Source organism: Tripterygium wilfordii, chromosome 12 (assembly GCF_013401445.1).
Source record: "Tripterygium wilfordii isolate XIE 37 chromosome 12, ASM1340144v1, whole genome shotgun sequence".
Taxonomy (NCBI): Eukaryota; Viridiplantae; Streptophyta; class Magnoliopsida; order Celastrales; family Celastraceae; genus Tripterygium; species Tripterygium wilfordii.
Window position 1 is genome coordinate 6,465,981 of NC_052243.1, and position 72,089 is coordinate 6,538,069.

The 72,089-nt window shown below is 37.9% G+C and overlaps 2 protein-coding genes and 1 long non-coding RNA gene across 7 annotated transcripts; 2 read left to right on the forward strand and 1 right to left on the reverse strand.

Moving 5' to 3' along the window:
* Positions 1-5,000: 5,000 nt before the first annotated feature.
* On the reverse strand, positions 5,001-7,235 carry LOC120010417. Of its 5 annotated transcripts, none has more exons than XR_005470874.1 (4): positions 7,102-7,235; positions 6,676-6,993; positions 5,811-5,869; positions 5,001-5,338 (listed from the first exon to the last, which is right to left on the reverse strand). It is a non-coding gene; the product is annotated as an uncharacterized LOC120010417 (long non-coding RNA). The 5 variants fall into 5 exon arrangements; XR_005470875.1 differs by having other exon boundaries at positions 5,811-6,071; XR_005470873.1 differs by having other exon boundaries at positions 5,963-6,993.
* Positions 7,236-18,201: 10,966 nt separating this feature from the next.
* LOC120010242 (pentatricopeptide repeat-containing protein At1g53600, mitochondrial) lies at positions 18,202-21,703 on the forward strand. Its single transcript, XM_038860974.1, has 2 exons — positions 18,202-20,662; positions 21,212-21,703. The coding sequence occupies exon 1, from the start codon at positions 18,372-18,374 to the stop codon at positions 20,538-20,540; it is 2,169 nt and encodes a 722-aa protein (XP_038716902.1). The 5' UTR covers positions 18,202-18,371; the 3' UTR covers positions 20,541-20,662; positions 21,212-21,703.
* Positions 21,704-40,322: 18,619 nt separating this feature from the next.
* LOC120010324 (tRNA N(3)-methylcytidine methyltransferase METTL6) lies at positions 40,323-47,580 on the forward strand. The gene is made up of 7 exons (XM_038861097.1): positions 40,323-40,644; positions 40,730-40,839; positions 44,786-45,000; positions 45,099-45,190; positions 46,497-46,599; positions 46,749-46,891; positions 47,230-47,580. Exons 1-7 carry the CDS (start codon positions 40,417-40,419, stop codon positions 47,326-47,328), a joined length of 990 nt encoding a protein of 329 aa, XP_038717025.1. The 5' UTR covers positions 40,323-40,416; the 3' UTR covers positions 47,329-47,580.
* The last annotated feature ends 24,509 nt before the right edge of the window (positions 47,581-72,089 follow it).

The window sequence follows — 72,089 nt, forward strand, 5'->3', positions numbered from 1 at the left end:
CCCCCTCAAGTTGGTGCGTAAAGATCTACCATGCCCAACTTGTCAAGTGAGTTAGAAAACACAACACTAGAAACCGCCTTTGTCAAGACATCAGCTAACTAATCTTCAGACTTCACAAATGGTACATCAATAATCTGTGCTTCTAGTTTTTCTTTGATAAAGTTCCTATCTACCTCCACATGTTTGGTGCGGTCATGTTGTACCGGGTTATGTGCAATAGCAATCGCAGCCTTATTGTCATAGTACAAGGACATAGCAGAACTCGGCTTATACCCGAGATCTCTCAACAAATATTTAATCCACAATAATTCACATATTCCATAGGACATTGCTCTATACTCAGCCTCTGCACTTGATCGAGAGACAACCTTTTGTTTCTTACTTCTCCACGTAACAAGGTTACCTCCAACAAAAGTGAAGTAACCTGAAGTAGAACGTCTATTTGTATTATCACCTGCCCAATCAGCATCAGTATAACCCTCAACATCTAAGTGACCATTCTTTGTGAACATGACACCTTTTCCAGGTGCACTCTTCAAGTATCGAAGAATTCGAATGACTGCATCCATATGTCTCTCACTAGGTGTATGCATGAATTGACTTACCACACTAACAGCATAAGCAATATCAGGTCTAGTATGAGATAGATAAATTAATCTGCCTACTAGACGTTGATACCTCTCCTTGTTGGTAGGAACCTCTCCTGGGTCTTCATGTAGCTTATGATTTTGTTCAATTGGTGTGTCAACTGGTTTGCAAGCAAGCATCCCTGTATCAGTCAATAAGTCTAGGATATATTTTCTCTGGGAAAGAAATATTCCTTGATTTGACCGTATCACCTCTATGCCAAGAAAGTACTTCAATTCTCCAAGTTCTTTCATCTCAAATTCATTTGACAGAAGTTTTTTTAAATTTTCTATCTCAACACTATCATTCCCTGTCAATATCATATCATCCACATAAATAATTAAAGCAGTTACCTTGTCTTTCTTGTGCTTCAGAAATAAGGTATGGTCTGAGTTACTTTGTCTGTATCCAAACTTTTTCATTGACAAAGCAAATTTACCAAACCAAGCTCGGGGAGACTGTTTTAAGCCATATAACGCTCTCTTTAACTTGCACACCATTTTAGGTTGTTCTGAAACTCCAGGTGGTAGATCCATGTATACATCTTCCTTTTTAACTGACCATGTAAAAAGGCATTCTTTACGTCATATTGTAACAAAGGCCAATCATTATTTGCGGCTACAGATAACAATACTCTTACAGTGTTGATCTTTGCTACCGGTGCAAAAGTCTCATTATAATCCACCCCAAATCTCTGATTGTAACCTTTGGCCACCAGTCTTGCTTTGTATCTTTCTATCGATCCATCAGCATTATATTTGATAGTAAAAATCCATCTACACCCAATAGTTTTCTTCCCCGGAGGTAACTGAACTATGTCCCAAGTATCATTCTTTTGTAATGCTCTCATTTCTTCAGCCATAGCTTCAGTCCACTTAGTGTCTGCTAATGCTTCTTTTACCTGTCTTGGAATAGATACAGTAGATATTTGATATAAAAACGACTCATATGACTTGGGTACTCTATGGGTTGACACATGATTGCCTATAGGATATTTGGCTTTAGCATTCAAGTCGGCAGAATATTGAAGTTTTGACTTGTCTCGGTTTGTCCGAGCAGGTAACTGATATGCTGGGATAGTAGACTCAAATTCAGGCATATTGGAAGAATTAGATAAAACATCATTTATTTCAGAAATTACCTCATTTGGACTCTGGACGTGGTCTTCTTGTGGTTTCTCGGTAGTTTCAGGACTGATTTCAGATGTTGGCATCCAATCACTAGTTCCTTGACAGTCGGGCACAGTAGCTGAAGTGGTATTTCTGGGTAAAGTATGGGTAGTCGGTTCAGGTACAGCATCAAGAGTAGTCGATGGCGGAGGTGGAATATCTGGTGGAGGAGTGGAAGTTTCTGGTGGAGTGACTGTAAGTGGATCCCAATGACTATTATCATCCATATCCATATTCATACTCTCCCCCTGAGGAGAAGAGGCATTTGGGAAAAAATAGGACAAATCTTCATTGAAGGTAACATCCATAGTTACATAGAACTTTTGAGTGGGAGGATGATAACACCGATAGCCCTTTTTGTAAGGAGCGTACCCCACAAAGACACACTTAATGGCACAGGGATCAAGTTTACTCCTTTGATGAGGGTGAACATGAACATAAGCCACACAACCAAAAACTTTGGGAGGAAGATTAGGAATGGGAGGCGCAATTGTCATATGAGTAGTAAGAACTTGTAGTGGAGTTTTGTATTGAAGGATGCGAGAAGGTACCATGTTGATGACATACATGGCAGATAATAAGGCATCCCCCCATAGGTATTTTGGAACATGTTTATCTATTAGTAGAGCTCGGGTAACCTCCAAAAGTTGACGATTGCGTCTCTCAGCCACACCGTTTTGTTGTGAAGTATAGGGACAAGAAGTCTGGTGAAGTATTCCACGTGACTGAAAAAAGGTGGTAAGAGTTTCATTGACATATTCCCTTCCATTGTCTGAGCGAAGAACCCTAACAGGTGTATCAAACTGAGTTTGAACCATAGTACAAAATTGTTTAACAATACGAGGGACGTCACTCTTGTTTTTAAACAAATAAATCCATGTAGTACGAGAGCAATCATCAATAAATGAAATGAACCATCGCATACCACCAGAGGTAGGATTTTGGGATGGACCCCAGACATCAGAATGAATCAAAGCAAAAGGTTTTATCGATGCAGAATCACTTAAGGGAAAAATATTGCGGTGACTTTTAGCAAAAACACAGGTCTCACAACAATTGAAGTTACGAAACACGTCAGATTTAAATAATGAAGGAAACAAATGTTTTAGATAGCCTAAAGATGGATGTCCTAAACGTTGATGCCATAAACGAATCAACTTTTCATTCCTCAACAGGTGGGTACTAGTGTGATTTGCCACAACATCAGAACCAATGCCACTGAAGTACCATAAGTCCCCTCTCTTAGAACCACGCCCAATCTCCTCCTGAGTGTAAAGATCCTGAAAAATACAATGTTTTGGAAAAAAATGACAAGAATAGGCAGTCATAAGTTTAGACACAGATAACAAATCACGGTCTAAAGATGGAACAAGAAGCACATTAGATAAGACAATGGTAGGGGTAAGTTGGATGGTTCCTGTACCAGTGACAGGAGCAGTTTGGCCATTGGCTGTGGTGACAAAAAACTTGGAGTGATTTTTAGTGAAGGTAGTAAATTTTCTAGAGTCATTAGTCATATGATCAGTCGCTCCAGTATCAACTATCCATGCATTATTACAAGCAGACACAGAAGTACATAGAGCAAAACTAAAGTTACCTGACATGTCCCTTTTCTCAAGTTCAGTGTCATCATCAGTTGTTGTGGTGGTCACAAGAGAAGCTCGACTTCCTTGTTTCTTACCAATCAAGTCATCTGCCCAATCAGGTCTGCCATGAAGCTTCCAGCACTTGTCAACAGTGTGATCTTTACCACAAAAAGAACATTCACGGTCTCCTTCCTTTGGAAGAGAACGGGAAACAGATGACCCACTTTCTTTGGCAGGGAAGGACCCGGTACTACCTGCAGATTTCAAAGGAGTGTGTCCCTTTGTAGAAGGGAATCGATATGATCCTGAAGTCCCTTTACGGGCAACCATAGCTCCACCACTAGTCTTCTTTTCAGTCCCCATAGTAGTCAGTCGATTATCTTCCTCACAAAGGATTGCATAAGTCTCAAGAACATCAGGTAATGGATCAGATCGTAGCACATGGGCACGGGCTGAGTCAAGATGAGAGTCCAAACCAGCCAAAAAAATATAAACCCGAAAGTTGGTAACAGTTGCAAGGTGAGCACATAAATCACTTTCATTCGTGATTTTAGGAGGATTAATGGCATCAAGCTCCTGCCATATGGTTTGTAATTCTTCATAGTATTTTTCAAGAGTTCGACCATCTTGCTTAATATTGACAGATTTGCGGGTTAATTCATAGATCTTGGAAGAATTATTACCTACAGAATAAGTCTTCTCTACAGCACTCCAAATAGCGCCAGCAGTAGGGAGACGATCAAAGAGGGCTCGGACATGATTTTCCATGGCATTAAGAAGCCATGTTTGAACCGTACAGTTTTCTTCTTCCCAAGTTTCAAAAGCTATAGCATCAGTTGTACCAGGAGCCTTCTTTGTTCCAATTATATAGCCAAGTTTTTTCTTGCTAGCAATGGACATACGAGCAGCACGGGACCAAGAATCATAATTGGATCTCCCAGTTAATTTCTCATGAGAGATCTTGAAGTTGTCAGTTGTATTACCAGACATGATGAAGTATCTAGAGGTGGTAGGTAGTAGGTAGCAGCGGAAGTTGAGAACAATAAGCAGTGGAAGACAAGACAGTGCAAGTTTATGTGAAGGAAAAGAATTAGTTAAGAAGCAGTTTTACGTGAAGTAGTAGACAACCAAAGTTGTAGAGAAGAAGTTTTAAGAGACAGCAGGAAATTTTATGGTTTTCGATCGTACTGGCTCCGATACCATGTCAGATAGTGTCAGATAGTGGACAAAAGTATTTTTTTCATTCATTGACTCACGTATATATAGTGTTATACATACCTAATCAACCACTTACCAGCTGGACATAGACTAAATTTACTCCTTAAATTGTGCCATAACACTTGACTAATTACAGCCGTAATACTTGACTAATTTGTGCCGTAACACTTGACTAATTACAGCCGTAATACTTGACTAATTTGTGCCGTAACACTTGACTAATTACAGACTAATTACAGCCGTAACACTTGACTAATTACAGCTGGATACAATATACACAACTCACGTCTACAGAGCCAATAATATGTTCCAAATCAGGATAAATGAAAGCTTAAACACAAAAATGGCCTCTAAGCTGCTAAGCAGATATCACACTAATAGAATTGACAATAACACAGCGTAGTTTCAAAGTGGACTTTCAAGTTAAAGATTAATCGAAAATATACAAATTACAATTCATAGTATTAAGTTCATTTGCAAGACAAAAGGTTCCAAATGTCATGGCAGATATTCCAAAACAATTTCAGATAAACAAAAGACGTTTGATGCAGCAGCAGACTTCCAAATTTACCCCAACAATAACATCACGACACAGTTTCAACTTAAACCATAGACATTTACTTTGAAGTACTTGCCAATATCTTTTGAGGGTTTTAAATGACATGCTAGACACCCCATGGATTTCACTTGTATCAAAGTACAGAAAGTTATGAAGAATAGCCATGACCGTCCTTCAATCTGGAATAGAATCAAAGAATAGGTATTTGTGTTAGATTGACCATCCATATTTCTCAATCGAGAGGTAAATTATGTACCAAGTTTGAAAATGAACACCATATGCCAAAATTAAGCATATTAAATAAGAGCTACTGAGTTAGAAAAGAATAAACTGCCATGCATGAACATTTTCAGAAAAAATAAAGACAATTGTAATAACAATAGTTCAAATAAGGAATTCTGTTACTTTTGAGATGGTATTTAATTGTCTAAAGCTGAAGCATGAACTTTTCAAAATTTCAGCAAGCAGAATCGTATCATTTACTCGTTCACATGAACATCCCAGGGTGTTTTTTTTAAATAATATAATTGTATTAAAGGGCATCAAGGAGGTTCAAGAGACAGAAATGAAGTGTGCCAAGTGCAATACAGGAAATGAGTAGTTCATAATAATATAATTCAGTGAGGAAGGTAAGAGGAGTAAAGAACTTACTTAAAAAGTTACCTTCAGCGGCTCAGAGCTGCCCTTTGCCATAGGAACACCCGGATGCCCTGTGATCATATTATTGATCATGAAAAGGTTCAAACAACATGGTGAACTGGAAAATTCACAGCATATGAATGTCAACTGACACGAATACACACCAAAAGCAAGGCATTAAGAGTGGCATCTTCTGTTGTCACATTACCAAATATTGTTGTCAAGCCTAAGACTTCTAGCAATGGCATTTGAAATGCCATTAGGACCACCATGCTATGTTGGTGAAAAAGAACAAAAATTTGTTAAACCTGAAATAAAGGTTTCTTAATGGAGACCACATTGCACTTGCAATACTAATTTAATGATAAAATTATGAAGGAATGCTTGATAAGAACCTACTCCTTAACAGGAAGAAAATAATTTCTAGAGACTACTGCCTAATCATAAGTGAATATCAAATAAATCTATGACCATATGAACTTTAAACATTATGTAAACCAAAAAACCTAAGCACTGATCAAATTGACACTTGCAGTGTAACTACAATTTTGAATCCCAGGTACTGGTCCAACCCTGTAAATAGAGCAACACCAGAAACCGTAACTGTAAGAAATCTCAGATCATGGATTTAGCCCATAGATCATCTGAAACTTAATTGAACATATTGTAAAACTAAATTGTGGAACAAAATCTGTAGGAAACACCACCCCTCCACGAGCAACTCTCAACGACAACTTTCCCCGACATTAAAGTTATAATAATATATGATTGGCATGAATGACATAATCTCGTTAGTGTATACAAACTTTTTCATCAATATTAATGCAAGATATCCAGTGAATTGTCGAGGATAATATCATTAAAATCAATGACTCACCTGGTTATGTATGGGTTGGTCCTTGGAGAAATATGCTTTGCAGTAGCATTCTTCCCATCTTTCCTGATATAATAAAATGAACTCGAAAAGAAAATCCAAGATTTAAAGTTCCAAAACATCCCAAATTTGAAAGTAGAAGTTCACAACATAATAAAGTCAACTCATACTCTTTCTTTTTTTAAAAAAAAAAAGAAGAAGAGAAAAGAGCCAAAAAATAATACTAAACCCAATATTCCAGTATCAAGGTCTTGGAGTCACGAACAGAATCAAAACTCCTTGGGTGAATTGTGTTTGGGTTTCTTCTGTGCTTGTTTTGGACTTTAGTTCTCAAAAGCAATTGAAGAAATAATGTTAAAATGCTTGGTTTAGATTTAAGTGCTTGAAATCAATTGAAGAAAGAACGGTTTAAAAAATGGGAAGTCATACCTGGTATCGTATCGACCATGGAGCCGAACAGATCGTCTCTTAGACTTTATGCTTCAAATCCAATGAAGACATAAAATTTGAAAGCCGTACCCAATGATGGACCAAACCGATATGCTTTTAGTAAGAAGAACATAGACGGAGAATAGATCGCGTAGACAGCAAACAAACCCAAAATAAGCAGAAGAACAGAATAAATCTTACCTGATGATGTCTAAAACAGGTCTACCCTATTAGACAAATCAGTTAAGTCAAACTGAGCTGGAATAACTAATTTCTCCTTTGTTGGTACGTGATCTCTTCCTTCCTTCCTGCACAAGAAGCGAACGTAAGCTTCGGTAGGGCCCCGAGGGTGTGCTCAGGGGGACCTCTTCGACGCTCAAGTCAGTAAGGTACTAAACTTGGGAGGATGGCTCGTTGCTTCGAGCGTTGCCTCTTGCTCAGTAAGTATTTTAGAGTGTAGGAGTTAGATTGCTTACCTGAGGGCAGAGGTTCCCCTTTTATATGAGTTTGAAGCGTTTGAGTTGTAGTAGGAGTCGGACTCTCTCTCATTGATTTTCCAGAGGGTTTCTCGGATGGTAAATCCTATCTGTATCCTTCTCCAAAGGGGAGTAGGACTCTATCTAGAATTGACGTCCTATGAGGACTCTTCATCAGTTGAACTTCGTGCGTACATGCTTCTGTAGTACGGTTATCGAAGTGCGGTCTTCGGTCTGATAGTGCAGAGGTATACACTTCGGTCGAGAACCGAAGTCTACCCTTCGGTACGTCACCAATATTGTCCTCACTGGAACTTATTCTGCCACGTGGCTTTCTCCCATTAGTGGAGGTATTTTGGGAATATCAGTTGCCCCCCACACTCGTACCGAGGTATCTTAACGATGAACTGGGTATGAGTGTAATAATGTTTGTTCGACGGTTCATTTTTGCGGACAAGATCGAAGGATGCAGAGCGTCACAACCTACGCACCGTTAGATCAGATCTTTCTTCCTATAAATAGGTGGCTTGCAGTTCTCTTCGATTTTTACTCGCCCCATTTTTACTATTTAGAGCGTTTAATCTGACTGACCGACTGAAGCCTTCCTTTGTAAAACCGAACATACTTCAGTCTCTAGTTCTCTCAGTTTCCATACCATAAGGTCAGTCTTTACTTCCTTCTATTGTTTTTGTTTTTATTATGTCTCTAAGTTCCTCCACTTCATCTTCCTCTTCGGGGGACGCGTCTTCTTCCTCTACTTCGAGTGAACGGACTGCGTCTGACTCTGAAGTTAACATCATCGATTCTCCTACCCCTGGCCTTACTGAGGCTTCGGTACTTCGGTCAGATTATCCCGAAGTTGCTGATCGAAGTGAACTTCCTCCAAATCAACAAGTGGGGGGAGACGAGGTTGATTCTGAACCGACATGTTTATCCGGTTCAGGATTGGATGATCATGGGGTGTCAAATATCAAGAGGGACTTCGGTATCCCCTGGGCCTGCCGTCGTATACCTTCAGACGAACACCCCCTTCATCCAAAGGAAGGGGAATTCGCCGTCTCGCTCCATTCCCTAAAATACGGTGCAAGGATTCCATATCCTCCTGCATTGACCAGTTTTTTCCGTATCTTCAATATTTGTCCCGTTCTTCTAGCCCCGAACTCCTGGCTCTTCCTTAATACCGTTCTTAACCTTTGTGTCAAATATACTATACCCTTCAATTCTTTTATTATTCAACACATTCTTAGATTAAGTTGTCATGGTAGGGAGGCCGGTCTATACTATTTCCAGTTTCGGCCACCCATTGAATCTCCTCGTTATCAGGCTTTAATCAGGGATTGGAAGAAGGGTTACTTCTTTGTGAAGGCGCCCCTTCAACCTGGAGAGCACCTCCCTTTTCGAACTGAGTTCGGTATTCCCCATGTCTTTCATTTCAATAATCCTCGCGAACTAAGGCATGAGACAGATAGGGATTTATTGGACTGACTAAGGCATACCTTCCTCCCAACCCTTCGGTCAACATATCTTTTAGTAAGATTGACTCTGCGTACACCTATTCTTCAGTCCTTCTTCAGAGAGGTGTGCTTCGGTTGGTCTTTTTAGACTTCGAGAAATTCATTTGTCTATATTACCTATTTATTAACATGTTCGGTCATCCATTGTGCAGATATGGTGAGCATGGAGGACTATGTCAACATGTTCAGCGCTGGGGCTTCGAAGGGCAAGAAGCACGGCATTGGTAAGGGAAACAGGAGGAAGCCGAACCCGAAGCGTTCAAGGAAGAATACAACGGGAGAGACTTCTGCTGCAGCCAACGTGCTCAATGCTCCCACAACTGTTCACAGTTCGGTCAGGGTGACTCAACCGAGCTCGAACCCCTCTCGGACTTCAAATTATGTCAACATCCCTCTTCCAGTGACCCAACCTCCCCGAAGGATGGATATTGAAGACCTCACTGCTCATACCCCGAACTGGGATGTTCTGGTGAGTGATTCTGCCAATAACCCGACCATTGCGGGTAGGATGGTTGTGAAGGCTCCAACTCCGGCTGACTTCAGTCGATACGAAGCGCTTGCTTTGTCAGACAAGGTGTCAGAGCTGAACGTTGCAGCTATGAAGGTATAATAATTTTATTTAACTTCGGTTCTCCTTTTTTGACTTGGTATTTTTACAGATGAAATTGGTCCCGAAGTACCGAAGTTCATTATGCCTATGTAGGTTGTCTCTGTTCTTGCTACACTTCTTGGAGGCATAGCGAACATGGCTCACAATGAAACGGCAGCAATTGAAAGGGCCAAAGCAGATGCCATGGCGAAGGCGAAAGCTGAAGCCGAGCTAGAGACATTTCGGGCCGAACTGACAGAGAGGACCGAAGCTCTAAATGCTGCTAACGCCAAGGAGCTCAAATACCGTAAGGAAAAATCCCGGCTGGAGGCTGAGGTCACAAGGCTTTCCCAAGCTGCTGAAGCTGAACGAGTGAAGGCTATTGCCGAAGGCAAGTCCCTGGGGGTTCAAGAGTTCAAAGCCTCTGAGGAGTTCAAGTTAACTCTTCGTTAAGAACGCTACTTCGGTGGTCGTGGTGCCTTCAAAATGGCCAGGAAGGCTCTAATTGAGGCTGGGCAAGATCCAAGTGTTCTTGATAAGCTTTGCCCGGTTTTGGTTGGAAAGGACGGACTTGAGGAGTCCAAGGAGGAGATATATGCTGAACTTGCTAGGGCTGAGGAAGAAGTTCGTCGACAGGCTGAAGATGACGAGAATTCTGAAGAAGATTTCGAGGATGGGGGTGACCATCCTTCCACTGTTGATCTTACCGTAGTTACTTCGGATGAAGATCCCCCTAATGCATCCCTACCGAAGGTGATTCTCCCATTCACTCGACCGAGCTTGGCGAAGTTCGTCCCTTTACGCCAGAGGATATTCCTCCACCAAATCCTCCTGAACCGATCTTGCCAGAAGCTACCCTGCATGAACCTTCAGAGACGGAGCTGCCCCCTTCAACCGAAGACATTTAACTTCAATATTTTTTTATTTATTATTTTTTTTTGTATGAATGGTTAAATATCATTTGGTAATGATATCTCTCTCTTTTCATGTTCAGTTCGCTCTACTTTGATTTGCAAAATTTGTTGTGAATGCTTGAAGTGTACTTTATTGTCTGACCTTACTTCGGTTGAGGATGCTTGAAGTGTACTTCGGCGTGAAGTACTTGTCGTGGCCGAAGGGTTGGCTTCGTATGAAGTATACACTTCAAGATCGAAGTACCTGATTCGACCGAAGGGTCTAAGGGCCGAAGTGGCCTAATTTTGAGACTTATAAGATTTTTCTAAGCTTTGGGCCGAAGGGCCTGTTCGGACCGAAGGGTCTTATGTGGACCGAAGGGTCTTATGTGGACCGAAGGTCTTGTTTGGACCGAAGGGTCTAAGGGCCGAAGTGGCTTAATTTTGAGACTTAGAAAAATTTTCTAAGCTTTGGGCCGAAGGGCCTATTTGGACCGAAGGGTCTAAGGGCCGAAGTGGCCTAATGTGGATCGAAGGTCTTGTTTGGACCGAAGGGTCTAAGGGCAGAAGTGGCTTAATTTTGAGACTTAGAAAATTTTTCTAAGCTTTGGGCCGAAGGGCCTATTTGGACCGAAGGGTCTAAGGGCCAAAGTGGCCTAATGTGGACCGAAGGTCTTGTTTGGACTGAAGGGTCTAAGGGCCGAAGTGGCCTAATTTTGAGACTTAGAAAAATTTTCTAAGCTTTGGGCCGAAGGGCCTGTTTGGACCGAGGGGTCTAATAGAAGGAATGATTGAGACAACTTCTGATCTGTTGTTTATTAAACTAATGAAAAAATAACAACTCTTTTTATTGTTCAACTAAATAAAATATCTACGTAGATTGTCAGCATTCCATGGACGCATCTTCTTCCCAGGGTTTTCTGGGTCTTCAATTCGGTATGTTCCTTCCTTGAATGCTTCAATTATTTTGAAATGTCCATCCCACGTCTCCCCTAGCTTTCCGGGGTGTTTTCCTGCGGCCTCCTTCTTTCTTAAGACAAGGTCCTCTGGGTTGAACTTTCTTTCTTTGACCCTTCAGTCGTAATACCGGGCTATCCTCTGCTTGTACGCAGCAGTTCTGATTCGAGTCTCTTCTTTAACTTCCTCCACCAAGTCTAAATTATTCAGAAGTGCTTCATTATTCTCTTGGATATTGAAGTTAATGATCCTTGTAGACGGAATTTCAATTTCTACAGGTATCACGGCTTCGGAGTCAAATGCCAGGGAGAAGGGTGTTTCTCCAGTAGAAGTCCGTGCTGTGGTTCGGTAGGACCATAACACACTCGGTAGTTCTTCCATCCATCTTCCTTTGGCACTATTTAGTCTTGTCTTCAAACCTTGGAGGATCACTCGGTTTGTCACTTCAGCTTACCCATTAGCTTGTGGGTGACTGACCGAAGTGACTCTGAGATCAACCCCCAACTCTTCACATAGCTTCTTCATCTTTCCTCTGACAAATTGTCTGCCGTTATCAACAATAAGGGCTCTTGGTATCCCATATCTACAGACAACGGTTCTCCAGATGAAGTCTATTACTTTATTCTCAGAAATAGTTGCAAGTGGCTCCACTTCTTGCCACTTAGTGAAGTAGTCCACGGCTACTATCAGATATGTCCTTTGACCCGATGTTGGTGGGAATGGTCCAAAAATGTCCATAACCCACTGAGCAAATGGACAAGGACTCTGAATAGGCACCATCTGGCTAGAAGGAAGGTGGGGTACATTGGAATGCCTTTGGCACTTATCACATTTTTGAACAAGTTTTTGGCGTCTGACACCATTGTAGGCCAGTAGTATCCACAACGTAGCACCTGATAACTTAATGTTCTTCCCCCTATGTGACTTCCACAAATTCCTTCATGCACTTCCCTTAGAGCGTAATCGGCCTCTCTGGGCAAACATCACAGGTATGGAAGTGTGAAGGATCTTCGGTATAATTCTCCATCAATTAGAGTATATCTTGCTGCCCTTTTCCGGAGACTCCTTGCTTCATTCCTATCTTCAGGAAGTTTCCCTTCAAGCAGGAATTCTCTGATTGGGTCCTTCCAACTTGGTTCAGCTTCAATCGGGGCCACTTCTAGTTCAGCCGAAATACTTGGTTGAGGAAGTACCTCAATTCTGACCGAAGTAGGTCCTTTGGCTGAACAGGCTGAAGCTAATTGAGCAAGGACATCTGCTTTTGCATTTTCCTCCCTAGGTATTCGATTGATCTCTACCTTGGGAATCTTGGCCAGTAATTTCTTGACCGCAGCTAAGTACTTGACCATATTTGAGCCTCTCGCCTCATAGTCTCCCTTCATTTGTTCAGTTACTAGCTGAGAGTCACTATTGATCAACAAATACTTAACTTCAAGTTCGACAGCAAGTCTCAATCCAGCTAGTACCGCTTCGTATTCTGCTTCATTATTGGACGCTTTGAAATGAAAATGAAGTGCCTGTTCAATACATATGCCCCCCGGACCGAAGAGGAGTACTCCGGCTCCGCTACCCTCTTGGTTAGAAGAACCATCAACGTAAAGGTTCCATTTTGGGTAGTCCTCTTCGGTCAGTGTCACTAAGGTTGGGCGACGACATTCAACAACAAAATCTGCTAAGGCTTGAGCCTTAATCGCATGTCTTGGTTTGTATTGAATGTCGAACTCACTCAACTCAATGGACCACTTTATCAATCTTCCTGATGTGTCCGGCTTCTGAAGTATTTTCTTCAATGGTTGGTCAGTAAAAACTACTACAGTATGGGCTTGGAAGTAGGGTCTTAACTTTCGAGCTGCAGTAACCAATGCTAAAGCAAATTTCTCTTCTTCGGTATAATGAGTCTCAGCATCTATCATGACCTTACTAACATAATACACTGGCTTCTGAATTTTTTCTTCTTCCCGGATAAAGACTGCACTTACTACATGATCTGTCGTAGCAAGGTACAAGTACAATACCTCTCCTTCTCTTGGACATGTTAGTAGGGGAGGATGTCCGAGGTATTCCTTTAAACCCTCAAATGCCTTCTGACACTTTTCAGTCCATTGAAGGGTCTACACTTATCACCCGACCTAGCAAGGAATCTCCCAAGTGCCGCTGCTCTTCCCGTTAATCTCTGAACCTCTTTCGGAGACTTCGGAGGTTCCATCTGAAGAATGGCTTCAACCTTCTCTGGGTTTGCTTCGATTCCTCTACTAGTGACAAGGAAGCCTAGGAATTTTCCTGAGCTTACTCCAAAAGCGCATTTGTCTGGGTTTAATTTCATTTGAAACTTATCTAAAGTGTTAAACACTTTTTGAAGATCTGAAGGATGATCTTCCGCCCTTCTACTCTTTACGACCATATCATCTACATATGCTTCTACTGATTTTCCTATCTGATCAGCAAAGACATGGTTTATCAACCTTTGATAAGTGGCACCAGCATTCTTAAGTCCGAAGGGCATAGCCTTATAGCAATATGTCCCTTCTGGAGTTATGAATGAGGTACTCTCCTCATCTCTTGGGTTCATCTTGATCTGGTGGTACCCCGAATAAGTATCCAAGAAGCTAAGGAGTTCGTGGCCTGAAGTTGCATCCACTAATTGATCAATCTTAGGAAGAGGATATCAGTCCTTAGGACAAGCTTTGTTTAGATCCGTGAAGTCAACGCACATACGCCACTTTCCATTCGCCTTCTTTACCATGACCACATTGGCCAACCAATTTGGATACCACACCTCTCGGATGAAACCGGCTTCAAGTAACTTCCCCACTTCTTCCTTGATAGTAGCTTGTCTCTCTAGGGCGAAGTTATGCTTTTTCTGTTTGACCGGTTTAGTCCCCGGTATGATGCTCAAACTGTGGGAGATGACTTCCCTACTAATTCTTGGCATCTCATGCGCACTCCATGCGAAGTTCTTTATGTTAGAGAGGAGGAGCTTGGTTACCTCCTCAGCTAACTTTTTATTTAACAGAGACCCTAGAAATAACTTCTTTTCAGTTCCTTTCTCCACAGTTATTGGAAGAAGTGCTTCAACCGGTGTTGGCTTCAGTATCTTCTCTTCTTCCCGAACATCTAAGCTTCCAACTGATATGGAGGTCTTCTTCTTGTCCGTCAAGTCCGTATAGTACATCATTCGAGCTAACTTCTGATCCCCACTCACTTCTCCTACCCCATTAGAAGTTGGAAACTTCATTTTGAGGTGGTAAATAGAGACCACCGCCCGAACCTTGTGCAGCAATGGTCTACCAATGATGGCATTGTAGGGGGATTGAACATCCACTACAAGAAGATCGATCATATGCATAACCGTCCTCGGATAGGTTCCCAGAGTAACAGGTAGGGATATGACTCCCTTGGGAACTATGGATTCCCCTGCGAACCCATATAAAGGAACTGAAAAGTTCTTCAATTTTTCTTCTGAGATTTTCATCTCTTTGAAGGCGTGATAGAACAAGATATCTACAGCACTTCCATTATCCACCAGAACCTTTTTCACTGTGAAATTTGCGATGACTGCTTCTATTACTAGGGCATCAACATGTGGATCCTGGATACCTTCAGCATCTTTTTCTGAGAAAGTAATTTTTTCTTCATCCCTTCTCGGCTTCTTTCTTTCCTTACTTACTTCATTTATTCAAGCATAAGCCCTTCTAGCTGAGGAGCTTTCTCCTCTTGCGGCCAGACCTCCTACAATAACTCCGATTGTCCCAACAGTCCCCCTTTGGTGACGAGGAGACCTATCCCTTCTTCTTTGTCTCCTTCGGTCGTTATCCCTATCATCACCATCGGTTCTTCTTCTCTTTTCTTCTCTATCTAAAGTGAACTGCTTCAGGTAGCCTCGCCTTATGAGGCCTTCAATCTCATCCTTGAGATGCCTACATTCTTCAGTGTCATGACCATGATCCCTATGGAACAGGCAATACTTATCTGAAGTACGCTTTTCTACCGGGGCCCTCATTTTCTTAGGCCACTTTAGTATATCCCTATTACTTATTTCAAGAAGGATATTATGCAACGAATTATTAAGAGAAGTATAGGAACTATACCGAGGGACTGGACCCTGGTCAGTCTTCCTACCAGACTGATCATCCTTCTTCTTGTCATTCTTTCCTTCTACTCTTCCTTGCTTCTTGCTTGAAGGGGGCAAGTCTTTCTCACTCTTTCCCGGGGCGCTCGAGCCTTTTTTGGCAGGGGCCGAGGAAGAAGAAAACTGAGAAATTTTCATCATGTCTTCTGACTGCATGAACTTATCTTCCCTAGCATAGAGTTCTCCCATACTCTTCGGGCATTTTTTCGTCAATGAACGTACATACGCTTCATCCCTTACTGTCCTTACCAGGGCCGAAATAGCTACTTCTACCTGGACGTGTGGGATTTCCAAACATGCTCTATTGAACCTTGCAAGAAATGATCGAAGTGATTCTCCATGCTCATGGTCAAGATTCATCAGATCCAAACTAGTCTTTGCCGTCCTTCGTGCGGCGGAGAAGTGAAGTGCAAGTTTCTCGGACAAGTCCCCAAAACTAGTCACACTGTGTCTCGGTAATCGATTGAACCAAGTTGTTGCTGGTCCAAAAAGGGTTGATGGGAATATCTTGCACATTATCAGGGCATTTGCTCCCCGACACTCCATCATTGATTTGAAACCCTAGATATGATCACAGGGGTCAGTTAACCCTTCATACTTCTCCAGCTTTGGAACAATAAGGTGACGCGGCATTTCAGCTTCAAGTATTTCAGGAGCTAAAGGGGTCAACGTACTGTCCCACACTCCCTCCATTGGGGACACTCCTTGTAGTGCTGCAATCTTCTTGTTCATCTCATCTAGGTGTCGAACGACGTCTTCATTGTAGGTAGTTCCCCTTCTAGTACTTTCTCCAATGGTACCATTGGGATTTACCCCTCGGCTTGGTTCTTTAGACCTACCTGAGTGTGAACTTCGCACCTCCTCATTGTGCGGGATTTCTTGGTTCACTTGTGTCTGTTGGTTCATGATTAGTTCAGTCAACATTTGCACCTGTTGGGAAAGTTGTTGGAATTGTTCCTGAGTGCAAGGTACTTGGGACGGTCCAACATCCTGGTTATGCTGGTTGGTTCGGTCAGCAACATCCTCCTAGTGTTCTACCTCCTCATGATGGGGGTGTTCACCCTGCCTTCGGTCAGGAGCATTAGGGTCATCAACTCGACGGCTTGTTTCTGAAGTAGAAGCGACATTCTTTCTCAATCTGACCATTGTGAGTTTCTTTAGGGAAGTGTACTTCCTTCCCACAGACGGCGCCAAACTGATGATGTCTAAAACAGGTCTACCCTATCAGACAAATCAGCCAAGTCAGACTGAGCTGGAATAACTAATTTCTCCTTTACTGGTACGTGATCTCTTCCTTCCTTCATGCACAAGAAGCGAACGTAAGCTTCGGTAGGGCCTCGAGGGTGTGCTCGGGGGGACCTCTCCGACGCTCAAGTCAGTAAGGTACTAAACTTGGGAGGATGGCTCGTTGCTTCGAGCGTTGCCTCTTGCTCAGTAAGTATTTTAGAGTGCAGGAGTTAGATTGCTTACCTGAGGGCAGAGGTTCCCCTTTTATATGAGTTTGAAGTGTTTGAGTTGTAGTATGAGTCGGACTCTCTCTCATTGGTTTTCCAGAGGGTTTCTCGGATGGTAAATCCTATCTGTATCCCTCTCCAAAGGGGAGTAGGACTCTATCTAGAATTGACGTCCTATGAGGACTCTTCATCAGTTGTACTTCGTGCATACATGCTTCTGTAGTACGGTTATCGAAGTGCGGTCTTCGGTCTGATAGTGCAGAGGTATACACTTCGGTCGAGAACCGAAGTGTACCCTTTGATACGTCACCCATATTGTCCTCACTGAAACTTATTCTGCCACGTGACTTTCTCCCATTAGTGGAAGTATTTTGGGAATATCATTACCCAATTACCCATCAAAAGCATACAACCGGATGTACGAAATAACACAATGACCGACGACGAAAGAACATAAATATACGCGTGTTAATGTGTTAATGGGAGATCTGGTTCAAGATAGAATAATGATAGAGAAGAGAGAGGATGAAAGAATTATAGGTTTTTGTCTTCCTTTGAAATATATGTATTTATAAGAAGACGAAATACACGAACCTAATCTTTGGCTCCTCATTTTCCCAAAAATCAACAGCCGAGAGTAGATAAACAACAGATGAATCGGAAGATGAACATGGAATTCAATTCATAATTATGACTTTCCAAATTCTTTTGAATAAATTTAACATTAAATTTAATTTTTAATTCGGATTTCTGTTTCTTTTTTCATGTTGCGATACATATACATTGTTTATGTGTCATGTTTTTAGAATTCCTCCAATCTAAGGTGCCAGCCAATACCGCTAGCAAGGATTCTGTAATTATATATGTATAGAAGATAGATAGATACAGAAATTCTCTTATACAGACCAAAAGTGTGCACCAAGTTTGTGTACTTATTTTTCAACCATAGATGTGGTGGGTCCCATAATAAATGTGTAGCCCCCCTTATGTTGTGGTTTATTACAACTATTAGATTTTGATTCACAAACTTGTTTCAAACTTTTTGATCCACGTAGGAGAATTTCTGTAGATAGATATATTCATGTGATTCGTTTCATAGACTAACAAAATCCAACGGTTGTGTTTGCATTTCTAAATCAAACGGTAACTGGAAGGTTGGCACACTCGTGGGTCGTGGCACTGAAATGGGGTGGGATTGAAGTCGATTCTTGATAACAAAAAATTGGGAAAAGAAAGGAAAATTAGTAGACAAATCCTCATGCGAAGAGCTGTTCTAGTCAATAAGCGCCTCGCTCTCTTGAAGTCGTCTGTTACACTTAAGTACTCGAATCTCTCTGGTCATATCCTCTCCAAGCCCGAAAAAACTCGCAAAGCAACTGACAAATTCCTTGTATTCTGCAATTACCAGATCACAAAGAATGGAAGAAGCGGTGACATTAAGGAATCGGAGTCAATATTCAATCGCATGTCTCACAAGAATACCATTTCGTGGACTGCCATGCTAACTGCGTATTACCAGAATGGCAAGATTTCGGAAGCACGTAAGGTGTTCGATGAAATGCCTGAGCGAAGCGTTGCTTCATACAATGCCATGATTACAGCTTATGTACAGAACAGATGTATGATAGAAGAGGCTTTTGAGTTGTTTGATAAGATGCCTGAGCGAAATGCCGTGTCTTATGCGGTCATGATCACGGGGTTTGTTCGGGCAAGATTGTTTGGGAAGGCAGAGGAGGTGTATGATGAAACACCGGTGAAGTGTCGAGACCCAGTTTGTTCGAATACTTTACTAAACGGGTATTTGAAAGAGGGAAGATTGGAAGAAGCGGTTCGGATTTTTAAGGGAATGGGAGAGAGAGATGTGGTTTCTTGGAGCTCTATGGTTGATGGGTACTGCAAGGATGGGAGGATCATAGATGCTAGAGAATTATTTGACAGGATGCCTGAGAAGAATGTGGTTACTTGGACAGCGATGATTAATGGGTATATGAAGATAGGAAAATTTGACGATGGGTTTGGTTTGTTCCTGAGTATGAGAAGGGAAACAGTTCTGGCAGTCAATGCTACAACAATGACTACTCTTTCTGAAGCCTGTGGCAGCTTTGACAGATATCTAGAGGGCATTCAGATGCATGGCTTGGTTTCCCGCATGGGGTTCGAATTTGATGTTTACTTAGGCAACTCAATCATAACTATGTATTCTAGATTCGGTTGTATAGATGCAGCTAACATGATCTTTCATATGATGAGCAAGAAAGACCTGGTTTCTTGGAATTCCTTGATTGCTGGTCATGTTCAGCATGGTGAAATTGAGGAAGCTTATGAAATTTTTCAAAAGGCACCAGAAAAGGATTCTTTTTCTTGGACAACCATGATCACAGGTTTTTCTAGAAAACGGAATACTGGGAAATCCATCCAATTGTTTAGAATGATGCCTGAAAGAGATGATGTTGCTTGGACTGCTCTAATTTCAGGGTTTGTGAATAATGAAGAGTACGAGGAGGCTTTTGATATGTTTATTGAGATGCTCCAGAAAGCAGTAAAGCCAAACCCCCTTACTTTGAGCAGTATACTCAGTGCTTCAGCTGACTTGGCAACCCTAAATCAAGGGTTGCAGATCCATGCTCTTGTGGTGAAGATGGACATGGAAAACGATTTGTCTATTCAAAATTCATTAGTTTCAATGTATTCGAAATGTGGAGATGTGAATGCTGCCTATCGAATCTTTACAGATATCAGAATGCAAAATATAATATCTTTTAACTCAATGATCACTGGGTTTTCCCAGAATGGCTATGGAGAAGAAGCTCTTAAATTATTTAAGAAAATGCAGAACAAAGGCCAGGAGCCAAACCAGATAACCTTTCTAGGAGTTCTATCAGCTTGCAGTCATGTAGGGCTGGTAGAAGATGGATGGAAATATTTCAAATTGATGAAATCTTTATATGATATTGAACCAGTGCCTGATCACTATGCATGCATGGTTGATCTCTTTGGTCGAGCAGGAATGCTGGAAGAAGCAAATGATTTGATCAACTCAATGCCTTTTGAACCTGGGCCTGGGGTTTGGGGAGCTCTTCTTGGGGCAGCCAGAACTCACTCACATCTTGATCTTGCTAAGCTTGCAGCTGAACACATTATTACGTTGGAGCCTAATAGTGCAACCCCATATGTAGTCTTGTCTAATTTATATAACATGGCAGGGGAAAAGTATAAAGAAGACCAAGTAAGAATGATGCAGAACTCAAAGAGGATAAGAAAAAGTCCAGGTTGCAGTTGGATTATAGTGAAAGATGAGGTTCATTTGTTTCTTGCAGGGGACCAATTTCATGCAAACTTTGAGGACGTGAAAACTCCACTATGGACAATGGCAATGGAGATGAGAGAGTTGGACTTTCATGGACAACATTACCACCTATTTTTGTGAAGACCATAGATACGATGGTTTGTATAGGATCCTTACGATAATTCAAGTTTTGTTCAGCAGGGCTCAGTGTGGTGGGAAACAGAGAGTCATTAGAGGCTTTGGCTTCCATCAAGAGTTTTAGGGTAAGCTGGGATAAAAAGAACGTTCAATGCACAACTATGCTCCGTCTGAATTGACTCCTTTTTTTTTGCGAAAGAAAAACCCAAATGATCTTAGGTGTTGCTACAAGCGAACATGTGACTCAATGGTTAACTTGCTGAGGTGCAACTTAAAGGTCACAAGTTCATTTTCTGAAAACAAACCCTTCACATACTATGTGGGGGTAATGTCTTCGAACATTCTTTGTCCCCGACCCCGCCCATTGCGGGAGTCTTTTATACAAGAGTTGTTTACCTATTTATCTAGGGTGGTGTTACAATGAAAAATTGATTTTAATTTTTCCAGCCATAGCAAGTTTTGTCATTAGCCACTTTGTATCCTCGTTACTATCTTGGTGATCTAGGGTGTTTGAGATTATACGTGGATTTTTTCACTGCATAAAAGTATAGAACTGGACATTTAAGGGATCAATCTCTGTTTTGGGTTGCATTTGCAAACCTCTAAAAAATTCGTCCAGCAAAGAAAATTATTCTTGTGATTGATTTTGTTTTTAATGTGAACTTTTTTTGAAGCTTCAAGAAGGTGCATAGAAGAAAGCTGCTAGGAGGCGATGCTTAAATCCTTAGTGAGCTTTATGCCAGACGTTCACCTTCCATACTGCTGCAAGACATCCCACAGATTCAAGTATACCGTCCAAATGTTTTTGAGACCAGGGGCAATGATCTGTTGGCTAGTGACTAGTGAGGGTCCCCTCTTTTGTAAGTTATCGACGGTTTAAATTTTATATCTTAAACAACCTCTCAGTGGAAGAAAGCAACCTTAGGAGGACCTATTGACTTCTAGATGCAGTACCAGGGGAATTTGGGGCCATCATAGGTGTAATTATTTTTGAGAATTTCATTGGCTAGACTGTTGTAATAACTGTCTTGTGATAGTTTAGCTCTTAGCTCTTCCTTGGGCCCTTTCAATAAATTTCTTTTGGACTCAGAAGAAGAAAATTTCTTTGTAATCTGAATCGACATGGTGTAATTATTTTTGTGACTAATATGATGTCTGATTTTGCATGTTTTGGGTGTAAATGTTTGAAGTTAGGTGTCCAAGTCTACCTGAATATGGAAAGCTACAAGCAGAAACCTCTGATTTGCGAATGATATCATCACATCTTTAAGCTTGAAAAAGGTGAGGTTCATATGGTAAATTGTGGTAGTTTGGCATTTTTCACTTAGCATAAGGAATAGCAGGATTGCATTATTTTGCCAAAAGAGCCCCAGCTACTTCATGATTTTGATATTTTGAGTGAGCGTTGATTGATACAAGAAGTGAGATTTCAAGTACTCTTGAAGCTTGTGCTGACTATAAGCTTGCAAGTTACAAACCTAATGGATAGAAGCTCCAAAACTAATTGCTTTTCTCTTCAGCGTTTGTTCCATATTAGCGTTTATATGTCTAAGAGCCAGGGCAAGAGCTGCAAATTATCATCGTCTTCCTTTGGCCTTCCGCTCTGGCCAAGATATTTACCGCATCCTATTAGAATTTCACTGTCATCTTTATGTCTCTCGAATCCGAACATCTCTCTTGTGAGTTTCCTTCTACTTTGGCTTCGTTCCCCTCTTAACGTCTTCTTTTATAGCTCTTTCTGCAAACTTGTGCTTCTAAGGACCTCTAGACCCTGCCTGTTTTCTAAAACAGAGCATTCTGCATCCGGAGTGATCACATGCCTGAAATTAGGAAATCATCTTATCTTTGTGTGTTTATGAGTTCTTAGTGTGGCTAATATTTAGGGTTTCTGTGCTACTGTATGACAACCATGTTGAAGTTTGGAGTAAATGTCACTTTTGACCACTAATAGATGAGCCAGGTTACAATTCAACCCCTCACGTTTCAAATGTTTCACTTTGGTTACTGGTGTTGCGGTGTTGTTACACAGTCACGTTTTTTTGTTAATTCGGTCAGTAAAGATGATGACATGGCAGCAATAAGTCACAATTTTTTTTAACAAACATTTACATAGGTCAAATTTTGTTGAATTCTTTCTTTTAAAAAATACACGACTTGCCAAAACATCAATAATTGGTTTTGGTACCACAACACCTTCCTCCTCCCCCACCTTTTGTCGCCGACAACCGCCGAAAATCACCTGGAAGTTCCTCTACCCCTCATCCTTTTCGGCTTCGTTTTCATTCTCCACAATGGTTTTCCCAAATTATCCAATAGGTTCTGGACAGGTGGTGAGATTGAACATTGAGACTTACCTTGTCAAAGATCGAAGATTTGGCTCTTGAACCGCATTGCCTTCAAAATTCATTGTCTCAATCCATCATTTATTTTATAAATAAATCTACAGAAGAAGAAGAAAACTATTTAAAGCCTATTAAACCAAAATTGAGAGCTGGAATACTGGCCTCGATCGATTCTCCTATGAAAAACCTTTATGTGCTCCTGTAGGACAACCATGTTGAAGTTTGAGAAGCTTCTCCCCTATGGCTAAATATGTCGTTTATCTTTCTGCAAATCTGTTTAATTAAACGAGAATTTTAATAAAACTGTGCATAAAATGTATGCAATTACAATTTTTGTTGAGTATGCCTTTTTTAATTGGTCAATTTTGATGGAATAATTTCAATTTTTTGGATTATTAATTATAATTATAATTATAATTTTTGGTTGAATCATGGAAAGAGGAAATGTGGAAGTAGAAAATAGTGATTGTGGCAATAGATTTTTTGTATGAATACTATTCATTTTATTATTAGTTGTTTTTAGGCTGCGAAATTCCGATCTCCACAAACTAGCCAAAAGCTTTGTTGCTATAGGTTCTGGCGCTCAGTAAATGAAATTGTGTTAATATTATATACAAGATTTAGGCTCATACTTGTATTTGCACGAAATTGGATATACATGTTAAATTTATGCAATTAAGTTTCTTTCATTTAGAATAATTCTACAAATAAAAATGGAGGAAAAAAATAATAATAAAATAGGTTTCTTTTCAAGGGAAAACCTATCATTTGTGAAGTTCTCACTAGCTAGGTTAGCTAACTTTAAGAAATGTGTAAACAAGGTCAAGATCGATTGCAAACAAGCATTGTGCTTGGACGTGGAAACTCGATGTTTTTTTTTATGTTTGATGTGGCCATGACGTATGAAAAAGCATTTAGGAGGCTTGAGGCGGATGATAGCGATACATGAAGTATTTTGATCGTGGTGCATTTAGTGGTGAGGCAAGTGTGAAGAAAGGAAAAGAGAAAGTTGGACACCCCCATTGAAAATGATTGGAAGCATGTTAGGTCATTTATGAAGTTTTAAAACTTTTTTACCATATGATCTTGAGATTCTCAACTTTTTTCCAAGTGAGTTCAAATACAATCTTCCTTGAGGTTGTATCATTCAACATAGTATATTGTTATATTTATGGAAAAGTGATGATATAGACATGAAACTTATGGCTGATCAGATGAAAAAGAAAATTTGATAAATATCAGAATAATTTGGAAAATATGAATTGCTTATATCGTATATGGCTGTTGTCATTGACCCTCGTTATAAGATGAAATATTAGAAGGAAAAATTTCATAGGTCAGCTATTCGACCTGCAATGATGTATGGTTCCGAGTGTTGGGCTATCAAGAGACAACATATCCAAAAAATGCATGTAGTAGAAATGTGAATGCTTCGTTGGATGTGTGATCACACTAGGAGAGATAGAATATTATTAGATCTAAGGTAGGAGTAACACCTATTGAAGATAAGTTACGAAAAAATCGTTTAAGGAATGAGAGAATTTGTATATACATGAAAAAATCGTATGGACATGTTCAACATAGAGATAGCGGTGCGGCGTTGATAAGGAATGAGAGAATTTGTATAGGAGAAAGTAGGAGGCGACGAGATAGACCTAAAAAGACATGGTTTGAAGTAATAAGAAATGATATAACGAATTTAATAGGATTGGATGAATGTATGATCCATGATAGAAATGAATAAAGAAAACAAATACATGTGATGGATTTCTGGTGATGTTCTCATAGACTCGTGTGACCGACCCCAAAATTTTGAGATAAAGGCTCAGATGATGATGATGATTATTTTGAGGAGATATATGTTCATTCAAGAGGGGATTTATGGTGGATAAAATGAAAGACACTTGGCCAAGGTTGTATGATCACTTTAAAGATGGGACATATGATAGAAAAAAGTCATAACCAATTTCAACTACCTAGTAAATTCATGAGGGTGGCGGATAATGACGAAGACATTAAGGATAGTCATGCGAATGAGAGAAGCTGAGAATTTGAAGAACATGACGGAGGTGGATATATATTTGTATGAAAATTATGAAAACTATAATAAAAATTTTGATGTCTTGGCTTGGTGGAAGCTGAATGATAGCAAGTATCATATTTTTTCTCGGGTGGCCAAGCCTGTTTTAGCTATACTGGTATTCACAATTGCTTCAGAAACCACTTTCAACACAAGTGGTCGAATTATTAGCCCGTATAGACATTACAACAATCTGACCTTTTTGTGGCGACATGAATGGCCGCAGAACATGCAAAATGTCGTTGCAATATATTTTGCGGCGACAAAATACTATCGCCATTGGGAGCCACTAAAGGTTGCGTCGTAAAAGAATTTGCGGCGACATATGGGAGCGCCGCTAAACATTTTACCTTTTGTTGCCACAAAATTCATCTTTTAAATAAAAAAATCGCTATTATTCTTTTTCAATTGCCAGTTCAAAGCTACAATATCATCCAGAAAAACACAGAATCGTAATGTTATACACAATATTTACATATTTGGACCATTAAGCTACTTCCAATCACCCATAACTTATCAAAGTTAGATAAATCCAATACAAATCTACTTCCGAAAGCATAAGCCGCTAACTAATCCTCTATCAATTCCAGTAACCAGTTTCGTCCCAAATAACAGACTTTAAAAAAATTGCTGCCATAATACATATGCATGTATTAGCCTATGTTATACACCACCATTGCAATCCACACCATTCTATTAGCCTATGTAATTAAAGCATAAATTCTATAAAGATGTTACTGTATGAAGAAGTATCACTTTGCTCCGGAAGCTCCTTTATATCTACCTCAAACCTTGCCTGAATCTGAAACCAATGCCAAAAAATTTTGTTAATTGCATGATGAGGCTGGCTTATGGGCTATAATAAATAATGTCCCATTATTAATTGAAACATATATACATACCCATAGTGATGGAGCTGAACATTTTGGCCAAGGCATCAAAGAGTTGTTGATAGCTGTTGTACATCTTCAAGTCAACTTTGCGAAGATACGGTGCGCTATCCATTGAAACCTTCACAAATGCTCCCTGCAAAAATCAATTAAACCCCCATTATGATTAACTATATACTGTACCAATAACTTCACCATCGCTCAACAAGTTAGCTTATCAGTTGGTAATAAAAAAGAATAAGAATGGAACTCACTTGGCTGGAGGTTTTGAAGGGTCCTTGAGGTGAATTTCCAGTACATATATAGATTTAGAAGCTAAATATGTAGGTAATGTGAAATATTTGCAAGCACACAAATCGTAGAAGTAATAAAATGATGAGTAAATTATCGTTCCCACGAGGATTTATTGGCAATCAAAATTAATGTCAAACAAGCGACAATTATGTAAATTGGGTGAAAAGGATGAGTGGTTGGTTTTGTGTTTAACTAAACTAAAACAAAGAACAAAATAGCAATTAAGTAAACAAAAATGTAATAGGGTACTTTATTTCACCTCTCCTATCCAATTCAACTCCCTTGATCCCTTACTTTCTAATTCCTCTCTCAATAATGACAATCGGTCTTCCTAGCGTATCCAATGCTCTATGTCTAGTCACGCTGAAAGTATCTCTATCTCTAATCTCTGTTATGTCTAACAATCAGATTCAAAAGACAAATACCCATTAAGATTTGTGGATTAACCATTTATTGATTGCATAGGTTACGCCCATATATTTCTATGGTTCATGCACCCTATGTCATCTTATGCTTGAGGCAAACCCTAGAAATCTCTTTCCGGTCTCAATCTAGGCAACAAATAATTTAGATGTTGATCAAGCATCCAAAAACATTAAGCACACCCATAGACAATCAATAAGAGAGAGAAATCAAGAAATAAGGAAACCAAGTTTATTGAATCTTCAAGATTTTGTTACATTAAGACCCTAGTAAAGAAATTTAACCACTCATGGAAGCAAAATACATCAATAAACACATGAAATCAACCATAGAAACTAGGATAGAAAATGAGAGAGGAAACCGCCTTGTAGACCCTCTTATTCGCAAAGCTCCAAAGATGCCTCCAAACTCTCCAATGATGGTAGAATGTGTGAGAATGTGAAAGAGATCCCTTTAAAACCCTAAAGACTCTATATTTATACCCTTCTAAACCCCATAGTTGTTTATAATGATGATTGGTGTCGTTTTGAGTCAGAAATCTGGAAAGTGAAGAAATCTCGATCTAGGCTGGTCAGATCGATCGGAATTGGGGCCCGATCGATCGAATTTCTTCAGTGGCAGATTCTGCAACTTTCTTCAATCTTTGCTCTGATTTGACTCCAATTCATCCCATATGCTCCTAGGCACCTGCAATGTGTAAATATACAATTCTTAGGTAACATAAATCTCAATTTGACTCTAAACAATACAAGATTGCATGTGAAGGATGTATAACTATATGTATATAATTATTACATCAAACACCCCCATACTTGACATTTGCTCGTCCTCAAGCAAACTAAGGATCAAAGGACAGGAGTTCTCAATTCAACTCAAATGAAAACCAAACCAACAAATACTAAAGCAAAAATAAGAAACTAAACTACGCCACTTTCGTAGTGCTCACGATAACATTTAGCATGTGCCACAAGCCTTTAAACCCCTAGGTGCCCCTAGTAGGAGGAGTTGTGTCTCCTGATGGTTTACCAGAATGATACCCACAAACATTAAACAACTTCAATGCCAAAATTCATGTCATCAACAAGAGTATACAATGGAATCTCAATTGCAATCTTATCCACACTAACAAATCCAGCATCAAGGCATTCAAACCAATAAAAGCATTCCTTTAGGAATCTTATCTCATCCATCTTGCTTAACAATTCAAAAATTTATGCACATAATGGATTTCACTTGATATTTGGCTTCAAAGTGACATAAACAAAGGCCATGTAGTTTTCCAAAAACAATAAGAATCAAAGAGCAAATACAATGAGCATTTATTCAAACTTCATTCTTATTCACCTTCTTCTTTTCTTTTCTTTTTCTTCTCAAAGGTGACTTGTGCAATGCTCAGCCTCCTTAAGCTTTCCAAATGACCCATGTAACGAGCTTTCGACCAAATGACTCCCCCAATCTAGTTGGCTTAGGGCACTAGGTGTTAAGACACCCCAACGAATCTAATTACCCGAGTCAAAAAAGCTACAAGGTTAAACTAGTCACCAAGGTACTCTAACATTCATTTCCTACCTTTTTATGCTAAACTCATTGCTTGCTAGGCAAGAGGTATGGTTACTCAGCAAAAAACTTATGAAAGAAACCATTTATTTATAAACACAATATTTTTTTCTATACATATTTTTTTCTTTTTTTTTCATTGCTCAAGTAGTGCTACTTGGAATCAAATTGATCTCAAATAACCACAAATGTCAAAGTCAAGTCATATTTTCTACCCCACAATCAAGTATTCTATATCACAAAAACACAATGGACAAAACAATTTTCAAGATAGGAAAACTCAATTGGAAAGAATGTCCATAACAAGATCCATCAATGCTTCAAAGTTCACAAAATTCATCCAAATACACCCAAGAATGACATGGCATAAGGCATTTGAAGTCAAAAAAATTTTTTATTTCAAAAAAAAACTAGAAAAACCTAAATTCTCACCCCCACACTTAAAATATGCAATGTCATCGATGCATGGAATAGGCGAAAATAGAAATAAAAAGATAGAGATAGAACAATAAAACCTAGGTTGCCTCCCAAAAGCGCTTGATTTAAAGTCTTCAGCCCGACTTCCCTTGGTGAATTCAACTAGGATCCTTGAGGATTGTGGTGTAAACTTCCCTTGATGGCTTCTTGGGATTGACATTTGATGGCTTAGATATCATACAAGGAGCACACGTCTTCATCACTACCTCTTCCTTGGGATAGGCATTTTTCTTCATTTTCTTGGTCTTCCTCTTCTTCTTTTTCTTCTCTTTGGACTCTGCAACTGGAGACTTTGATACATCATTTTCAGCTTGGGTGGCTACCTTGGGAACTTCATGCTTCACTTTGGAGTCTTGGCTTAGGAAAACTTCAATCAGAATATAATGAGCTTCCTTTTCAATAGTGTTGGGAATGACCATGTCAACATGCTCCACTTGGAGGCATTGTTGAGAAACCTCCTCTTGTCTTCTATTGCCAAGCACTTTAAAAGTGATTTGGTCACCTCCCGCACCTCTCAAATTAAGCTTCCCTTTTTCAACATCTATCAAAGCTCTCCCGGTGCTCAAGAATGGTCTTCCCAAGATTATGGGAGTAGTTGGGTTGGCTTCCATATCCAAGATAAGAAAATCCACCGGGAACATAAGCTCACCCACCTTCACAAGAACATTCTCTACTATGCCAAGAGGGTATTTTATAGATCTATCCGTCATTTACAAGGACACCGTGGTTGGACTAATCTCTTTCACTCCAATTTACTTCGCAACCGATAATGGCATCAAATTAATACTAGCTCTAAGATCACACAAGGATCTCTCAATTAAGGTGTTACCTATAGTGTACGGGATTATGAAACTTCCCGAATCTTCTTGTTTAATTGGGAGCTTCCTTTGCACAATGGCACTACACTCTTCGGTGAGTTATATCTTTTCATGCTCCTTCAATCTCCTCTTTTTGGATAAGATCTCCTTTATGAATTTGGCATTGCAAGGAATTTGCTCTAAGGCCTCAACAGAGGGGATGTTCACTCGAAGCTTTTTGAATACCACCAAGAACTTAGAGAATTGATCATCCTTTTTCTTATTGCTCTTTAGCCTTTGAGGAAATGGAATTGGAGGCACATAAGCTTTGAATGGAGGTGTAGGAAGAGAACCATCAGGCCAGTCCAACTCCACAAGATACCAAGTTTGCATATCTTTCTCATTTCTGTATTTTTCTCCATTCTCTACATTTGGCCGATCTATCGGAATGGGGTCCGATCGATCGGATTTTGCCTCAGGCAAATTTTCACCAGAGAGGTCCGATCGATTGGGAACCCTCTCCAATCGATCGGAAATAGCCCCTAGACACTTTTCAGTTTCTTTTTCCCTTGTTTTGCTGCACTTCTCCTTTTCCTACAAAACTTTTGCCTTTTTGGCATCTAGATCAGCAACAGTTTAATCACTTTACCAGTCCGAAGAGTGATTGCCATGCATTGTTCCTTATCCTTCCCTTTTGGATTCACCTTCGATTGACTTGGCAATGTACCTCTTTCTCTAGATGACAAAGTGTTAACTATTTGCCCCATTTGTACCTCAAGATTTCGGATGGAAGCACCATAGTTTTGCATCAAATTTGCTTGAGCTTAAAGAGTGGCATCGGTTTTGCTCATGTATTGTTCCGTCCTTGTCATAAATTAGGAGGTATGAGTTGTAAGTGTATCTAGGTCTCCGGCTAGCTTTGAGAACCTCTCATCAATATCTATCTTCTTCTCTTGGGACTGCACTAGATGTTGAGGATTTTGTACATTTTGATTATTGCTCCAAGAGAAGTTGGGGTGATTCCTAAATCCCGGATTGTAGAAGTTGGAATAAGGATCATTGCGGGGTTGATTGAAATTACCTCCACTAATGGCATTCACTTGTTTACTAAAGTTAGAAGAAGAAGCAATAAGACACTCCCCCGTAGGATGGCGTCCACAACAATAATCACAAGGAAATATAGGAAGGTGTGCTTTGCATAGCATGTACCCATAGAGCTTGATTTATAGACAATGCCTCAATCTTCTTTGACATAATAGCCAAGGTAGGCATAACTTCATGATCTCTATAACCTCCTTCTTGCTTTGGATTCCCCCTCACCGAGGACCAAAAGTTAGTGGTCTTGGCCACTTTATCAAGTAATTCCCGAGCCTCCTCTTGATTTTTAGTCATGAAAGAACCTCCAGCAGCTGCACCAATAGTCTCCTTAGTATGAATACTCAACCCATTGTAAAAGGCTTGATATACCACCCATTCCGGAAGTCCATGATTTGGGCAACTTCGAATAATTCCTTTAAAGAGCTCCCAAGCCTCATAAAATGATTCAAGATCCTTTTGAGCAAAAGACATGATATCCGCCCTAATTTGCATCGCCTTGGCCGGAGGAAAGAATTTCGCCAAGAATTGCTCCTCCATCTCATCCTAAGTGGTGATAGAACTGGGAGGCAATGACATCAACCATCCCTTAGCCTTGTCTCTCAAAGAGAATGGGAATAACCTCAACAAGATAGCATCCTTAAAAACTTCGCTAATCCCAAAAGTAGTGCACACATGCAAGAAAAAGCGAGGATGGACATTGAGCTCTTCATTAGGAAGATCATAGAAATTCACCAAGTTAGAGATAATGTTGATGATAGCCGGTTTGATCTCAAAAGTAGTGGCATTGATAGGAGGATAGTGGATGCTTGAAGGAGATGCATCCTAAGTAGGCCTAGCACAATCCTCAAGAGAGCGAGGATGAAATTGCCTATGAGGGTTTTCAACCTCTTCACCACCATTTCTTCCATTATCATTTAAACCTTCACCGGGCTCCCCAACATTCCCCTTTGCTATATTGTCTCCCATGCCTTCCACTAGGTTATTAGTATGCTCCCGCCTAAGATTGCGAAGTATCCTCTCAATTTCCAAATCAATATCAATCAATTTTGAATTAAGAGTACGCTTCCCAAGCTTATACAAGAGAAAGAATTTCTGCAGAAAAATAAAAATCAATTAAGACAATTGAAAACCTAATTTGGCAAAAACCAATTGCCTCAATCCCCGGCAATGGCGCCAGAAACTTGATGTGAAATATTTGCAAGCGCACAAATCGCACAAGTAATAAAATGATGAGTAAATTATCGTTCCCACGAGGATATATTGGCAATCAAAATTAATGTCAAGCAAGCGACAACTATGTAAACTGGGTGAAAAGGATAAGTGGTTGGTTTTGTGTTTAACTAAACTAAAACAAAGAACAAAAGAGTAATTAAGTAAACAAAAATGTAATCAAAGATGAAAAGCACTAAGGTACTTAATTTCACCTCACCTATCCAATTCAACTCTCTTGATCCCTTAATCCCTAATTCCTCTCTCAATAATGACAATTGGTCTCCCTAACATATCCAATGTTCTATGTCTAGTCACATCGGAAGTATCTCTATCTCTAATCCCTCTTATGTCTAACAATCGGATTCAAAAGACAAAGACCCATTAAGATTTGTGATTAACCATTTAGCGATTGCATAGGTCACATCCCTATATTTCTATGGTTCATGCACCTTATGTCATCTATGGTTTGAGGCAAACCCTAGAAATCTCCTTTCAGTCTCAATCTAGACAACAAATCATTTAGATGGTGATCAAGCATCCAAAAGCATTAAGCACACCCATATACAATCAATAAGAGAGAGAAATCAAGAAATAAGAAAACAAAGTTTATTATATCTTCAAGATTTGGTTACATTAAGACCCTAGTAAAGAAATTTAGCCACTCATGGAAGCAAAATACATCAATAAACACAGGAAATCAACCATAGAAACTAGGATAGAAAAAGAGAGAGGAAACCCCCTTGTAGACCCTCTTCTTCTCCAAGCTCCAAAGATGCCTCCAAGCTCTCCAATGGTGGTAGAATGTGATAGAAATCCCCTTAAAACCCTAAAGACTCTATATTTATACCTTTCTCAACCCCATAGTCATTTATAATGATGATTGGTGTCGTTTTGAGTCAGATCCACATTAGTTTAGAGTGTTTTTGAAAATCTGGAAAGTGCAGAAATCGTGATTTTTGTTGTCAGAGCGATCGAAATTGGGGCCCGATAGATTGAATTTTTGTTCTGGGAAGTCTTCATTAAACTAGTCCGATCGATTGAAATTGGGCCCGATCGATCGGATTTCTTCACTGGCAGATTCTGCAACTTTCTTCAATCTTTGCTTTGATTTGACTCCAATTTGTGTCGTATGCTCCTAGGCGCCTGCAATGTGCAAATATACAATTCTTAGGTAACATAAATCTTAATTTGACTCTAAACAATACAAGATTGCATGTGAAGGATGTATAATTATATGTATATAATTATCACATCAGTAAGATATGGGAAAAACCTGTCTCCAAAGGTCCACTCCAAATGATGCACAACTCTCTCAATATAATATTGGCACCCCTCACGAATTCTGTACTCAATCCATCCTTACAATTACAAGTATTCTAAATCAAATCAAACTCTTTTGAATGAGATGATTCCGACTGGTGAATACCAGTAACAAGTGTAAAACCAACAAATACTTTTTCTTTTCGCCCTCATATCACTTAGATCTAAATCAACATGCTTTCCTAGGAGTGTCCCTTTATGTCGAGTCATTCCATGACCATAGGTCACACTCTTAAAGTAGCAAAAATTAATTCATCACATCATGATATAGTCAAAAGTTGCTATCCAATGCTTTTGACCAGGGTTCGATTGAAATCAACTAACCAACCCAATAGCATAACATATGTCGGGATGTGTACACATCATTGCATACATCAAACTATCGACAGCACTAGCATATGGTACTCTGAACATTTTTTCTATCTCTTTTGCAGTCTTCTAGCGCGACATGGCTTGCCACAATTGAAACAGTAGTTGTTTATGCCTTTCTTGCCACTGCGTTTCCCACGCTTGCGCTTGTATCCACTAAAACTAGCTTCATTCCCCCTTTTTCCTTTATAGGGACCATTACCTTTTCCCTTTTTTGCAACCAGAGCGTGATGCTCCTCGCGAATCAGCAATAAAAACCTTTTCAGTAGGTTTTTTCAGCGAGAAGACGATCTTCTTCAAGCTCAACAATACGAGCGACCTCATTAAATGTCTTGATGCTGTCATTGTGGGTAAGGTACACGCATGTATTCCCAAGAACTTGGTAAAGAGCTAATAATAGCTTGGACTTGCTGCTCGTCAGTCATTTCATGCCCAGCTGCCCTCAATTCACTGATCATGTTGGACATGATCGTTAGATGATGTCTCATCGTGTGATTCTGGCGCTTCTTATAGCCATCAAATTTGAGGGTTAATTGACGAAGTCTAGTAGTTAAGGTTCCTCCATATGGAACCTTCACAGCATCCCAAACTGCTTGAGCTGAACGGTTCTTCTCAAAGCACAGCATTATGTCATTTTTCTGTTGCTCAACATCAATATGCGAGCCACATGATTTTTACACTTGTAGGCTTGATATGCTTCCATATCACGCCTATGTTGAGCAATGTTCCCATGCTCAGGTTCACCCATTGGTTGAGTGATTGTTTCCAGCATGTCTTGCTCTTCCAGAAGATATTGAATCTTATGATGCCAAACATCATAATTCTTTTCATTCAGTTTGTCTCCTTGGTTCAAGTCAGCGACAATGCTTTTTCTTGTAACCATTTCAACTATATAAACAAAATTGCTAACATTGGAATCTAGTACAATTTAAGTTTTCAAATAATTTTGCCACTTCATTTCAAATCAATAATATTAATCTAATATATGCCACGGGAATGAATAACAATGTAAGTATTCAATCAATTTCCATTAGCAAAGTCCAATTAGTATTTTTTTTGATTCAAACAAGTGCAAAAATATTCTAGTTATTAGTTCATCTAATAACTCTCACTATTTGATGACATTTCCATTCATGCACATTTATTGTAATTAAATAAAAAAATAATGAAAATATCCAATAGTATATCAAATACATAAATATGTACATACATAAGAAAGATGTACAAATAAAATAAATACAACTTAAATCACATGCTAGGAACATAATCAGGATCTTTTATTATGTCATCTTCATCTTCTTCGTTATGTCCACCAAGTTCGTACACCTCATACCATGGAACAAATTGAATAGCAGAATCCAAATGATTTGTGCTATGACCAGTGCATCGTGTACCCATATTAGCATACAGACATTCCCTCTCTAGCAGCAGCTCATCCGTGAGAGTTTCGAAACTCAACGTGCTCAACCTTTGTTTCAATGAGTTTCGAACCATGTTCCACTCTTCTGGTAGAGAATCGAGAACAATCTGAATTTCTTGCTCGATGTAGAACTCATGAACATCACAAATCCACAAAATTTTCATCCCATTATACATATGATATATGTGTAGATGCATGGTGTGACTAGGATTTTTCCTATATCCCAATAAGTGTATTATTTGAACTCTTGTAGCCACTACAAACACAAATAATTAAATCACATTAATAACTAAACTTTTAACTATTTAATTATCATATGTAATGATTTTCTGGTTACCTATAAATTTCAGAAAAATAATAGAAAAATAGAAAATATTATTTTAATTAATATGAAAAAAAAGGGAATGAAAATTGAACTTCACACGCACCCTCACGCGCCACAACAAAATGCACGGGCCGATGAGAGGTGGTGAGATACACGCGTCGTTGGCACGCATGGGACTTGTAGCGGTTATTGTTACGGACCGCGGGTCAACACAATCCATAACCCACCCGATCGACCCGTACTCATACCCGACCCGCTCCTTGACCCGGTCGTTTGACCTGGTAGAGCCTACCGGTGCGTGAGCGCTGTACCAGGCACGTGAGCCTCAAGCACTGCCTTCTGCAGCATTTTTGGCTGAAATTGGTGTTTGACATTCAAACTATAAGGTCGCGACTATAATTCTTCATTGAAAACATAAAACCAGAAAATTTCATACCAATTTCGATTCTAATCTTTGAAAATTCATATAAATTCACATAGTTCTCTAAATATTTCACAAAAATATCTGTTCAAAAGCTTGTTTCAAGAGCTTTCCAACCATGCCAAACTCATTCATAGTAAAATTTTATATGAGACTCGATTTTGAACGTAAAGTTTCGGTTTTTACATAGTTTTTGAAGAACATAAACATGATTTACACAATTTTCAGCCATCAATTTATGTTCTAACCATGCAAATCAGATTCCATAGTATAGAAATTACTGGTTCCGATACCAATGTAGTAATTCGAAGAAGAAATAGAAAGACTTACTAATTTCTTCATCGGTACAAATTTATGAGAATCAGTTTCCGTCTTGATTACTATAACCAAGAACATTTCCACAGTATGGACACTTTTTTATGTTTGCTTGTAAACTTAGATTCTCCAAATCCAAAAAAGATTGAAGAATAGACCGAGAGCTAGCTCTATATTATTTTCTCTTCATAAGAAAAAGATGACAATTACATTTTTGCAACTGACGTAACTCTTTTGTGCATGAGAACGAATTTATGAACCCAACATACTTGGCAAAGTTTGCAAGTAGCTTGGAGTCTAAAGATCCCTTGCCATCTACTTTCCTTCTCCCTGATTCAAGTTCTCCAGTTGTGGAGGCTTGGCAACCACCCTCAGGAGGTTTTTTTAAGGTTAACTGGGATGCAGGTTTAAGTGAATCTCATGGTCGGTCTAGTTTTGCTGCGGTCATTCATGACTCTGTTGGTTTACTGGTGGCAACAAAAACCTCCTCAAGGCTGATTGTTTTGTGCCCCACCGTAGCAGAAGCCAAAGCAACTTTACTTGTAGTTCATTTTGCTTATGCTTTGGGATTGAAAAGCATTATTCTAGACGGGGACTGTCAAATTATCATTCGAGACTTACATTTTGATAAGGAGATTTTAACTGATTGGGGAGGGGCCATAAGAGCAAGAAAGAAGAGTCTTTAAGGTGTTGATTGCTGGTAGACTTCACATGTCCATCGGATCTCGAATGCTGCAACCCACTGTATGGAAAAGGGAGCATTGTAAGAAGTTGACGAGAGGGTATGGGTAAAGGAGGGACCTGAGGTTTTGATGAAAGTGATCCAAAGAAAGTAGTTCGGGTAGCCATGTGGTTTTTGTATAGCTTTGGCCTAAAGTTTATTTCTGTTTCAAGTTGCTTATTTTCGATCCCTCTTTTTGTCGGAGTGTGTGTTCTCCTCCGTATTTTCTACCATGTGCAAGTGTTCTTTGACTTACAATTTTCTTGAATGATATCCCAGGGCTTTTCCTCTTGGTTTTTCAAAAAAAAAAAACACCTAAATTAATTATTTATCAAATATACATATATATACACATAATATAGACATGATCATAATAAATTCATATAAATAACACCTACAAATCTCAATCTAGGCAACACTACTGTCAATGATTTCGTATTCGGCTATTGTCGGAACAATAAAGGTCAATTTGGAGGAGTTTCATTAGTTTCTCACACTTCAAACACATTTGGAGGAGTTTTCTATTATTCTTTATCTACAATAGAAGCTGAGGCTTCAAGGTGATTAGTATTGGGAGGAAACACTTCAGTTTACAGGAATTCAACCCCAATTTCATACAAAAATGGTACAAAATCCAATGCTACTCACATTTTATTTTTTCAAATTGACTAGAATCAGAATTGGCTCTTGCTAGTCTTTCATATATGAAGAAGAGATTGGTAAAAATCGATTATCAAGAGGTAAAAATCCATCTCAATCATCACCTATTATTACAAACAAACATCAAATTCAAGTTTTTTTCTCTTATCCGAAAAAATCTTGAAGCTGATAACGATTGACAGACGGCGTAGGACGAACTAGTCGGTGGATGAACGACGGACGGAGAAACTAAAAAGGTTCGGTTGATGAACGGTGTAGGTGGCAAAGGTCTGGACGCATGGCGAATGATCCGGTCTGGAAACGAAGGAGATGTTGCGTTTTTTCGCCCAGAAATTGCCCTAATACAAAAGAATCCCAAAAAATCAAAAAGACAGATATATTTCTCTCACTTATATCATGTCTCTCTCACTTCTCTCCCTCTTTCCCTTCTCTCTCTCAACCAATCTCCATCTGTAACCTTTCTCTCTCTCCAACCACTCTTCACCTGCAACCTCTCTCTCTCTTCATCTTCTGTAGACGATGTCGTAGATCTGATGACGAGAAAGACGACGACACTACTATTAGATGGTGATGAGGAAGCCGTGGAGAAGCACTAGTGGAGGTTGGTGATGGTCGTGAAGATCTATAAAGGTGAGATCTTTTAAAGTAAGAGAAGAGAGTGTCAAATTTCTAAAAAATTTGATTTTGTTTAGGATTATCACTAAAAATAGTAAAGACATTTGATTTTGTAGAGTAAGATCTTGATTTTGTTACAAAAAATTGATTTTATTTGGGAATCGGTTTGTAAATTGGAGGCCAGATATTGTGTAATTATCAACCTAAACAATGTAATCAAGGCCAAATGTTGTGTAATTATCAACCGAAACAATGTAATTAGGACCTGTGTAAAATGAGACAATCATATCTTCACAGCTTGGTTTGTTTGGGTTGGTGGGTCGCTGCTGTTCTTTCTTGGCTGGTTATGGGTTTGTTTGTTTGGGATATTCCGTGTTGTGGGTTTGTTTGTATGGGGTCTTTCATGTTGTGGCTTTGGTGTTTGGAATCTTTGATGTTGTGGGTTTGTTTGTCTTTGGTGCTTGTGTTGTTTTTGCCTCAGAGCTGATTGGGGTGCTCTCCTCTTTCACTGGACGTTCAAATCTCTATTAAATAATTACATTATTTTAATGCGTAAACACATTGATAGTTTTAAGTACATTATTTCAATGCATAACTACACTGATAACTTTTAATTACAAAACAAATGAATAATTATATTATTCCAATGTGTAAGTACACATTGATATTTTCAATTACATTATTGTGATCATACTTACACAATTCACAATATATTGCTCTAATGTCGTAATTAAAAATTATTTTCTCAAATCAAATCTCTATTCGAAGTAAATAATTACATTATTTCAATGCGTAATTACACTGATAAGTTTTAATTACAAAACAAGTGAATAATGACATTATTCCAATGCGTAATTACACATTGATATTTTCAATTACATTATTGTGATCATACTTACACAGTTCACAATATATTGCTCCAACATTATAATTAAAAATTATTTTCTCAAAATTATATAACAATCGATGGAATCATACAAAAGACTGAGTTCATAACATACAAATATCAATGTGAATTTAATTTGTTTTCTCTTTTGATTCACTTGACAATATATATGTAATTACATAGTTTGCAAGTCTAATTACACTTGATAAATTTATAAGTTTTGATTATATTGTCTTAATTATATCTCATAAACAGTCTGGATGATTATAAAACACCAATGGATAAATTACATTATTTTAATTGGGAATTACACATTGATAATTTCTAATTATATTATTGTGATCATATAGACACATTGATTTATGCGTTGACATGACTCTCATGGAGGAGAGAGAAAAATGTACATTTGAGTTCCAAATAAATTAGTAGGAGAGAGGGAAAAAAATAAATTTGAGTTGAAGAAAAGTATGAGAGAGAAAATTAAATCTGACATAAAGATAAACATGATAAAGAAAAAGTAAATCAAAGTTGATAGTATAAACATGATAAAGAAAAAGTAAATCAAAGTTGATAGTTTGAAACACGTGAGGTGAGAGAGATCATGAGAGAGAAGTGGAGGAAGAGAGAGAAAGTTTACATGTCTCACAAAAGAAGAAGGACTATCCAGAGGAAGAAGCGGGAGGAATGAGCGGGAGTAAAAGAAGCTGCTAGGGTTTTGTCTGACAAAATATCTACCTGACATCTGATGCGTATAGCCAGATAGATTATGGAGTTTTATGGATCAAAATATCTATGGAAGATTAACATTTTCCCTCAAACTAATGCCGCTATTGGAAATTGCGGCATGGAATGCTGTAATTATTAACGACGACATTAGTTTAGTCAAATTTGTCCCGTTAAACAACGGCTTTGCTAAAAACAAAACTTAGCCGTTGTTTCAAACAGCGGCATCGTTAAAAGACAAAAGCATGCCGCTATAATCAATAGCGACACGGTGTCAAATACTTAAATAATTAAGCGTTATATGCTCAATTATTTGTTAAGGGAGTGTTAAATCCAAAAAAAATCCTAGGAATGACCCTTTTGTTGAGTGCCCGGGACCTACTGTAATTTTATTACAACAGGCCCCACCGTAATGCCTTTTTTGGGCATTAAAAATTTTTATTTTTATTTTTAAAAATTATAAATATATAGTGTTCATCACAACGAACACAACGATATATTTTTTGTTTTAAACAAAAAATCAAATCCAATATGAAAGAGACATGACAATTCTAGACCATTAGATATAAATTTAAAATATTAGATGTTTTGATCACAACGAATTTGATTTTTGTTTCAAATAAAAATTATACCGTTGGGTTCGTTATGAAAAAGACTATATATTTATGATTTTTAAAAATTAAAATAAATTTTTTTAATTACCCATAAATGACATTACAACGAGACGTATTGTAATTTTATTAGAGCAGTTACCGGGCATCCTTTTGTTTCACCGTAGTGACATTGCTAAAGATGTCAGCAGTGACATGATGTTAAATACCTAAATAATTGAAAGTGAGCATTGTATGCCGAATTAATTGCTAGAGGAGTGTTGAATCCTAAAAAAAACTCCTAGGAACGATCCCTTCTGTTCCACCATTACTGTTAAGAAATAATGAGCAGAGCAGCAGCAGCAGCCGTGGCGGCAGAGTATCATTCGAAGGACTTCCAATGGGAGACCTTGAAACACGAAATCGAAAGCGATCCCTCCCTCCAATACCACCTCCTCCCGTTCATTTCTCCCATTCCTCAACAACAACAGCGACAACAACAAGAAGCTGAAGAAGACGCGCAAGCATGGAAGCTATTTCACATTCGCCACTCCACTGGAAGGTTCTTCAAGGTTCAAATAAAAACATATTGGTTTGTGTATTTATTAATTATTACCATTTGTATTTCATGGTCTCTGTTCTGTTGATGATGGATAGGAGAGGCGGTACTTGTTGAAGGAATTTCCTGAACTGGTTTCTCGCGGAGAGCTTTCTACGCTTCTGGAGGTGGGTTGCGGCAATGGCAGTACGGTTCTTCCAATACTGCGGTAATCTGAGTATTTTGTATCTGTTGTTTCATGGCTATGCTTGCTTTCCTTGGTAGTCTCGTCCCATTCCCGTTTGAAAAACACATATTGAGAATCCCTTAAAACATGGAATCCTAACTTCAACTGGTATTCCGATTACCATTAATTTTTTTGTTAGCCATTCCATGGTTATTGAATTTCCCTCAGACCTGCTCGTTTTCACTCCAAGCTCCCACTTCCTCTATCTCTGCGCTCTGGGTTCTCTTCAAGTATCTGATTTGAAGTCTCAATTTCCTAGTTTTGGTAATATCATCAACATTAGTATCAACAGCAGTGGTGATTGATATTTTTCTTTCTTTGTTTCTGGATAAAATTTTTTATGCGAGTGGATTGGATTGAGATTGCTGACACTAAATAGCTTTCAGAAAGAGTATTGTAACTCATGAAGGACATCTTGTGGTTCGAGTGGAAAATAGGATTGGTATGTTCAAATTCATTCTTCTAGGAGTTCCAAGAGTGCTTGGTCTAGGAGTCATAGGCATGAGAGGGGTGGCTGAGATGGGAAGAGAGAGACCATAAATATGATATTAGAAGTTGAAGGAGGCCTGAAAAGGAAAACTGGCGGGAGAATTTCCAAACGGATGAGTATTATGGGAACGTAGCCCAAATGAAGAAAAATGTGGTGGAAATTACAGAGGAAGAAAATGCATTGGATATAAGGTGCAAGAAGGACACCTGTTACTGCTGCATTTTCCTGGGACCAAATTTCTTCATCCCCAGTTCCAACAAGTGGTTCTGGATTCCCTCTTAGGCCTGCAAATTCTGGACGGGGGTGATGTCCTATGGACTTGCTTTCTCTGCTGGATATTCAAAATCATTTCGAAGACGGTGTAACAACCGTTCTTGATTAAAGAACAAAGTTGTTTCAGCTAGTGATATTCACTGGGAAGGTTGGCAAGTCTTGAGATCTGGGGCTGTTAGAGAAGCCAAGGTGCAGACTGAGTTTGATAATGACAAAGAGAGAAAAATATTCTGCTTATATATGATATAAAATAGCCTTTCCTGATGTGGATGCAAGAATTGGTTTTACGAAACAAGCTATGCCGATATTCCATACAGGATTCCATGTCAGATATGGCAGTTATTTCACGCAAAGGTTCTGCCCTGGTTAGAAAAAATCATTAGAAGGAAACTATGAACAAGTCTCGCCAGTAGGTTTGAAGCTTGCAAGTTCAAAACTTGGTGATATCTTGCGTATTGAGAAAACAGAGGAACAGATTCATGTTGATACTTGCAAAGTCAGTGAACATGGTTTGGTTGATTTACGTGAGGTGCAAAATTTGCACAGCATCTGAAGAAGGGGGAAGCTGGTGAAAACTGAGCTAGGGGATAAAGTTTTTGCAAGTTACTCGTGAAAACCTGATGGCTATTGTCGATAGAGATACTGGTTCAGGAAAGACAACTGACAACTCAATTGACACAATACCTTCATGATCATGGATACACACTGTCAATGGCATATTAGGCTGCACCAACCAAGGGGATGTGCAGCCATGAGTGTTGCAAACAGTGAAGAGATAGAACTGAGCTAGGGGATAAAGTTGGCCATGCCATTCATTTTGAGGATGTGACTCAGCAAACACCATAATTAAGTACATGACTAATGGGGTGCTTCTTCGTGAGATACTGAAAGATCGTGATCTCGATGAATATCGTGTCATTATCATGAATGAAGCACATGGGAGATCCTAAACACTGAAAAGGTGTTGTTTGAGATACTGAAAAAAGTGGTTACCTGGTGTTGTGATTTTAAGTTCGTTATTAGATGTTATAAGTTTTCAAATTCTTTAGAAGTGTGCCAATTTTGTCACATCCTGGGCAGAACATTCCAGTAAATATTGTGTACAGAAAAACTCCTTGTAAAGATTGTGTTAAATCTGTTGTGAACCAGGCTATGAGTATTTATATCACCAATCCTCCAGGTGATATCCTCATTTTTGTCGCTGGTCAAAATGAGATTCAATCAGCTTGTTATGCCATTGAGGAGCACATGCAACAGATTACTTCATCGAGCAAGAGGGAGGCTGCTGAAACTCTTGGTACTTCCCTTGTAATCCCAGCTTCCAAGCCAAGATATTCCAGAATGCTGAAGATGGGGTTCGAAAATGCATTGTTGCCACGAACATCGCTGAGATGTCATTGACAGTTGATTGAATTTTTTTTTCATTGACTAATGACATAGTCAAATAAAAGTCCACAATCCCAGGATGGGTATGGATGCCCTCCCAGTTTTCCCCATATGCACCATTGTGCTGGACATGCTGGTAGGACTGGCCCTGGCACATGTTATCTGGGCTTTACACTGAGAGCGCTTACCACAATGAAATGCTGCCAAGTCTGGTGCCAGAAATAAAGAGGTCAAATCTTGGCAATGTGGTTTTGTTGCTCAAGTTTCTTAAATTGAGAATTTGTTAGATATCGTGCTTAGTTCTACGCATGGGCATTGGGTATCTAACTGAGCTTGGCAGGAAAATGGTAGATTTTCCGCTTGTCCCCATAATTTCCAAGATGATTTTTGTGGGTGGAGAGTTAGGATGCATGAATGAGATTTTGACAATGGTGTCAATGATTCCAGTGTCGTCCATGTTTTCCTAGCACAAAGCGATTCTGCTAGGGTAAAATTTTTTTTTGTCTCGGAATCTGACCCCTTAGCACTACTTAATGTGTATCAGCAATGGGAAAAGCTATTTTATCGTGGAGACTGGTGTAAGAACCATTTTTTGCATGTTAAAGGATTACAAAAGGCTAGGGAGGTTAGATCGCAGCTTCTGGATATTCTCAAGAAGCTTTGGATCGACTAACATCTTCTCAGCAAGAGTGGGACGTTATATGGAAATCGATTTTGCTAGAGAAGAGGAAAGCGATTCTTCTAGGGAAAAGTTCTTTGTCCCAGAGTCTTACCACTTAACACCACATAATGTGTATCAGCAATGGGAAAAGCATTTTTATCGTGGAGACTGTGCGATGACCATTTTTTGCATGTTAAATGATTACGAAAAGCTAGGGAGGTTAGATCGCAGCTTCTGGATAATCTCAAGAAGCTTCGATGGAATCCTTTAACATCTTGTGAGTAGTAATGGGACATTATAAGGAAAGCCGTTTGCCCTGTTCTTCTACAATGCTGCAGCACTGGAGGGTGTTAGTGAGAATGGAATGTGTTCCCATTTACTCCCAAGTAGTACACTCTGCGGTCTGGGTTTTACTCCAGATTATATGGTTTATGACAAATTGATTATGATTTCAAAAGAGTACATGCAATGTGTTACCGCTTTGGATCCCCCAATGGCTTTTAGAGAGTATTGCTTGACTTGTTACAAAGTTGGTGTATTTTTAGCACCTCTTGGTACCTCTGCAACAAATTTATTTTTTCCTTTTAAGAAACTCACGTAAAAAAAAGATCTGCTCGGCAAACTTCTGGATCTCGTTGTCTTGCACACTTTCATCATTCAGTTTCTTGCTTTTTCTTTTTATTTTTTCGTAGTTCCTTACAGTTCCTGGCACTTCTTTTAGGCGCAATCAGATAATTTTTTTGGAAGATTGGTAATGTTCTAATCAGCCCTTGTCCAAGTCACAGTTATTGGGGATTTAAGTTTGTGGTCGTTAACATCATTTTTACCCTAGACAATGTTGATTTGATAATTTGGGAAACGACAATGTTTTGTTGAATATTGCAACTTGTATTTGCAGTTCTTTTGTTGTCACCAATAACATTTGCTAATTCTGCTAGTAGAAATCAAAATAAAGAGAAATTCACATTATAAATTTTGGATTGCTGTTTTGGTGTTTTTTATGTGGATGTTTTAAAGATGAATTGTTAATGTCAAGTCCCTTTTTTTAATGCTCTAGATCTTGCTCTTAAGCTTATATCTTATATCCTTACAAAATACTATTTCCTTGCCTTTTGCAGTGGCAACAAGGAAATCATTGTATATGCATGTGATTGTAGCGATGAGGCTCTTGAAAAGGCTAATAAAGAGATTGTAGATGGTACTGATGCGGCCTCTTTTAAGCATCGATTCCACCCATTCCATTGCGATTTTTCGTTGCATGGGTTTCCAAAGTGGTTGGCATGTGATTCTTGCCAGAAATCATTTTTGCCTAAGCAATACAATAGCTTTTCAGGTTTTTGTTAACTTTATCCCCTTCCTCTGCCCTTGGTTGATGTCGATTGCTGTTAGTATTCTTTAAGAGATGATATTGGTGTCTGTTTGCTTTGCCAGATGTTGAAAGTGAAAATGAAGTCCTTGTAAATGCTTCGCATTCGTGGAAAGAAAGTGGATGTTGCATTGGTGGAGTGGACTTTGTTACTATGGTATGCTTATTCTTTCACTAAGATCTATTTGGCATGAGCAACTATGGGGCATTTAGTTTTTCCTTGTAAATGAGATTTTTTCTCTCTTTTTTATAATTATTGGCTATTGACTTGGATATCTTCTACATGGGGCAGTTCCCAGTCTTTGTTCAACTTGATATTTGAATTGCACGACAACCATGGATCTCCTGTAGAATTTAAGGTTGACTTTTTGATGAAAGATATTAATATTTTTGATGTGCCAGACACTACTTTTATTACTAAATGACAGAGAGAATGTTTCTTGATATTCAAAATCCATTCATTCAGCTTGACATGTCAGTCAATTACAAACCAGTTGTTTTCGTTATGGCAAGAAAAACACTGATTCAGAAAAATAATTCTGTAAAAATCGAGTTATGCTCTTGAATTTTAATTTTACACTAGTTAATAAAAATTAACATTTTTTTGCAATCATTTTTTGAAATGCAAGCTTCTAGTGTACAGTTGCATGACTTTTCTTTTTTCCATGACTCTCGACCCTAAAGAACTCCTGAATGTGCATTTGGGTTATGCTTTCAAAGGTTATATTTTCTTTTCTTTTGCTTTTTGCAGGCAAATTTTGCTTTTTAACGTTCACTCTGCAAAAAAGCAATCAAATTTTCCATGTTAATAACCCATAGCAAGTTTTCCACCTACTGTAGTGGCCATCAGCTCAAATTTCTCCCTACCTTTTTTTTGAGTTGTAATGAAGAAGAAAGAAAATATTAAAAATGAAAAAGAGCAAAGAGATAATATGATACCATCTTGAACAAAATCCTCTTTATTATACACTTAATGCTGCTGATCCTGGCATCCTTGATTCATCCAATCCAAGGATTTTTGTCAAGTGGTATTGTTGGAATGCTGTAAACATCCTCATTGCCCAGGAGAAGAAGCTTTTCAGTACATTATAAAATGCTCGGTTTCCTTGTAGTTAGATATAGCAAGAACTGAAACTATAGAGCCACTTGAGTTCCAACGATGTATTTCTTGGACCAACAAGAAAAAACCTCTGGTTTCTCATCTTTCTGTTTACGTAGTTGATCAAGTATCAAATCACCATCACTAAAAACCACTTAAAGTTTGAATGATCCCATAAGTCCGAGCAATTGGTTCTTTTTCATTGTTAAGAGTTGTTACTTTGCCGCAATCCATGCTACAATTAATGTGGTTTTTCAAAGCAATACCATGAGCTTCTGCATCCTCTTCAAAGTTATTGCTTGAAGTTTAAAGCAAAAGCGACAAGTGGATATGACATTACTTCTGCTGTTGTGTGATGGGACAGATTTTCACATTGTCGGCTGTATCACCCCATAGGATGCCAACAGCTATAACAGAGTGCTTTTCTGTCTTGAATCCTGGTGGTCTCCTCTTATTTAGGGATTATGGTAAGAAAAAATCCACTAAGAAAAAGAAAAGAAAATTTGGTATGATGATTTATTATAAAATTCGTAACTGTTGCACATTTATTTAGTTGTCTTCCATATTTTTAGATTGACAATGTCTGCTGACAAAAGTCGATTGTGATGAAGCTCAGGCCTCTATGACATGACCATGCTGCGGTTCGAGCCACACAAACGGGTGGGATTTAGGGAGTACATGAGATCGGATGGAACACGCTCTTATTTTTTCTGTTTAGAAACTGTCAGGGATCTCTTTCTGCATGCTGGCTTCATTGAGGTATTAACTCAGCTGTAATTGTGTTGTCGTAGTTGCAAATAAATATCTCTGTAATGTGATATATCAGGTAACATGCAACTCGAATACTGTAAGTGATCGGGAATAAAAATAATGCTGCATTTTTTTTGGAGATGTAAATCTTATTTTGTGGTCGTAAATTCATAATACCTAAACTTGTTTGCAATCTAAATAGACCAAAATCTCTTGAATTGAATTTATTCTCAATTACCTTTGTTACAAGTAAATTTTCACCCAATACCTTAATTTTCGAGATAGAACAGTTAAGATCTTTCTTCTTCCTTTTTCTGCTGAATAATTGGGTGCTCATGTATTTGCAGCTTGAGCTAGAATACTGCTGTGTTAATTCAGAGAATCGCAGAAATTCAAAGAGCGTGCGCAGGGTGTGGGTTCACGGAAAGTTTCAGAAGCCTGTATGAAGTTTTCTATCAAGATCGCTATAGTTGAGTTAACCCATTTCGAAGATGTTATAAACGATTGTTGTATCCAGAAGCTTTCGGTTGCCGACTCCTTTTCCTTCTTCAGGTTAACACCACTTCAGTGTTGCTTTACCTTAATTTTCTGATGTGGAACCACAACTTGTCATGCATGGCGAGAAATAAGTGTTGGATGGTGTTTGTGTACACAGCAAAAATCAGATCTGATAATTACACGACTACTAGAACGCCTTCTGATTGTGCTATGATATATGAACAAAATTCAGCATGAGGTAACTGGCTAAGAACTCCATAAATCAAAAGAGAAAAATCCATGGGTTATATTGTTAAAATTGGACCTCATGCGTATGTAAATAATCTGTGAATTTACTTAACCGAGCAATTATTTCCTCCAGCCTCCGGTTTCGCTCATCCTGCCTCCTCACTTGTTTTTGGAACTCATGCCGCAAGGTAGTGATCTCCCCTCTAAACTGATCAGTTAACTCGGTTTTCATCCTAGTCATGCGCTCCTCCAACTCCTATTGTGAATATTGAGGATGCGATCCAGATGAATATGGATCGTAGACACAATCTTTCTTATTGAACCTAGTCACCTCCATGAATATGGAGTTGTCATCCGTCGGCTCAAGAGGTAAGTCTCTAGAGGCCGATGCTTGAGTGGACTGAGCTTCCTTCAGCTTGTTGAAGTCATCCTGTATCAATATTAAAACAAATTATAATATCAAATATCATCATGATTTAAATATCATATTAATATTCAATTTAATAAAATTTATATTACTCACAAATGTTGTGGCTGCTCGGTTTTCAACGAAATCTTGAGTACCCTTTCTCAAATGGGTACGATGAAAGACCTCAACTTGAGTGGGCTCCCGACCATATTCTTCTCTTTGGAATGTAAGTTAAAGAAAAATTAATTTTGAATTTAAAGTAGCTAAACAATTGAAAAATAGGTAAACTTGATTTAAAATTATAAAATTTAATTACCAATTTTTTACAATAGTCTGTGTAAGGAATAGATCCATTGGTATTTAGGCCTCACCATTTGGCCCGCGTGTCTGGGCCCGGCCCGAACCCGGTCCGGGCCCTGCCCGATTTTACATCGGGCCTGTGTAGCCCGACCCGAAGCCAGACAGATTGGGTCAAATTCGGGCTGGCCCAAAGCCCAACCCAGGCCCGGCTCGAAAAAGCCCACTATCTTTCTCCTCAGTCCTCACATTCCTCCTCTACTAGTCTGCTCCTCACACAGTCACACTGTCATACTAGTATACTACTCTGCCATTGCCAATTTGCCCGGCTATCCCTTTACATACTAATCTACACTATAGACTTGACTAAACATGCTACAAGCATACATGATACACGACACCTCCCTCAAGTCTCATCTCTAACAAGTGAGTTCTTTCATCTCTCTATCTCAATCTTGCTTTAATGCTTTGTCGACTTCTAGTTTTGCCCGTTGAGTTGCAGCCTTGTAGAGTAACAGAGACCAAAGTTGTAGGTGGCCGTTGAGTTGAACTATGGAAAAAATTCTGAATTCTAATTTATGAGACATCCGACCGTTTCTACTTGCTACAACCCCCATGACTCAACATTCAACCATTACAAATACCAGCCCTTACCCATTCCCATTCTTCACAAATCACATTCTTACAATTTCACTTCTCAATTCTCAATCTCAATCTCACAATTTCTCTCTCTAAAACCCACTTCTATAGTTCTACTGATAGTCTGCATTCTCTGCTTCGCCGCGGCAGCTTCATGCGTCTGCCTCTCTCTGATCAGACAATCAGATGGCTTCTTGCTACGGCAACTTCACGCGTCTTCCTCTCTCTGCTCTGAAAGTCTAAATCGTCTGGTGACTCTAGTCTGATACTACGGTAGCTTCACACATCTCCACGAGTCCACAAGGACGACGACTGTGACGAAGTTCAACTGTCTGTTTTGTTCAAGAGTCGAGAGTTCAACTTCCTTTATCCTAAGTTCCTATCTTATCTATAAAGACTATAATCTTATTGGTTGGGTAAATTTCGTTATATCTCTATTCTCTAATATATATATGAATATGATATATGATATATATGATCTCTTCAAATGTTAGACAATTTTTTAATTTTCTTTTATTAATTAATTCTTATGAATACATTAATACATACTTGACAGTTGATACTTGTATACTATTAATCTATTATAATTTATAATTGTATTTATATATTTATATGTCTAACGGACTAACATTACCTATTTGTTTTGTTAGGTTAAAGTGAATTGCAATTTGTACAAGCACAATTGATAATTTGGCATCTCATCTTCAACTTATTATAGAGAATTGAATTTTTGGGGTAATTTCTTATTTATAAATTATTGCACCTTTAATTTGATTTAGTATGGACCCTAGGCATAACGTTGATAACACCACAATTCCTACCACTATTGATGAGGAGGATGCTATTGTGAGGGAATCCATTGGATCTCCCGATACTTAACCTCAAACTCAAAATGAGTCTACTTCCACTGATACAACTAGAAGTGTTAAAACCCAAAAGGCGACTAGTGATGCATGTAAATTTTTTGATAGAATTATAATTACAAATCCTAATAATGCTAAAGTAGTGAAAGCAAAATGTTTAACATGTGGTAAGCTATTAAGTGGTGCATCTAGTGGAGGTACCAATCATTTGATATGTCACTCTAATAAATGTAGACAAAATAGTAATGTAGATATCAGAACACAAATGCAATTAAATGTAGATCAAACAGGAAATGTAGCTAATTTTCAATATGATGAATCACGTGCACGTGAAGAGGTAATAGATTATATGGTTAGGGCCGAACAACCATTTACTTTTGTTGAAAAGCATGATTTTACTGGTATGATTCAAAGGGGCATTAATCCTCAATATCATGATTTTTCTGCTACAACTGTGAAAAGGGATACTATAAATAAATTTCAAAGTAGATTACTTGAATTGAAGAATTTTTTAATAATTTTGATGGAAAAATATGTCTTACATCTGATATATGGACTTTTGTCCAAAAAATGAGTTATTTATCATTGACATCCCATTATATTGATAATGAATGGAATTTGAATAAAAAAATTATTAGTTTCAAAATGTTAGAATCCCCTCATATTGGATTCTCGATATCGAATTTAATTCTACAAGAACTTGAATACTTAGGCATTAGTAGCAAAATATTTTCTATTACACTAGATAATGCTAGTAATAATGAAGTTGCTCAAAGAACAATGAGACGCTATCTTACGCTACCTGTAGGTGGAAACTTATTTCATGTTCATTGTTGTGCACATATTTGTAATTTGATAGTTCAAGATGGTTTACACATTTTACATAGCATTAATTCATCTATATTCAGATACGAAATGTTTAAAAATTATTGTGTAAAATTACACATGAAGAGGAGAAATATTCCACTAGATGTACCTCATAGATAGAACTCAACATATTTACTATTAAACGTGGCAATAAATTATAGGAGGGTCGTAGATTTATTTTGTGAAGAAATGAAAGAAAAATATGGTAGTTCAAATTTACAAGTACCTAGTGATTATGATTGGGCAATTGCTGAAGTTATTGGAGATTTTTTAGATGTTTTTCATACTTCTACAAAGATATTTTGTTTAATTTATTATCCTACATCTAGTCGAGTGCTTATGCAATTAACACATATTTGTATGACATTTGATAAATATTCACAATTTGATGCTTTTAAAAATGCTTTGGTGGCAATGAGAGAAAAAATTTCAAAATATTTTGATCCTTTACCAATTTTATTTAGTATTGTTGTGGTTATGGATCCTAGGTGTAAGATTGAAGTATTAGAAGTACGGTTAGAAACATGATACGCTAATGATCAAGAAAAAGTCAAAACACAAATGAACGAAATAAATAATTGTTTGACTCAATTGTATGATGAATACAAAAATCAACTAGGAGAGCATAGGACACCACAAAATGTTACTGGTTCGAGTTCTTCTTCCTCGTCTTCGTCTAGATTCTTAGGAGGATTTCAATTGCTAAAAAGTAGACGAACTCACTCATCTACATCGTCTAGTGGGTCAACTTCTGAATTAAAAATGCATCTTGATCAATCTGTAATTGTGATTTTGATGATAATCCTAATTTTGATATATTAGCTTGGTGGAGGGTACAACAGGGCAGGTACCCTTTACTCTCCAAAATGGCCCGTGATTTACTAATTGTTTCAGCTTCGACCGTAGCGTCAGAAGCAGCTTTTAGTGCAGGTGGGAGAGTTGTGTCTATAACTCAGAGCAGTCTTGGTCCAACAACTGTAGAAGCATTAGTCTGCCTTAAAGATTGAAGTTTGGCAAATCAAAGATTGCAAAAACATATACGCGAAGCTGAACTTATTGAAGAAATGAACAACTTAAAGTTATCAAGACCGGAATGGATTGAAGATAGTTCTACCGATGCTACTGAAGATTGAAGAATAATCATAAATAATAAATTGTATGTGTAGCTAAATAATTATGCATTTATAATCAAAGAAATGAGAGTGATGCAAATGATTGATAGTATATTGTATATAGGCGCCAACCTAGTTAGGATGTATATATAGTATATATGATGTAATTTTCACCCTCTATAAAATATTCTTCAATTATATAAAAATTAAAGTAGAATTATGACATTAATCAATTGTAAGTAATATGTATCTTTTTTTAAAAAAGTCAAAAAAAAAGTCAATGTCCTAAGGCCCGAGGCCCGAAGATCAAAACCGAGCCTGGGCCTGGGCCTAAAAAAGTTGGGCTGGGCCAGGCCCAGCTCCATGCCGAGCACTATCGGTATTAAGGCAACCGCCAGTCTCAGATGCTCAGTTGATCTTTCACTTTTCCCTTTTCCTCACATAGTCTAGATGTGCCCAAAGCTTTTCAAGATCTACTCTTCTCCCTCATCTATCCATTGACCATCGTCTCTCTCATTCCTAACCTTCTCCATCATTTCCCGCAATAAATCTTCATTCTTCTTATTCCACAATTTCAATGCGTCACAATCATAGGCATGGTCCAATTCTGTTGTACATCCATGAGCGAGACTTGTGTACTTCCATGATAAATAGAAAACTCAAATGTGAATGGATGAAAGAGAAAGAGGTAGCAAGATAGATTAAGCAGAGAAAGAATAGAATGATAAACGAGAGAGCAAGTGAGAATGGAGGTAGGTAAGAAGAAAGATTGTTAGTGAAAATCATATTGTATCAAAAAACTTTTTTTAATTTAACAACAAAATATTTTTTCCGTCGCTAAAATCTTTCTTTTTGGGACGAAAATGATTTTCCGTCGCTAAATTTAACGATGCATTTAAGTTCCCGTCGCAAAAAAGCTGATGTTCTGACACCATATGTAAAAACCTGTTTTTTTCTGATGGACATGACGAAAATTTTCCTTCACTATTCTTAGCGACGGAAAAGTCATTCCGTCGCTATTTTGTGACGGAATATGGTGTCCATTGCTAAATTACGTTGCAAATCCATCACTAATTTTGACGGGTTTTCGAGCCAAATTTTATCACGGAATTTATGACGGAAAAATTTAGCGATGGATTTTGTTGTCGCTAAAGTCATCACAAACTATCCTTATTTTCAGTTGACTTTTGCGATGGAATATCTTTCGATTTTCGTCGCAAAATTCACAATTTCTTGTAGTGAACGACGGACTTAATATACATAAGTAGGATATATGATGTGACATGTATGTGAAACTAAAAATAAAGAATTGACGAGTCTTGTATACAATAAAAAGAAAGGAAATGCACCCACTGAAAATTGAAAGTATTGACAAAGGTGAGGGTTGTCACTACTACTAAATTCAAAATGTTTTGATGTGATATGTGATTTGTCTATTTGATATGATAAATTCTTTATTAACAAAGAAATTATTTATTATGGAAAATACACTTTTATAAAGGATTAAGTTTATTCCACAATTTCAATACTTCGCTTTTCATCCTCATGGTACTTATGATGGGTAATCATTTTGTCAATTTCCTTTAAGTTGTTTTTATGAGATCTCTGATCTGACGTCATTTTCGAGTTTGATATTTGCCTAAATCTTGTAATGTTCCTGTATGTGTATATACATGTAAGTATATCTCTTTCTATGCATTTGTAATATATGCAATGCTATGTTTCTATTTTGATTGCGTATACAGAGAACGGAGCTATTACAAGTACAACCCAAGAATTATTAGGTTTGGTTCAGAATCTCAGGCCTCCAGTATATGTTTAACTCTGTTATCTTCTGCCACTGTTTCTAAGGTTAAAAAAAAATAAAGTTAAAGCTATTTTTTCCTCTTTTTTCTTCTATGTGCCACTTTCTCTTGGTAGGACTTTTTTTTGCCTCATTTAGTCTTTTTTCTTTTTTTTTTCCAAAGACAAGGACGGACCACATGAGAAGACCATTTATTTAAATTTTAAAGTCCATGTACGAACTAATGAGTTTAGTTTTCAGCATTCTATTTTGTTTTTTTCTTGGGCCTAATGGTATCGAATAAGGTTTTAGGATTTTAAACTAATCAGATATGGATTTTTGTATTGAACCAGCTGATATAATTGGGTAATGTAAATGTTGGCATGAGCGAGCATTTTGATAGATGGATAGCTGTATTAGAGCAAGTGATTTTGGAGTCTTTTAAGTATAATTGGCTAGAGTGGGATGGGTTTCAACGATTTTTTTTTTTTATGAAAAATGACATATTAATACCACTTTCAAAATTATTAGACATTTAGGTCCACACCAAAAAAAAACTTTATCCCTCATAAGTCTATTTTTATTTTTATAATATTTAAATCATTTAAATTTGAGAAAATTAAAGATAAGTCCCTCATTGGAAAGTTTTATTACAACAATGACACTCTTAAAAGTCTTATTCCATAAAGTTCATATAGTTTGAACTAATATTCCAAGAAAGACAAAAAGTCAAAATATATGGTTTTATTGTCTAAAATACCCTTATCTTCATTCTCAAACATGGCACATGCCTCCTGCACATGATTCATCTTAGACCTCCATCAAAAGCTTTGTCTTCACTGTCGGAAGTTTCGTCTTCGTCCCTTGTGGCTTATTTGAGAGTTTTATGGCATTTTTCAGTGATTTTTCATCCGGATATTTGTTGTGTTCGAATTAGATCTACTCATACTCACCACGAGACTTGTAGATCTTGTTGTTTTTCTTCGATCTATCATCACATCATTATTTTCGGCAGTTTCTGTGATGATTTTCGTGATTTTTTGGTTCTAATGTGAGATTTGCATACTGCAGATGATATGTTATCTATTTCGATTAATTTGATATCTGTCATAATGTTATCTGTCTTGTTAAATGTTATCTGTTTTGTTAAAATGTTATCTATCCTTAATGAAATGTTATCTGTTTGAATTTCCAAAATGACCAAAACCGATAACATATCAGAACAGATATAATATCTGCAGATTCAGATTTGATTTCAGAAGAATATTGACAGATGCAAAACATATATAATATTGATAGATACAAAACATATATAATATCTTATACGAAATAGATATAATATCTACAGATTCAGATCCGATTTCAAATGGAAAAAAAAGTTTGAAAAAACAATAAAACCTCAAAGGTGATGTGCCTTGGTCTATGGAGTTGATTGGAGGTGTTGATAATCGCCAATGTTGGCCGTATTGGTCGGATCTAGCTCTTTTTCAAACGGTGACCATGATTTCACGAAGCTTTTTCAGCAACTCGAGTGATTTTCTACAATTGGTGATGACTAGGCCTTAATCGAGCTGACCTAGAGCTTCATTTTGATAGTTTGTTCGCCGAAAATGATGGTCGGACAACCAACTTCCGATATGGTGGCGCAAGGAAGGAGGAGGAAGAAGAGAGGAGGAGGAAGAAAGGAGAAATAGGGAGGAGGAGGGAGGGTATTTTGGTAAGTTGATAAGTTTTGTCCTTTTTTCTGAAGTTTTTTTAAAATTGTCCTTGTTGGAATACAACTTTTAAGTTTTGTCCTTAAGGATAAAAACCCCTTTAAATTTTATCTTATTTAGTTTTTGTCTATTTTCAAAGAGAATTAGATCTAATATGGTTTTCTCTCTTGTTATATTCTATATCTCTCTTATCACAATAACTTTCTCTCTCCTATTGCATCTCTCTCTCATCACAATAATTTTGTCTCTCCTACTGAATCTCTCTCTCTCTCTCTCTCTCTCTCTCTCTACTACATCTCTCTTTATTACGTCTTTCCCTCTCTCTCATATCTTTTTATGGATGTCGTTTTGGTCCAAATATGACTGAGCATTATGTGTCTCTATGAGGGGAGTCTAATGGTGATGGTGGTATCGTAAATTATCGTCGAAATCAGCCGGATCTGAAGTTTTGTTTCCAAATTATAACACAGGGCGACCAATGTTACTGTTTTGAAATAGTAACATTGATCGACCAATGTTACTATTTTAAAACGGCCATATCCGGTGGCCATTTTGGACCGTACCTGATTGAGCATTGTGCGTCTTAGTGAGGGGAGTATAATGGTAGTAGTGGTATGGCGAACCATCGCTAAAATCGACTGGATCTGAAGTTTTTTCAAATAGTAACACTGACCAACCAACGTTACTGTTTTGAAATAGTAGCATTGGTAACACTGACTAACCAATGTTTTTTTTTTTGAAATAGTAACATTGACCAATGTTACTATTTTAAAACGGCCATATCCAGTGGCTGTTTTGGGCCATACCTGGCTGAGTATTGTGTGCTTTAATGAGGGGAGTCCAACTGTGATAGTGGTATGACGAACCGCCATCGAAATCGATCGAATTTGAAGTTTTTTCCAAATAATAACACTGGCTTACCAATGTTACTGTTTTGAAACAGTAACATTGGCCGAGATGGATTTGAGGAAGAGAAATGAGAGACCCTAGGCTAGTGAGAGAAAGAGACCCTAGGCCAGTGAGACAGAAAGGAAAATCAGTGTTGCTTCGTCAACAACCTTTCCCCCACAACCATCATCACCACCACCCCGACAACCACCTCCACCATCATCAGTACCTACAACATCTATCCAAAACCATATGAAAGACCAAGCTAACATACCTGTATCATGTCCTGTAAGTGGACTGCAACTCGTCATTGGAAGATGAGACGAAAGTCGAGAAAAACCAAGTGTGGACGAGTGAGAGATGTGGATATACGTCCACATAATTGATAATACATGAGATAAATCAAATTCAGTATTTGATTTATTCTTAGATATTATCTTAAGGTGATAAAGTAGTCACCTAATCAGTTTAGGAGACTTCAATCCTTATCACTTAATTGCCTATAAATACAAAGGTTAGTTCCTTGTATTTAACACACCAAATAATATATGTAAACACCCTCTCTCAAAAACTCCAATCTTTCGCCTAAGTGATCAAGACTAGTTAGGGTATGAATATTGGGAGGACTCTAGTAGCGATCCTCGATTCTAGACATGTTCGTAGATCCGTGTTAGTCACCGACGTACCAACGATAAGTGACGTGGAACCAAACAGCTCGATCCGTGAATCTACGCTACAACAGGCATTCCGCTGCGTACTAATACATATGTATGTATTTTACTTTTTACAATGACATTATTGAGCATATCAATAAAGTCGATGATAAGATTCAGAGAATCATTTAGGATGGATATGTAATGCCTGAATATGAACAATATTTGGCATAGAAGAATACCCTCCCGATATATTGGCACAAGGTATTGAATTGATCGATACTTTTTACCACAAGAAATACTTACAATTCAATACCGATGGGTTTAACCCACTCGTAAGTGTACGTGCCGAAAGACAGTAATTGGTGAATGGGATCGAATCCATGAAGATTGTATTAATTACCAACTATAACTACTAATAATAGTGTAAAATAAATCACAGATGCTGTAAATATCAACTAACAATAAAATTGAATTAAATATCAATGGATGAAAACTAGCTTCGGTTTGGTGTGTCAACTACCTCCACCTGTGCACACAGATTAATACGCATTCACACAATTTAAAAGTTTAACAATGTCAATTGAAAGGCTTTGGTCCAGCTACAGTCAATTAGATTTCCCTAAACAATGATCATGACTTTGGTCCAGTTGCAAGATCTTTTCTTATCAAAGGAGTCTTGGTTGGTCTATCCTAAGAGTTTCCTAAGACAAGCATAGGCACTAGGAAATCAACAATTGCACAATTTAGGATAATGGTCTATTACCCAATCAATTATGTCCTATGTTCCCAAAACTAGGATCTTACGTAAGTTCTTGTTACTTCGTCAAACACCGGGTCATGGTCAGCCGAATATGTTCAACTAACAATTCCTAGAATTGTGATGTTGATCAGGCATGCATAACAATAGGAAATAAGCAATCAATCCAGGGAACAAAGAATTAAACTTAGTCTGAATGTCGATCAAATCTGTGCACAAGGTTTTTGGTAGAAGAACTTACCAAACCCTAGCTAGAAAGAGTTTAGTTACACATAATCATAATAAAAACCACAAAAATACTTATTAAGAATGTTCGAATCAATGGGAAAATTTAGATTTGCCGAAGAATTTGGATTGCCAAGCTTGATGTGCCCCCTCCTTCTTGCCATTACTCTCTATCCAAATTAGGTCCTCAACCGTGCAGCCAAAAAAAATCTCTATTTCCCCAGCATAACACTGCTTATATGTTTCTTTAACAAACCCTAAGATGGCCCACCTGTATTTGCCACATCAGCAACGTAAATGTGCAAGTTTGATTCCTACGTTCTACGGCCGCAACAGGTTACAAAGTCTGTCCAGTGATAACTTTATTCTCCATCAGTACCTGTACATAAAAACATTGATATGGGCAGTATTTTGCACTAATCAACATCGAAAACTAACAACTTTAGGCCCATAAAAATAGGTGTATTTTACACCTAACAAGATCTCCCAAACTTAAACCTTGCTTGTCCTTAAGCAAGCAATCAAGAAAAAATTTAAACCATTTAAGCATTAATTGAACAACTTCAATCAAGAATTGGCATTACAAGTACTTTCTCATTATTTCAATGCAACCTTGACATTCAGTAGAGAATTGCACAACCTAAACTCTGCTCACAACTACTCCAGTTCATACATTTATTTTCACACACCCTCACAAAGGTTCACACATAATATATGGGAAAAATTTTCACTTAAGTGTTTAAGGGCAGTGTTTACTCTTTTATGAACCCATAACCTGCAACCATTTGCCCACATGTCCACCAACCTTACTTCATGCTAAAATTCTCATTCAATGAATCAGAAGGACTTAATTGGGAGCAAGAAAATTGGCTAAGGAAGGCTAAAAAATGCACAAGATCAATATAAATTGGATTCAAACTAAAGTCATTATAATCCAATCACAATTAAGTTCAATGCAACAAGGATAAGCTTCAAGAAATAACATAAGCTAGATAAGGTACGGTTCAAACAAAACAAATGATGAGTATGCCATATATCACCAAGTCTCAAAAATAGGCATCCATCATAAGACTAATCCTAACTCCATCTAGCCTAACCAACATAATAGAATAACAAGAGCTTCCATTCCTCCAAAGTAACAAGTCAGAGTATCACCAAACCTAATCAGAACATCAACATATCAAACAAATAAAATCAGGGTAAGGTCCAATCACGAATCATGTCAAACATTTCCTTCTGTTGAGCTTCAAATCTCTACTGAGCCTCCTTTTTCTCTTGCACATGTGTTCCAATACTCATCTAAAGTGACTCAACAGTTGACTCAAGATGCTCAAGCTGGGTTACCACCTACCCCTGTAATATTCCAACTTGCTCAACCTCAGCACCCAAATGAGCCACTTTCTCATCAACAACTTCCAATCTCTCTTCCAAGCTACCATGACCTGCACCATCATTCCCTTCTTCAGTGTTATGAACCCGAGATTCTTCAGTTGTACAAGAAGTTTTTTGTTGCTGCCTAATGAGCTGCACCTCACTTCTTTCAAACCAGAGTCTGTTAAGAGGTGCCTTCCTTCTCTCCTGCACATCTCCCAACTTCTTTTCCATATTTTTAGCAAGACATAAAGTGGTAATCAACACCCCAAATGGCAGCACCTGACCAGGTTTGTTGTCCAACTTTACCTTGACAATGTGATCGTAAATAGTACTGGCTATACAAAAATCCATATCACAGATTATTGCATACATCAAATAGCAAGATTTTGTATTGACAATGGAAAGATGAGTCTCAGGTATCACATTCCTGGTCACAATCTGGGATAACAGTCTATAAGGCTACATTAAATCAACATATAAAATAACATTCTTATTTGGCTCATCACTACTATTCCCAGTCAAAGTTTCCATCACAATTCTCCAGTCAGGCCATACAGTACTAGCATTTGAGGTTCCAAAATCCCAAAATTTGAAACTAGGTTTCTTCAGTGGTTCGGGTAAGCTTAATACAGATGAAACCCTTCTTGGGTTGAAAAAGAATTGCTTACCACGAACATATGCTACACAATGGTTATCATTGACTGTCAAATTTGCATAAAATTCATATACCAATTTAATAGCCACATCTGGAACACTGCTGATGCTGAGTCATCCCCGCTCCTTCAACTTGTAATACCAGTTAACTTTCTAGAAGTGTTCTACCATAACATGGCATTCCACATGTAAAGCCCTTTTTGACCACACTTCCTCATACTCAGTCTGAACTTCAGGGGATATGAATCTGTCAAAGCCTTCTTCTTCTTCAGCAGGGGCATCCGAACTCTAGATCTCCTTTCCCTTTTTCTTGCTTGCTAACTCCTTCTTCCTCTTTGCACTCCTAGTAGCCATGGATGAATTCTGTGTTGTTGCAAGAGTTAAGAGAAACAACCCAAGTCCAATTTCTCAAAAGATTGGACTTTCTCCTTTCTTTGGGTGAAAAAGGTAAGGGAATTGGGTTTTGCGGCTGTAAAATGGGAGTTACCAAACCCTAATCCGTAAATACACTTTTTTTTTTTGAGAATTGGCTACTTCAGATTTAAGTCCCCGATTTTTGTGTGAGCTTCAGGTAGCACTTAGGTCACCAACAAGTTGTAAATTTGCCAGAACTCTATTATACACTTCTCCCAATATTCAGAACTGCCTTCCTTCAAACACCACACTTAAACTCCTCCTCACCTTATCAATCACCTTCCAAACACCTCAAACAATAGTCTCATGATGGAATTATATTTTTATGACTTATGAAACATGCGCATACACATCTCAAAGATGGGAAGCAATAGAAGAATATTCAATCAAAGGAATAAGAGCAAAGGCAGGTACAAGGTAGGCCAAAATTTTCAAAGAATGCTTTCATCACTTTCAAAGAATAAAAACATAGCATTTACTTCAGATGGTCTAATGCAAGTTCTAGCTATACAAAGTTATGAAATTCGTAGCAGATAAAATTTTTTGAAGACTCCTCAAAAGCTAATTGGTGTTGCAAATACTGTGTAAACTAAGCAGACATTCATTGCAAAAGATCATGCAAATAATCACACCATCAGTCTCAAAAACACTTCATAACAATTACGCACAAGTATGCCAATTCTCTTCTCAAAGCAATCTCAAAAATTTTCAGCAAAAACAAATTCCCTCTTCTCCAAACTTGAAATCGACATTGTCTTCAATGTTAAAAAAAAGTACCAAAAGAAAATTTGTGATGACGAAAATAAAGAACAAAATTAAATGAATGAAAAGGAAGAGAGACTTAGCTGATTTAAGCTGTCAAAATTGTGCTACTCTTCCACATGGGTTACCTCCCATAAAGTGCTAAATTTAGTGTCTTTAGTTGGACACAGCCTTAGACTCTGTCAGAGATCAATAAAGTGGAGATATACCACTTCATCCACAGTAACTTGTACATTCTCCCAATAAGGCTTCACTCGATGGCCATTAACCTTGAATGATTAATCAAAATCTTGATGTTTTAAATCTAATGCACCATGATGGAACACAGCTTGTATCACATATGGGCCATGCCACTTTGATTTGAGCTTCCCCAAAAAAAGTTTCAAATGAGAGTTGTACACTAGCACCTTCTGTCCAATAGAAAAAATTTTCTACACAAACTTCTTGTCATGGTACCTCTTGGCTCGCTCCTTATATAACTTTGCATTCTCATAGGCTTCATGTCGTAATTCTTCAAGCTCATTTAGTTGCAAGCGACACCTATCTCCAGCTGCCTTCATGTAAAAATTTAGCTTTTTAATAGCCCAATAAGCTCGATGCTCTAACTCAACTGGCAAGTGACACTCTTTCCCATAAATCAATCGGAATGGAGACATCCCTATTGGTGTTTTGCAGGTAGTTCTATATGCCCACAACACATCATTCAAACGAAGAGACCAATCTTTTCTATTTGGATTCACCGTCTTCTCGAGAATGGTCTTGATTTCTCTATTGGTTATCTCCACTTGCCCACTCGTATGAGGATGATATGGGATGCCCAGACGATGAGTTATCCCATATTTCTTCATCAAGGCGGAACATGCATAATTATTAAAGTGACTTCCACCGTCACTAATGATGGCTCGTGGCATCCCAAAACGAGAGAAAATGTCATCCTACAAAAACTTGACAACCACTCGATGATCATTAGTTCTTGAGGGGACAAACTCTACCCATTTGGACACATAATCAACACTAACTAAAATATATTCAAATCCAAAAGAGTTAGGAAAAAGGCCCATGAAGTCAATTCCCCATACATCGAAAAGTTCAATGACCTGCATATTTGTTAAAGTCATTTGATCTCTGGCAGCTATGTTATCGGTCCTTTGGCATCTGTCACAACTCTTACAAAAAATCCAAGCATCTTTAAAAATAGTAGGCCAATAAAATTCAGCTTGAAATACCTTAAGTGCAGTTTTTTTCAACCCAAAATGGCCTCCACATGCGTAGGCGTGACAATGCTTCAAAATTTCTTGTTGTTCAAACTGTTGAATACACCAATGAATAATTTGGTCCAGGCATATCTTGAAAAGGTAAGGATCATCCCATATATAATCTCTTGCCCGTGACATTATTCTCTTCCTATCTTGATAAGACAAATTAGATGGAAAAGATTTAGTAACAAGATAATTTACAATGTCAGCATACCAGGGTAGTGTGGTGATGGATAGGAGCTGCTCATCCGGAAAAGATTCAGCCAAAGGAAGTTTTTCATGCTCACTTTCAGGTAGCAGCTGAGAAAGATGATCTGCAACGACATTTTCAACTCCCTTTTTGTCTTTAATTTCCCAGTCAAACTCTTGCAACAAGAGTATCCAATGTATTAACCGTGGCTTTGCATTATTGTTAGTGATCAAATACCTCAACGCTGCATGATCTGTGTACACATTAGCCAGCCAATGAGATAAGACCTGAATTTTTCTAATGCAAAAATCACAGCCAACAATTCTTTCTCCATTGTCGAATAATTCAGCTGAGCATCATTCATAGTATGAGAGGCATAATAGATGACATATGGCATCTTATCTTTCCGCTGACCCAAAACAGCCCCTAAAGAATAATCGCTTGCATCACACATTAATTCAAATGGAAGCTCCCAATCTGGTACTTGTATAATAGGTGCTGAAGTGAGTGTTTCCTTTAACTTGTCAAAGGTTGCCCGACACTCATCTGTCCACACAAATTCAACATCCTTTGTCACCAATACACACAAAGGTCGAGAAATCTTGGAAAAGTCATTTATAAATCTCCAGTAGAACCCTACATGACCAATAAAACTCCGCACACCCTTCATTGTTGTTGGATGAGGTAGCTTTGATATGACTTCGATTTTGGCTTTGTCCACTTCAATTCCATGACTGGAAATCAAATGACCCAACACCATTCCTTCTTGCACCATGAAGTGACATTTTTTCCAATTTAAAATAAGGTTAGTTTCTTCGTACCTCTCTAGAACCAACCTAAGAAGCTCAAGACATTCATCAAAACCAACTCCAAATACACTGAAATCATCCATGAAAACTTCAATAGACTTCTCTACCATGTTAGAGAAAATACTCATCATGCACCTTTAGAATGTAGCTGGTGCGTTGCACAGCCCAAACGGCATCCCTCGGTATGTAAAAGTGCCATATGGACATGTGAACGTGGTCTTCTCCTGGTCTTCAGGTGCTATGGCAATCTGATTGTATCCACTATAATCGTCAAGAAAGCAATAATGACTATACCCGGCTAGTCTCTCCAACATCTGATCAATGAATGATAATGGAAAGTGGTATTTTCGTGTTTCATTGTTCAACTTTGTATAATCAATACACACCCTCCATCCCGTAGTCATTCTAGTAGGTATCAGCTCATTGTTTTCATTCTTTACCACGGTGATGTCACTTTTCTTCGGGATTACATGAATTGGACTGACCCATTTGTTGTCTGAAATTGGATAAATTACGCCCATATCAAGTAGCTTAAGGACTTCAGCTTTGACAACATCCTTCATATGCATGTTCAACCTCCTTTGTGCTTCTCGGGTGGGCTTTGCATTATTTTCCAGAATAATCTGATGCATACATCTTGCTGGGCTGATTCCCTTTATGTCAGCAATTGTCCAACCAAGAGTCGTTTTATGCTTTCTCAAAATCCGAATCAACTTTGCTTCCTCCTCCAAACTCAGATTTGCAGCAACTATCACATGTAAAGTGTTGTCTGACCCAAATAGTTATATTTCAACTGACTAGGTAACTGCTTTAGCTTCAAATTAGGTGTTTTAACTGTTGAGGAAACAAGAGATACATTAGTAGGCGTCAGCTGCTCAAAAGGAGGAGTATTCTTACCACCATAGGGCCGGTCTAACTGGAATGCTTGGATAGCCTCCCCTATTCAATCATCCTCCAAATCTCCTTCGACAATTAGGTTGTCGGTCAAGCCATGTGCTACTACTGCCTTCACGGGATCAACACTAGTACCTGAAACAGTTCACTTACAAACTCATGTGCATTATCAACATTAAATTAATCACTATGATCATCATGAGATTTGAGAGCATAAAACACACGAAATTCTAATTCCTTGTCATTCACTTGTATAGTTACAGTCTCCTTTTTCACATTAATATTCATGTCAGCATTAATGAAGAAGGATGTCCAAGATTGATAGGTAAAAATAAGGATCTAGGGCTATCCTCCATATCCAACACAACAAAATCAGCAAGCAAGATTAAATCATTCATTGTTACCAAGACATCTTCTAAAATCCCTTTAAGTTGTTTGACACTTCGATCAACCAACTGTAAAATTATAGAAGTCTCTTGGAGCTCTCCCAACCCAAGGTTTTCATAGACAGAATAAGGCAATAAATTTATGCTTGCTCCCAAGTCTAACAATGTTTTTCAAAAAATTGATTTCCCACTTTACATAGTATGATAAAACTACCAGGATCTTTAAGCTTTGGTGGGAGTTTATTTAACAATACAGCACTAACTTCTTCTTTCAAAGAAATTTTTTCATGGGCAACAAATTTTCACTTTTGAATACAACATTCCTTAAGAAATTTAGCATAAGAAGGAATTTGTTTAATAGCATCAAGCAATGGAATATTAATTTCAACTTTACGTAAATTCTCAAAAATATCAAATGCCTTAGAATCAGTTTTCTTTTGTCAAACCTTTGCGGGAAAAGTGGAGGATCTCTTTCCCATTCCTGTGTCTCCACTAGTGTAGATTTGCGGCCTGTTTACACCCTGTTTGTAGCTTGATTGCAGTTTGTAGTCTCTGTATATAGCTTCTTTGTCTTGTTAATTTGCTTGCCACTTCGAAAAGTTGTTACAACTTTCAATTACTCTGGTTGCCCAGTCGTGTTATTTAAGGGTTGTGAAGGTAATTCTCCCTTCTTCCTCTCACTCATCTCCTTAGCCATTTGTCCTACTTGAGTCTCTAATTTTTTAATGGCTTGAGTTGTTTGTTGCATGAATTGCATCATTGTAGTCTCCAGGTTACTCCTCTTTGCTAGTTGCTGAGTAAGAGTTACTGTTTTAGCCATATTTTGTTCAAAATTTGGATAATCTCATTCAAACCTTCGTAGAAGTGAAGAACAACATCATCTTTATGTAAATTATGAGTTGGGCAACGAGTCAAGCGGCTTTTGAAATCTTTCCAAGCCTCATAGAATAAATCTCCATCTTTTTGCTGAAAATTTTGAATTTCTAGCACCAGCTGTTTGGTACTATGAGCGGAAAAAATTCTCATGAGAATTTAGTTATCATCTATTCCCATATGCCAATGGTACCTCTTCAATAGAGTTGTACCACATCTTGGCGCATCCTCTAAGAGTGAATGGGAAGAGTACCAATTTCAAATTATCGCTAGTTATTCCTATCATATGCTGGGTGCGACAAAGATCAGTAAAATCCTTCAGATGTTGATCTTCATCAAACTGCCTCTCATAATGTGGCACAGAATTCAACAATTGGGGTGATAGGCTGACATTAGCTGCTCCCATAGGTTGGTATGTGATACATGATGGCTGGGCAATATTCTGTGGGATATATCTGTTCATCATGGGTATTCGTGCATTACCCTCTACATTCCCATCGCCTTCTGCAACTTGAATTGCCCGATTAAGAGGATTTTCAGCCATGTTTCTTCATCTCAATGCTCTAGGCGTTCTTTCAATTTCTGGATCAAAATCTTCTAATGGCTTATGTTGAGAATTAGTATTGACCATGCAATTTTAAGAGACACTCTTGTATCTGCAAAAGAAATTGATTTAGGTAAGTTTAAGCAGTAGAAATAAACTAAATAAATAAATACACACTACTACCGTAAGAACAACCGGAAATGAACTTAACAGTCCCCAGCAACAGAGCCAAAAACTTGATCGATACTTTTTTCATAAGAAATACTTGTAATTCAATACCGACAGGTTTAACCCACTAGCAAGTGTATGTGCCGAAAGACAGTAATTGGTGAATGTGATCGTATCCACGAAAACTGTATCAATTACCAACTATAACTACTAACAATAGTGTAAAATAAATCACATATGCTTTAAATATCAACTAACAATAAAATGGAATTAAATATCAATGGAAGAAAACTAGCTTCGATTTGGCGTGTCAACTACCTCCACCTGTGCACACAGATTAATACACATTCACACAATTTAAAAGTTTAACAATGTCAATTGAAAGGCTTTGATCCAGCTGCAGTCAATCAAATTTCCCTAAACAATGATCCTGACTTTGGTCCAGTTGCAAGATCTTTTCTTATCAAAGGAGTCTTGGTTGGTCTATCCTAAGAGTTCCTCAGACAAGCATATTCACTAGGAAATCGACAATTGCACAATTTAGGATAATGGTCTATTACCCAATCAATTATGTCCTATGTTCCCAAAACTTGGATCTTACGCAAGTTCTTGTTACTTCGTCAAACACCGGGTCATGGTCAGCCGAATATGTTCAACTAACAATTCCTAGAACTATGATGTTGATCAGGCATGCATAACAATAAGAAATAAGCGATCAATCCATAGAACAAAGAATTAAACTTAGTCTGAATGTCAATCAAATCTGTGCACAAGGTTTTTGGTAGAAGAACTTACCAAACCCTAGCTAGAAAAGAGTTTACTTACACATAATCATAATAAAAACCATACAAATACTCATTAACAATGTTCAAATCAATGGGAGAATTGAGATTTGCCGAAGAATTTGGACAGAGAGTGACGGCAAAAAGGAGGAGGCATATCACTCTCTGTCCAAATTCTTCGGCAAAAAATATCCCTATTTCTCCAGCATAACACTGCTTATATATTTCTTTAAGAAACCCTAAGATGACCCAGCTGTATTTGCCACATCAGCAACTTAAACGTGAAAGTCTGATTCCCGCGTTCTGCGACCGCAATAGGTTGCAAAACAGGTTACAAAGTCTGTCCAGTGATAACTTTATTCTCCATCAGTACCTGTACATAAAAACACTAATATGGGCAGTATTTTACACTAATTAGCATCGAAAACTAACAACTTTAGGCCCAGAAAAATATGTGTATTTTACACCTAACATGAATATAGCTTGGAATTCAAAGAAAATTATGGATGTTTTCTTCAAGAATTGTACAAGGAATATATGAGGGAAAAAGCTAGAAGGACATCGGTCCGGTCCCTGAACCCGATGTGGGTAGCGGGTGACCTCCTAATTCTGCATGACGAGCTGATTGAAAATATACCTAAGAGAATTTAGACTAGTACTACCCGAGAGGGATTGTATTTTTTCTTATAAATTTATTTGTCTTTAATTCTCTTTAATTTATTTCATTTGTTGAAGTATTCCGCTGTGCATGTAATGAAGTGCTATGTGTTATTTCAATACATTTAATCTTTGTGATTATAATATATAAATTGTGTATTTATATATATGGGATTAATTGAAGTTTATGTAGCTTCTTTTCTGAATAATAATATTTTTGCATAAATAATTATATTAATGATATTATTCGCATAAGGTTTAAGGAGATGACTGGAAACATAGTGACCTTTCAACTTTGAGACTCATGTGAATTTATTAACTAATATAATTAATTATTAGTAGAATAGAAGCATGTAAGTGATTAATTTTTTTTGTGCATGTCTCTGTAGAACTTTGTGTTCAACAAAAATGGCATCAACTTCGAAGAATATAGTCGCTGAATTGAACAAGGGTGAAAAACTTAATGAACAGAATTATGAAATTTGCAGCATGAAAATCCCATATGTGCTGAAAGAGCAAGAGACTCTTGAAAGCTTAAACAATAAATATAAGAAAGAGACAACAAGAAGGGTCACTTCGCTCGCACGTGTACAGAGCCAAGGAAGGTACAAATACTTAGTACATTTGAGAGTATTGCTTTTGTATTTAGCTCTGTCTTTCTAACTGAATCTTGTCCTTTATGGACTATACATTTAGGGGCTACAGACCATGTAGGGAAAGACAGACATGCCTTCATTGAATTTCTAAAAATCCCACATGGAACAATGTGGATATATGTAGGAAATAATTCACGTGAAGAAGTGAAAGGGATCAACACCTATCATCTAGACATATGTGGTGGTCGACCCCTATTTCTGCATAATGTCCTTTATGCTCCAGGAGTTCGGTGAAACCTTGTCTCTATTCTTGTATTAATTAAATTAGGCTTTGAACTACTTTTCTCTAATAACTTTGTTGAACTTCATTTAGGAACAACTTTTATTGGTTTTGATCATTCCAAGATGGTTTTATTGCACTTAACAATAATGTGGATGTTGTTAATGCTAGTTATTCCTTATTTGCATCATCAAATGATTATGATGTTGATGTGAATGTGTGGCATGCTAGACTTGGTCATATTGGCCAACAACTAATGAATCGTTTAGCCAAAGAGAGCTTATTGTGCAAATTTAACAAAGTTAATTTGCCCACATACGAGTATTGCGTAGATGGAAAAATAGCAAGGAAACCAAATGGAAAGGGAACTAGAGTCTAGGTTCCTTTACAGTTAATCCATTTTGATATATGTGGTCCAATGAATGTAAGAGCTAGGCCTGGGGTAGTAGATTTCATCACATTCATAGATGATTTCACTTGCTTTGTTGTTGTCTATTTGATTTCTCATAAATCTGAAGCACTAAGCTATTTCAAAAGATTTATGAACTTCATAAAAAATCAATTAGACAAGAGGATAAAAGCTCTTAGAACCGATCGAGGAAGAGTGTACTTATCTGACCAGTTCAGAGAACTCTGTGATGAAAAAGGAATACATTGGCAATTGACTATTCTTGTAACTCCACAACAAAATGGTGTTATGGAAAGGCGAAATAGAACCTTACTTGAAATGGTTAGGTCTATGATGGCACAAGCGAATTTGCCAACATCTTTTTGGGGAGATGCCTTGTTAACTGCAGCCTACATACTCAATAGAGTACCTTCAAAATCAATAGCTTCCACTCCATATGAGATATGAACAAGTTAAAAACCTGAATTAAACTTTCTTAAACCTTGGGGTTGTGCTGCCTATACACATGAACCATCCCATAAATATGGAAAATTGGGTTCAAGAGGGACTAAGAATTTCTTCATAAGATACTATGAACAATCTAAATGGTATGTGTTTATAGGAGAGCAAGAAAGTGGGAGTATAACAAAATTTGAATCACGGGACGTTACATTTTTGGAAGATATCTTTCCTAAGAAGGGCAAGATAGTTAAAGACTTAACTCTATTAGAAATACAGGATCAACATGATGAGGGCGGTCCTTCAATAGTAGATCAACCGTCATCATCTCATCCAAGTGGGAGCAATATGAGAAGTGAGAATATTATTTCTAACGAGTCTCAATTGCAGCCACTCGATGAGTCAATGAGAGAGAATATTGATCCTAGTAGTGTAACAAAAATAATAATAAGTTCTTGCTTGAACCATCGTAATTGCAAAGGCCAAGTCGTAAAGTAATTCCCCGATGACATTTTGACATTGAAGGGGAAGCTTTTATGGTTACTCCACAAGATAAAGATGAGCGAGGGAAAGTAAAAGATGCTCTTTCATGCCCTACTAAGGATAGATGGATTTAAGCAATGGAGGAAGAGATGAAGTCTATGAAATCTAACCAAGGGAATTGGTTGATTTACCAAGAGGGCGCAAAGCTATTGGTGTAATACCATGTCCTAAAAATAAATAAATAAAAACAAAAAGAATAAAAAGGGCTTAGTTATGAAAAGAGTAAAGTTGTGGGGGTAAAAAGAATTATTAGAAGGGCCTAAAAGAACATTTTAAATACTTTTGGGTCAAAGTACAAAAAATGATTTAGTGTTTAATAAATAATAAAATATATATAAATAAAGTGGGGTTTTTTTTTCAAAGGAAAAAAGGGTTGTTTTCCCTTTTCTCCCTAACCACTCTCACACCACACACGACAACTATTTTCCGGCGAATTTCTTGCCAACAAGGGTGTTGTTTAGTTGGAACCTACATACACTTCTTTTGCCTACAAAAGAGAATGATTATGGTAAATCTTTGAACCTAGGGTTTGTGGATTAAATGGTTCACGGGGGTTTTGATTCAAATTGAGTTTTTCTTTACCTAATAGCTCAAATTAGACTCTAATCATGTTCTACTACTAGGTTCAAGTGTGGGTTGTGAACAAATCCAAAAGGAGAGTTTGATTTCTTCATTTGACGGCACTAAAAAGTTTCAAGGTAAGATTTATTGTCTCAAATTATTCTAATTAAGGTTGGGTTGACATGATAAATAATATATGGTGGGATTAGATTGTTTAACCTTTGAATTTAAGGTAAAATGTGGATTTCTAAGAAATGGGTTGGATTTTAGGGTATGGAATGTGAGACTTGAGTGATTGGTGAACATGAAAATATTGATGGAGCTTATTTCATTGAATAGGTTAGTGAATTTGCGCGGAGTATACATTGCTTTTGTGGTAAGAACTTGCAAATCGCTTTGAGGTAGGGATTTTTCCCCATTTTTGTTGGATTCTTCAAATTTCATAAAGATGCCTTGAATTTCCTCTTCTTGGATATCATATTATTGTTTAGTTTAGTAAGTTCATTTGGGCTACTCTTTGTTTGTTCCAAAGAGAGCCAAGCCCCTATTTTATTCCTATTATTTGCTATCTTTATAATTGATTATTCATTGTACATTAAACCTTGGAAATGTCAAGCTTGATTGACATGTTTGAAAATGCTTTTCATGAAATATTGATGTATGTGGACATTGCATTTATTTTTGTACATTATTAGTGGCATGGTGAATCATCAAGTATGGACTTGGGTGTTTCACGTTAGGTGTTGGTGGATTGGGGGTTACTATGGTACTTGGGCCAAGAGGGTGCTCCGTGTGATCGGGACACTAGTGTCGGATATTGGGACAAGAGATTGCTCAATGTGATTGGGACTCTTGTGCCTAATATTTGACATTCTCAAGTATTTACCGGTGTTCCGGATATTCTGGTGCTTGTAAATGCTTGAGAATGATGAACTGCCACTGGTCGATCATTGGAGATGAGTTTGGAGGTTCGATTGGATGGTTTGGGTGCATATTTTATCATTGATATATTGTTGTATTTACTTTCTTGAAATTTCAGCCTTTATTTATACTACATTTTTATCCCTACTGGGCATTCAACTCATACCCTTCTTTCTTATTCTTTCATGTGAGTCTGTTTCTGATATAGGTCCTTCAGATCAGCAGTAGGGGGTGTGACTGTGGTGGCATGGATTGATGACTCACTTGTGTTTTGGACTTGGATGCGTTTTGATTTTGATTTGGATACATATTTATGTATTATGAGATTGTATTTTTGGATTTATGATGGATGACCAAGAGGGTGCTTCGGGTTTTCAGGACTCTTGTGTCGGATAGTATGGAGGTGGATGTTGGCCCTGAGGGTCTTGTTTTGGATTGTGTTGGATATTTGTTATGTTATCTTTGAATTTCTTTATATTTTTACAAGGTGGCATTCTCCAATTTATGGGGAGATGTTGTTCGATTTTCTGCTTGATTCATTGTTGTGTCATTTTCTCATTTTCCTGACGCTCTAAGGGTCGAGGCGGGACAACTTGGTATCAGAGCTTAGGTTTAGTGTCTTACGGACCTAGGGTTATGATTATGCTGTCTCCAGGCCACGTCACGAGCCCCAACTGATATGGTATGTACTTTTTCCCATAAATCCTCTTAGAGCTTGTGTTGCTAAGTTCTTGTGTTTGTGTATTTATGTGAAATAGA

Coding starts and splice junctions, on each gene's coding strand:
- LOC120010324 (XM_038861097.1), top strand. CDS start 40,417: ATGAGCAGAGCAGCAGCAGCAGCCGTGGCGGCAGAGTATCATTCGAAG. Junction 40,840..44,785: donor ACGGTTCTTCCAATACTGCG/GTAATCTGAGTA, acceptor TGCCTTTTGCAG/TGGCAACAAGGAAATCATTG. Junction 45,191..46,496: donor GAGTGGACTTTGTTACTATG/GTATGCTTATTC, acceptor GTGATGGGACAG/ATTTTCACATTGTCGGCTGT.
- LOC120010242 (XM_038860974.1), top strand. CDS start 18,372: ATGCGAAGAGCTGTTCTAGTCAATAAGCGCCTCGCTCTCTTGAAGTCG.